Below are 72089 nucleotides of genomic sequence, written 5' to 3' on the forward strand. Positions count from 1 at the left end.
GCAATTCTGTGTTGCAGAAGAGTGAAGTCACTGACTTTGCGAGTGGAAAAAAAAAAAAAAAAGAAACATTATGACAGTAATGCTGATGATCTAGTGTAACAAAATGTTCTCTTTGTGTGGAGAGTAATATCACTGAACATGTTAAGGAGGGACTTATGTACAAGACACTGGAGGGCTTGCAATTTCTTTAAACTGTGTGACGTGTAAAGGAAATTACACAACCTCTCAAATCTTAGTCATCAACTGAAGATGCTGCTGATAAAAAACTATTTCTCACACACAGACACACACACACACAGACACACACACACACACACACACACACACACACACACACACACACACACACACACACACACACACACACACACACATTTTCTCCCCTCCACAGCCACACATTTTCCCTCTCCCTCAAAATGTAAATGTTTTCCAGGCATTAAGGTATATAAGTGCCATTAGTGGCACAGTGCTTAGCACTACAATGGTGTGCTGAGAGCAGTGGAGCAGAGATCAGTGCAGCGTCTCCTGGATATCAGAGGGAGACATCCTTTGTAAATTCGTCTCCCACTGTGAGCAGTCTTCACAGCTGGTTAACGGCACGGTGTGTACCACTGCCCTGTTTACACGCAGCCTCCAAAGCGCTCGTATTTTCCCCCTGCATCCTTTCCCTGTATCCCCTCCATTGCCTCGGTCTCTCCTTCAGCTCTCATCACAGTCCACTGTGGCTCTCCTAGCCATCAAAGATGCACACAGACACAAACTGATTCAATGCAAGGGTGTGTGCGCATGCAGAGGAGCACACACATACACACACACAAGTAGACACCTACACACAACAAAATCTCTGATCCCCTAGCTTTTGGAGCCATTACAGTACACTGCCTTCCAACCCCTTCTCTGATTTTTATCTTTTTATACCATCACATTACACTGATCCTTTTATACCTATTACACACACGGCTCCCCACCAAACCCCCTGATCCTCTGATACCTAGATGAGTAAACTGCTCCTCCTGCCCCTGACCTCAGCCCTTTGTAGCAATCAGACCAGACTTCCTCAGAGGCCCAGATCTTATCTGGCCATAGCGATCCCAGTACACAGCTCCCTTTTGTAGCCACCACAGAGTGCTGAGCCCTTTCAGACCCAGGGACTGTGCCGGTGAGCACATAGCCCGAGACCTCAGCTCATCTCAGACATCATACTACACTGCCCAACAACAATGAGCTCTATTTTCTGATGCACCACAGGTCAGATAGAGCCTTTCTGCTCACCGATGCATTGTTCACCCACAATGGAGAAAACCAGCAATGTTGTTATCAAAAGAATGTTAGACTCTACCAAAGAATGACTTGACATTGTCACACAGGTTCACAGACAACAATGCCTATTTGAATTGAGATGTTTGCACATTTTAAAGATAATTATTTGTGGTGATGATTTTCTTTTTTTTTTTGTTGCAAAATTATGGAACAATTTCTCCTATGTTTTTCTTGAAATTATCATGCACAAGTGGAAAAAAACAAAACAAGAACAAGAAGACAAAAAATGAATGTCAAACTCAACATAAAATAACAGTGCTGCACCTGTATGTAAAGAGAGGAGGTTAAAGAGAAAATCTATTAGGACAGATTGAGGTTTAGCATTGGTCAGAGACTAATTACACAACAACGCCGTTATATTGAGCTCAAGGGATGTATTTGACAAATTAGGTCTTAAAGATTTTAGTCACATTCTATTGAAATGCGAGCATTTTGGTGTTACAAGTGTTGCAGGCAGAGCAAACATTTATACATTTAGCCTTTAAATTCAAAATTATTCTTGAATGTTTTACAAATCTTAGTCTTTTCTACTACAGTTCTGTACAGTATATCATCCTCTTTGGTCTCATTTACACATTTCTGCTGGGGGCATTTAAAGCATTACCTTCAGTTGTGAGTGGAAAGGTGCTGATTATTCAGGGGCCCACAGCTGGGGATGGCCCTCAAAAATTCCTGCAGGTTGAGTTCCTATCTATGCCCCTGATTCAGCCACTGCAAAGGTGAAAAAATACAGTGTACACATCAGTGATACTTAATGCAGTGCAACTGCTTAATTTCAAGTCAATTTCTTGTATATTAAAAAACAAACAAAAAACAAAACAGCAGTATACACAGAAAAACCAGGCCACTGATATCATGTCACAGCCTCCAGCACTGCTAGGGGAACATATATCAGATTTTTCACTATTAAATATTCATATTGTTTTAAAATTCTGTCTAAATCCTATGCCTTTTGTTACATCAGACTATAGGATGCAATACCACATCTAGAAATAAAGATTATGGCCAAAGCTGAAGAGCATTCACGGGGGGATTCAAGAATCTACAGTGGTACCAGCGTTGCTGTCATCCTAAATGAATGCAAGAAAAGCAAGCGCAGAACCAAACTGTCGTTAATAACTGTCAAACCACTGGCACAGCTACCCGTGGAGTGGCTGTACTTACTGTAGCACATACGCACACAGAAAGGCGTGCTCTGTCTCTGTGTCTCTATTTCTCGGCCACTCTCTTCTCCATCAAATATTTTCCCTGACCGTACAGTTTAAGTATTTGAGACTTTTTTTTTTTTGTCCTGTTCAACTGGAAAATACTTGTGTAGCAGGAGAACGTGTTTCGATTCTTTCCTGGTACCTGCTTTCGGACGTATCACTTACAGCTGGTGAGACTGTTGATGTGTCGGAGCTGCAATGAGCAGCATGTCTTGAGTAGACACCGCCCCCCGGGTTGCTGAATAACCAATCACTCACTGGTATACTCAGCCCCATGGATTATTCTACCAATCAACGCGCTGCTCACATAAAAGTCCCCTCTTCAACTTCCTAGCGGGAAGCGGCTGTCGGGGACCTGTACACAGGCAGCAGGCATCAGTGGTAAACAAACCTTTTGCTTATTATTTGTCGTTCTAGAGTCACATTTAGCATCGTGTTAAACAGTCATGCAGCAATCCGAAGATAAGACATTATGTTTTATATCGCCATGCGCTTTCAGTTTCTCGCGTTAGCCATAACATGAAGCTAAGTTTGGTTAGCAGTGCAGGCGCAGCTGTTTTTTGATAACTGTCAGTCACCTGACACGTTGGTTACCTCTCAGATTCTCCCTCCCTGTTCGTACAAATAGATACAGCCGCTAATCAAAGAAAGATGAGACTGTCCCGAGCTGAATATAAAGAGATAGTGAGGTGGACTGAACAACTGAGACCCACCCGCCAATGCATGAAGATGCTCAAGGAAAAATTTCCAAAGTAAGTGGTTTCACACTGAGCTCTATTTGCTTTTTGAGCTTTCTTCACCTAATTTTTTGTGCATAGGGTCTGTAGGTGTGTTCTGATGTGCACCAGTGAGAAGACCAAACTGCTGTGTATGAGAATCCTTTACCACACTTTGTACATCAACAATCAAAACATATTGTTTACATAACAGAAAAAATAATTTATACACATGAGAGCAAGTTAAACTAAATTCACTGATGACTTTATCATCTATCGATCAACACAACTCAACACAGCAACACCATTTATTCCTGTGTCTCTTTTTATATTCTATTATTAAATATTTAGAATCCCATTTAATTCTCTTGTTATGATCACTAATTAATTCCACACAGGTTTCTGCAGAGGCTTCCACCACAGTATTAGCCAGTGTTTTGCCATGCAGCGCCTGCACATCCAGAAATCGAAGAGAGAGGTTAATGGTTGTGTTTGCCTTTCTCCTTGACTCTGAGGGCCCTCACTTTATTGAACGTAACATGTGTAATCCCCCAAGGCCACCAGGACACCATGGCTGATCCCGTAGAGGTCACTTACAAAGTCGCATGTATTTGGAGCTTCCTACTTCCATTGTGCCCTAATCACCAATCTAGAAGAAGGTATCAGGTCCCCAAAGGGGACTCAGTGGAGCTTGAGCTCACCTTTGTTCTCACTGTCAGCATTTTACAGAATATGTCATGCGTATAAAGTGCATTCAATATCCTGTATGTTTAGGAACCAACACTAGGAGGTCCTCCTCATGTTTATTTTGAGTTTCCTGTCTTCTTTTGGTTTCCTAATCCAAACTGTCTTTAACAAACAACCCAAATGCCAGTTTTTCAAAAAGTGGTACTGGTGGGTGTAATAATTAAAGGAAAACATTGGACCGTTTTCATTCCAATAATTCTGCACGATTTCTCTCTCCCGGAGGTGCTGGCTCTTTTGTTTAGTCTTGCTGGTTATTGTTATTATTTCGTTCACCATAACCAATCTTGGGGAGGCCCTTGCTCTTTAAAATCCCTGAGTCTCGTCACTGGGCCTGACAGACAGGCATGGCAGCAGTGTTTTCACAGCCTGCGAAATTATTCTGGTTGTCCAATCAGCTGAGCTGGGCTCTGGAGGGTTAGTGATTGGACTGGCAGGAAATCAGGCTCTTAAGACATAACATATCGACTAGGCCATCCATCATCTCTTAGCATGCGCTCAGGCACGGCAGTCAGCCACCCCCGCCCCACACCCCTCCTGTCCCCTCGGACTGTGTGGGAGCCCTGCCACTGCGTAAATATTGGCCAGGCTGGGGCTGGCGTTGTGGGGGTAAGGGGGGGTTAGGGGTTTGTTGTGGACAGCCATGCACTGAAGGGGTGAGCAAAAGATTGGTTGGGATATAATATTTAGAGATACAGAAAAGACAGGTATCTGAATATCAAATAATTTCCCATCGCATTAGGTAATTTCCAAATTATGCAAGCAATGTTGAGTTCACTGTAGATTCATGTGTTGTGTACTAGTGTCATGGTGGACGTGTCATAGTTTTTTGGGGGACCTGCTGTATTTTTGTGGCAGTGTAAACCTAATTTTGGGGAGTAATAATTTTATAACATGCAAGTTCTAATATTTTTACACTACGTTTCTTACTACTGTCCAGTCAGTATATGAAAATATTACCAATGAAATACATGGAAATGCAATCTGATAGTATTTAGTGCAGCAGTGTAATTCAGTATCATCTGTTATTGACTTGAAGTGAAATAATTATACCGCAGTGATTTGATACTGTGAGAACATTTTACAGCATTCTGCAGAGAAAATTAAAATTTTGGGGTTATTTCCATGTATTACACATGGAAAGAGCTTGTGTTAACATATGTGTAACATCACTATGTTGAACATAAGTTTGATTATTTCATTTATTTGATATTGTTATATATATTGATGTCGTAACAATATTTTTATCAATATCCTGAAATTGATTTTAACTATATTGCACAACATTTTTCAGTGTAGTTGTTTTATGTTTTATTTTTGGAATTAAAACAATTTTGATTTCCAGTGCTGTAGATCAATAGGGATAACCATTATCCTAAAAATCTCTGAATGTATTGAGTACAAAACCATTTCATAATCATTGCTTTTGATTGGGGACTCAGAGGGAGGAAATTTTAAACTTTGGACAAAATGATTGTTATAGACCATTTCAAGGTAATTTCCACGGAACGTCTGTCAGTCTTTCTGTTGTGCTGTGAGTATGGATGGTGGGAGGAGAGAGGGAGGGTCCTATAGACAGATAGAAAGAGAGAGATTGTGATGTGGAGTCCCTCGTCTGTAACGGCTGCATAACACAGATGTTGGGAGTCATCTGTCAGCCTGGCCTCTCTTGCTGGGCCCGAGCTGCTCTAGGGGGAAAAGAATTGGACACGGTGCTGTCACTTTTTACCCCCACTCACAATGGAGGGACATGCAAATATCAACCCCCATTCTTGCCCTTTCTTCCTTACCCTCTTCTTAGCCAGTCGTGGTGTCCTGTCTAGTATCTGGACCGTGGCTAGGCTAGGGGTGTGGGAGGGCTCATCGAAGGCCGGTGCAGGGAAAAATGTGACATCAGTCCCATCAGGTCCTTCTCTTGCCACATATTAGAATTGGAAATGATGGGCTGCTCTCTGAGGCCTTGCCTGGCTTCCCCCGGGTCTAGAGGGGACCCCAGTCCTTCCACCCTTTGTCCCCAGAGAGAGTCTGTGTAAGGAGGGCGAGAAAAAGAGGGAGGGAATGTGAGAGTCCTCTGTGTCCTTCTGTGCTATATTATGAATGAATTTGGATGTAATGATTACCCCCCCCCCTCTTTAAAATGCCATTCAGCTCACACCTCATATGGCTTTCACAGTCATGAAAGTTGGAGGGTGTGCAGAAAGGGGCAGATGCCTCTGTTTTGGAAAGTGCTTAAAAAAGAAAGTGTTAAGCATCCCTCCCCTCTAAACACAACCAAAGCCTCTCTCTCTCTTCTACTCACACACACACATACACACACACACGTACATCAAGCTCCCTGGTGAGGAGTCCCTGAACGTTTTTCGAATCGGGCCCTAATGTGCCGTTTTCATCAGCACTGAGGCGGGCTGCAATATGGTGCTGGGGCTCGCTCTGGGAATATGAATGTTGATTAAGCATGCGTTCAGCCTTTTGAAATTCTGAAGAAGTGTCAGAATAATGGATGTTGAGCAAATGTCAAGCATTTGTTAATTTCTCTGTTATTTGGGGTTTATCTAGCATGATCTTTGGAAGGAAAGCACGGGGCAGGGTTGTTGTGGCATGTGCCATTGATATGGTGATTTCTTGGCTGCAGACACTTTGTTTTTGATGGTAATATCTCGGCTCAGGACGAAGCTTAGGGAGTTGCTCATTGATTATTTATTGTGGCTGTAGTGTTTATCTCTTTTTTTTAACACGCTGGTTAAACCTAAGGATTTGGTAACAGGCACAGTGCATTAAACTAACAGGCTCTTTATACTCTTAGTTTAACTAGGAAACTCAACAAAAGACTTAATAGATTATTATTTTTTTGTTATTTATTATTTTGTAATGTGGGCCTTTGAGCAGAATTTAGGAACATATTTTGGAAATCATTTATTATTTGTTCATGCCTAAACATTTGAACCTTTTTACGACTTTGCCTGTTAGAGTTGCATATAACCAAGACGCTCTTATCACTTATCAGAATAAGAAGATTTGGAATCTTGGTATAGTTTAATTAGATACGAACAAGTAAAGTTTTTGAAAATCAGAAAAGTCTGCTGTCTGCTGTTATCAGTTTCTCTAACCATTGTTGTTGACTGTGATTTTGGCCCACCGTCCTACCTGAGAAACTTTTATTTTCAGTTCAGAAAGCTTTACAAAATCTCGCTTGGATCAAGGTTTTAAAAAGGTAAACACAGGCCTTTTCCTAAGCTGAGGGGGATGCCAGTTAGATATGCCAGTTGGATTAACTCTGATTTCCACTGTTGTCTCTATGGAATCAACTGAGGTGCACTGTTTCAGTTCTCGTGAAGGTAGAATTCCACAGCTATTTTATAGCCTGGAGGTGGCAATGACATTACCCAGAGACTGATCTAGTGCAGAGCCTGTGGGGGTAGCCCAAGCGGCCTCCAGTGCACGGCCTCACACTTCTGGCTGCCCATATTGAACAAAACACAAACTGGCAGTTGGGGCTTAGGGGTACGAACCTTGAAGGCTGAGAGGCTGGCAAACTAATTCCACAGCTTTATGTGGTTAGATGAGCATTGGAAGGGTGAAGGGATGAATGAAGTGTAAGCAGAGAGGAGAGATGTAGAAAGAGGAGAAGCTGTGCTGAGTTTACAACTTCATGTCAGGCTAAGGAGTTCATGAATAATAGATGCAATCAATTACTTGATTAGGAAGCACAGGAATGACTACTTCCTCCTCATATCGTAGGGACGGTGTCCAAGCACACTCTATAGATTGTAAAGCCTTTTTGCCTCATTGGGCTAAAAACACTGAGGTAAGCATCCCTTTTCTCAAGTAAGGTGTGGCTTAGTGATTCTGAGGGTGGTTATTGGATCGGTAGACGAAAAAGTATGAATTAGTAGACGGAAATTGCTCACACAGGAATATGAGCTATTGTGAGTAAAACCGACATTGTTTGCTGTTGCCATACACACAAGAACGGAAACCTATGGCATAGAGTAGCACATTTTAACTGTGCAGCTATGGTGCAGCCTCTTGCCTCAGGTTCTCTTTGCATACTGGGATCAATTGCAAAAGAAGAATGAAACAAATTGTCCAGAATAGTACAAGTTCTCCAGCCACGCTTGGGGGAGTAGGCAATTGGTCAGCATAATGTGTTTCTTTGCTAGACCAGTGGACGCTCACCACTTGACGGATAACATGGACTTCATTTTCAATTTTCCATGAGAGTCTGCAGAAACAGCAATGACAATAATTACACTATAACAATGGCAACACACCATAATAGTTATACCAAGTTCGTCACAGACAGTCTTGAAGACCCAAAGCTTTCAGGAGGAATCACAATTAGGGGAGTGATTGTGGAATCTTTCTCGCTTTCCTTGCCACCATTATACAATAGTTCTGACATCCCAGGGCACCTCAGCAGACAGAAATTTTAAAGATTGTAATAAAGTCAAGGGGGCTGGGTAGGGGTCATATTTTTCATCTATTAGGACAATAGTAGGCAGTGAGATGCCCTGTTGTGCTTCTGCTAAAGCCATTTCTGTGCACAGTCCCCCGCAGGGTTTTCAGGTTTTCTATGGCCTTCCGCAGAGAGACAGTGGGGGAATCACTATCAGCAATTGTAGTGGAATGTACTCTGAGTTAGGCTTTTGGTAAATCCTTCCTTAGTTATGTGGAAAAAAATAAACTGCTTTTTTGTCCCACTTGTAAAAAAAAAAATAGATTTCAGAAGAAAAATGAAAATAATAATACATCTCTACAACTTCATTAAATACCATGCATGAGTGCTGTTGCACTGATTGTAATAGAAGGCAGACTTTACCGTTGTTTTTCAGGAAAAAAGTAAAACTAATCTGAACTGTAAACACGTGTGATCATTGTGCAAGTATTTGTTTGGAGCTGCATGACACACTGAGATTTGTGTTTGTTTCTATCTCTTGTCAAAATATATCACATTTATACATTAACACATAAAGTTTTTTTTTCTACACATTTGTTTTGCTGCTGATGATGGTAGGCTTAGCTGAGAAACAGATGTTAGCATTTTGCCTATCAGCATGTGTAATTAGCAGCATTTGCATATCCAGAGTATTTAACCCACATTCAGCTGTTTTTTTCACTTTATAAAATATTGATCCATAGGAAAGTAAATGCACAATATATTATTATTAGCAGTCCTGCTTGAATGAAGTCCTTAGATGAGATAGAAATACTAACTATGCTAGGAAGACATAAACTAATAATTATAATAAGAGGTATAGATAACAATAGAATGAGATATTAAAACCAAGCAATATTTCCGTGCACTTGAGAGTAAATCATTTCATCCATGTCATTCCCTTTTCAAAATGGCTTCATCGCCATTAGTAAAAATATGTGCTGTGCCTCAATTAGCCAGTTCCATGCCCTGAAGAGTCGCGCCATGCAACACTCTCTGCATGCAGATCCACCAAATGCTAATACTGTCGCAGCATATGATACCAATGCCATTAGCCAGGTGGCTTTCATTACCTAAATTACAGCTATTGTTTATAATTAATTATTTGTAAATAGGAAGATTTTGAATATAATTGATAGCTTGGATTTCTCCCATCTCCTATTAATTAGGTTGATGGGAATTTCCAGGCTTTTCACTGCATTTTTTTCCCCTGTATACTTAAGACACTGATATACTCTGAATGCATAAGGAGATAAGGCAATTCAGCCCTCAAACTTGAATTTGTCAGATTCATAACCAGTGGATAGCCTAGCTTAATAGAGCCTAAAGCACTGACCAGACAAGCATACCAGCTCACTGACAAAGTGAAAGTCCCTAATTGTTTTTAATTTAATCTGCTGCTTTACTATTTTGGGTGCCAGTGCATATTAATGCTCTGTCTTATGTAGTAAGGAAGGGTAATTAGGTTGAGAGTGAATGATTCCCTAACCACTCTTCTGTCTCCCAGCCTTCTGTTTCCCCATGTTCTAAATTATATCCAAGAGAGAGGAATTTTTATTTTTTTTCCTTCTCACATAAAGGTCAATGTAAGGATGTGCTGCAGTGTCACAGACTCTTTTAGAAATGCTCTTAGTTTGGCTGTAATAAATTTCAATACCTGAACAACTGACTGAAACCAAACTGGTAAGCCTCCCACTGATTCATAAAATAAAGCTAAATAATTTAAGTAAGTAGTACAGGGATTTTACCATAAAGAAAAATTAAGCTTTGTTTATGGACAGATTTTATTGAAGCTCATGTCCTCTGATCGTTGGTCGTAACTGCAGAATCACTTTAGCGTTTACTTTAAGAAGAAATTTGTCTAAACTAACAATTATTCTAAACAAATGACATTAATACAGCTTTCTGTTTTTGTTTTGTTTTTGGTCTTTTGGTTAATTTTTCAGTAACCTCATCATGAACAGACAGCTGTAGTAATGTGAGAAAATGTTCTAAATCTTACCTTAATGTCTTTTTTTTTTTTTTTCTAATTTCAACTTTTTTGTCATATCACAACGTTAAAAAATATCTTAAGTAGAAACTGGGCCTTCTACTTCTCTCATCATTTGCACAAATCTTTTTAGTTTTGTTTAAGGCTACAAAAGACAGATAAATTAATCTGGTTTTGGAATAGTTTTTTTTTTTTTGTATCAGTTTATTTTTAGAACCACTGGGCTAGGATTGGATTCCTCAAAATGCTGGTTGTTATGAGTTAAGTAGGTGGATATATTACAGTGAAACTGTAATGCTACTGTTCAGCAGGCAGATCAGATCCCCATTGTAACACTGCACTTGGCTCCATATTTTAGCATGAAGTGAGCATACTGTGCCCAGGAGAGCACAGGTTGGATATACATGAATGTAAAGCCCGCAATAACTTACTATTAATGTCTGTCAAATGGAAAAAGGCACATTATATAATATGAGCCTAGTGTAAAACTTGACAGACTATAAAATGCAGACAACTCCTGGTCTGGATCCAGGTATCTGCTCCCATCTCTTTATATTGTCCTCATTCTTTATTTTTTTAAAATCTAATATTTGGTTTTGTTTCGGTTCTTCATTTATTTTCAGTGGTTGTTGTGCAGTTAAACTCAAACTAAACATCAGTCAGCTAAAACTGACTGATGTAAGAAAGAAAAACAAGTCCCTAAAGTTTTTTGCGTTTTTTGAAACAGGTATGTTTTCCCAGATATTAAGAGGAGTTTATGTCCCTTTAAAGTTAACAGGGTATAGATTTAGCAATTAGGCAGTAATCATGCTCATTATAGAGAGTAATCCATTTAAAGCCTAACAGATGTCTGTTCCAACGGGGGGATCGTGATGGTCTCATGCCAACAATAAGGCTGTAATGTTGTTGAAATGCTCAGCTGCAAGGTTGAAGTGTGGAAGAAATTTTTTTCCTCCCTTAAGTGTCCACATGTTGACAGTTGACCATTTAATGGCCCACTTAATTGCAGTGGCCCCTTCATCCCCAAGCATCATTGTAAATTAATGCTGAGGTGACAGTGTTTTTTTTTTTTTTCCTTAGAGTTTCCCCCTCTTCTCCTTTACTTCAAACATTTGGTCCTTCTCCTTTGTGACTGTAACTTTGTAGTTGACGAGACTCATCTGTGTGATGGGTTGAGAGCCCTAGAGAGTTTGAATATTTGAGAATTAGCCGTTCTTCAGCCAGAGCAGTAAAACTGTTTTAAATCTGGCATCTGGAGAACCCAAGATGACGTCTTTGGTGGGGTTAGTCATTATAAAGTGCTAAACTATTCCAGTGGTTGAAATGCTTTTATTAAGAAATGGTCACAGGCTGAGACTCCAGACAGAAATCAGTGTTTGAGATTCCTTTGGCTTTGTTTACATGTCACATGGTTATTTCATGGTTTATAGTGATTGATGTTGAAGGCCAATGCGGACTCAATATTTCAATGCAGATTGGAAGCATCGGCTTCTCGTCAGTGTTTACATACCATTCTCAGGTGACTTGTAACGAAAAGTCTATTAAATTTAACAATCAAGTGTACTGAGAGCAGTGCATGGAGACACAGAACCACTGGAGACCATCACAGAGCAGTTTGTATGTGTGTGTGCATCCCTCCACTGCATGCATATGTGTTTTTCTTTTTTTTTTTTTTTTTTTTGTTGATATGCAGGGTGGAGGTGTGTACCATCCAATTAGAATAATATCTGTCACCACTTTAAATATCTTCAACTCAAAGGATGCTGTGGGGGTTGGGGATGCATATCGAAGGGGCTGTGAGTCCCTGTCGGAGCTGCCTGTTTTCCAGGTTTGCCTCTCTGCCAGGTGTTTGACATTGACTGGAGCTGGAGATGAATGTAGCTTATGGCAACCCATGGAATTGACCGACTCCTGGGAGTCCCAGCTTCCTGCAGTGAAAGTTTCCATTTTCAAAGCCCATCAGTTGCAGTGGGAAGGCTCCCGATCGGCCCATATGCCAGCACTGACAGTGAAGCAGGAAAACTTTTTCCTATTTGTGTATTGCTACAGCACTCATACAAACAAATACAGACACGCACAGCGGTCATCTCCATTGCAAAGAAACATCTACCGACCCAGGCAATGTAATTGCCATTGAATGCAGTTTTTCTCTCTGCCAATGGACTTGAACCCTGTCAATTATTTCCATGAATGTCATTCATTTCTCTCCAAATTTTCCATGTTGAGTTTGCCTGTGTCTTCTTGCCTTTGTATTGTTTTACAACAGAACAGAAACTGCACTTCAAATGAGAACAATTTAGCTTTCAGCACTCTTGTAGGCGAGAAAGGAAATACAAGAAGATGGTATGTATGAATGAGTGAAAGAAAAAAAAAACGGCTATATTTTTCTCATCTCTCATACCACACACAACCTCCCCCTTTCTCGCACCCCCACGCCATCGTGGCAGGAATCCTTTGTCAGAGGTGTTCATCTGGAACAACTTTGCCACACTTGTTTTCATGTTCTTTTAGATTACAGGGCAGCTGGCCCCAGCTTTGAAGCTCCCCCTCTCCCTTTGTCTCTGTGCAATGCACTCTGGTAATTAACTTTGTCCTTCTTTTATTTGTTCCAGTCACTCGCAGTCCACTCTTCTGAGCATCTTCTCCCTGGAGTACCAGGTTAGAAGTTTTCTTCCTTTGTGAGCCCTGACAGGTGCCTAATTGAATGATGAATGTCCCTTTATTTCTTTGTAATTGAACTGCCAGCTCTCTGATTGGTTTGGAGGATGCCCCCCCACCATACCCCCGTTTATTTCACCCCCCCACACACACACACGCACACTCACACACACACCTCCACCCCCTCCTCCTCCTCCTCACGTTCACGTCGAGGGCCCTTGCCTGCCTGAGCCTCAGTGGATGTCTGCCAAGCCTTCCCATCCATCTGTCTAATAACATCTAGCCCCTGCTTATTTGGTGGACCTGTAATAAATTATGCTAAACCATTATTATTCTGACAATAATAATTTCCCCGTGTAGTGCGGCTGCGTGTGCTAAATGTTTGCTGACTCGCACTGTCACTGCTGCTTTCCACAGCTGACAGCGGATGATGATAAATGGCCGCTGCCGCCAGTGGCAGAAGGCAGCACAGGCAGAAAATGGAGTCATTTATCATCCCCCTGACAGGTGTCAGTCACACTGCTTGTCTCTGTGGAATTACATTTTTTTTTGTGTGTAGTAGTTTTTAAATAAGTTGTTTTTTAACCAGTGCTCTTCCTCTTTTATCCCCTGTCCTCCTCCTTCTCAGCAAAGATGGCAATTGAATTGCATGGAAATGTCAGGGTGTGGAATGTGGAATAGGGTCATTGTTTGATCGAAAAAGGGGAAATGAATACAAGGTTTGAGTGAGGGGGGTAGAGGGGGATGGGGGTCTGAACAAGGTTGCCTTGGCACACTTTGACCTCCAGCAAACTTATTGAAATTAAATTACTCTGACCCAAGATGTCTTGCACTTGTTCATATACAATAGAGCATGAAAGAGGAGCCAAGGCTGAACAAGTCTGCATTTTGGACTGGAATTGTTGTTGTTGTTATTGTTATTATTATATCTCTTTATTTATTTTTATTTTTATTATTGTAATAGTTACATCTGTGATCTCTTTGTGACAGAAACGAACCAAAAGAACAATCTCAAGACACCATGCACCAGATGTCATTGAAAGCCACTATCAAAGGTGCTATTTTACTTTGCATTGTATTACTTTATTGCTCTTTTCTCCTCTAGTACTCTGTTTATCTTTGTTTCATCTCTATCACTTCTTTTCTTTCTCTCGCTTTTTTTTTTATTTTTATCTGTGTTCTCTTTGTCTTCCGTGTTGTCTGACTGTGGAAGGGACTTGCCAAAGTCACATGAGAGTAGGTGGGCCACCATGACAGATATAATCTCCTCCAAACAAATCACCACCCTCAGGATTCATTCCAGACCTCCACTTGCACCTGCTAAGCTAAAGCTCTGTTCTCCATGTCAAATTGAAAGCAGAAAAATAAATAAATAACCAGCAATTGGACATTTGCCTTACACGGGCTTATGATGGGATGATTATCTGTAATTCAATGAATACGGATAAATTAAAAAAGAAAAAAAGAAAAACAGACTGTAGGGGGGGAAAGCCTCTTTGCATATTGCAATTAGCCTTTATCTAGCTTATTAGGCCATTGTTCTGGGGAAAACAAGGCTGGATAATGCACTTCTAATCCACTTACAACAACAAACCTCAGAGATGATCTGGGTAAGATCTGAGGGGAGCTGCAGTTTTAGTTGGCGAGGGAAAAAAGGCTTTTTGGGCGGCAGGGGTTAACTAACTATCATATGCTTGTCTGGCTTCAAGGAAATTTGAAGCCCTTCAAGCAGTACTGTTTTAACCGCACCGAGCCTGCCATATGCCACCTAGGGCAAAGTCATCAGGGACATTAGCATGTCTTGGCTAGCCTGGTCTAGTCCCCCCTACCCTTCTGTCTGCCTTTGTGGGCTATGTTTTTTTTCACTGCTGTTGTTGTTCTTTGTTGTAATGAAGGTATCTAAGTGAAGGCAAGGCACATCCCACTGCTCCTGTCCTGCTGGAGTTGGCCAATGAGGTAATGGCATAACCTTTAGGGGTTTTTTCTCTCTCTCTCTCTCTTTTTTTTAGCCTTTGAGGAAAAATGTCCTCAATTGATGCTTACTTTCTATAAATGGATAGATAGAAGTTGGCTGCAGTTTTTGATTCCCCCCCGTCTGTTAGTCATTATGAAAATTGGTAAAATAGTCTGCTTCATTATCAATTATTTGATGTAATTAGCTCGCACCTCCATTAAGCAGATGTGAAAATACTTTTTGTGTTTTATTATGTAATTTTCCAAATTGCAGTTGAGGCAGAGTTGCCGCAAACTGGGTACAGGTGAGGACAGGGTCAGTGGTTAATTCCTCTCTTCATCACTTCATCAGTTGTTTACTTTAGGAGGTCAGTGTAGGATTTGTACTCTGGTTGATATAGTAGCAAACATATATATATAATTATATGTGAACTTTAATATATTAAGTGGTACAGAATTCACATAGTAAGTGGTTGGTGTTTATGCGCTCGTCATAAAATAGCCTGATGCTTTAAGTACTGAAATTATTCACATGAACAAGTTTCTGCATTTCACATTAGTGAAAAATAAACTGCTCGGTGGCCACTAGTGTTTCTTACATTTTTTTATCAAATCAGTAAATTATCAATTCCATTAGGGCAGTGCCAAAGAATCAATTAGCAGTTCCTGCTCAGTGAAGCTGAATTAGCGGAATTACTATAGAATTGATATAATACATTTTTTAACATGATGCCGAAATTCTTAATTAATTTGTCATAGAATACACTGTTAGTTTAGCAGTTTCCTCTTATTTTGTTTTAGAATGGGCTGCCTAACCTTTTTAAAACATTTAAATGCACATTTAAATTTTTACTTGTGCTTACACCAGGCAATGCGATTTAAGGGTTCCTTTTTTCTGAAATAAGAGTATTTCACATGCATCCTTCGCACCTCAAAGCTAACTGCCATTATTCATTCTCCATTTAATTGACACATGATTTTTTTTTCCTCTAAAGGATTAAATTCAGTTCAGAGATAACTGTCTATGAACCATTTAACTGTCATTTTAATATGCTACTTAACATTTAAACCAAGCACTCATGGTCTCCCAGATCACTAATTGATGTAGTTTCATCCCTTTATGAGACAATATATCTCCAACAGCGGGAAATTATTAACAATGATGAAAACTATTCATGGATTTTTCTTTTTGCCCCCAGAAGGATTCCATGAATAAAAGGTTGTAGACTCAATAATTGCTGTTTTTTGCATGCTTTGTATGGATCTTTATGGAAAGGTTACTTAAACAAACAGGCTTTAGAAGTGATGCAGTTATGCTGGATCGTATGTGACACCCTTTAGCTTTAGGGGCTAATAAAATAAGAGTTTTACTGAACAATAATTATTTTCAGCAGGAATTCAAGGCTCTGTGAATCTTAGTCACATGTTAAACTCATGAAGTGCTGCAGTCTGACTTGAGAATGGAGATGGACTCATGATTAATATGAAAATTAGGGAGACGCAAGTACCTGAACTAATCAGGTGGTCCTTATTCAGCCTGGGCCAGCGTTGGTAATGTTGCCATTTTTCATGTGTCAGCCCTGATGCAGGTTACTAGGAATCTGATGCTCTCTCGTTATCAAAGGTGTGAATGGAGAGTAGGCCAATAAGCACAAAGAGGAAAGGATTGAGAGGAGAGAAGAAAGGGAGAGAAAATGAGGAGGGGTAGGGAGAGGAAAGAGGAAACTAGCTGCAGGCTACAAATGCTAAGTCTGAAATGCTATCAGAGGTCTTAATGAAGATATAAACTCTATACTCACCCCTTAATTATTATAGACATGTTTGGCCTTTTTTACAAGCTTCCTTCTTAGTGCAATATTATGGAGATGTTAACAAATACTACTGCGGGTTAAAAGACGTTGTTTAGACAGAAGTCTCTCTGCTCCCAGCATTACCAGGAAGCATCAGAGAAAAGATGAAACACACCATTCTCACTACAGGCTGAGGGCAAATTCACTTTTGGTCCCCAATTATGCTAACAAGAGAAAAAATGATTTTTGGCTGCAAGTACGTTGTGTTTCATAACAAGCTGGCTAGGAATGGCAACGTCTTGAAGCAATGTTTTAATTCCCTCCATACTGAAGAGGCCGTGAAATTTAGTAGTGAATGACTTAATGCGTCTTCTTATTTTCATCACATATATTGTTTAAACAAAGCTCAGATGCAATGCTTGATATAATATTTTTCTTCTATTCGTTTACCTTTAAAACTTGTACATGCATCCATACATTTTATGATCCTTGCTAATTTAACTAAATAATTGTCACTTTGTGTAGGCCTTGAAAATAGCTGGTAGTTTTTCAGTGCAAATCATTTTTATATTTCAAGTTTATTAATATCACTGTTTATAATGTGTGGGAAGGCATTGTGATAGGAATGTGGTCAGATAGACAGATAGTGCTCCCTTACCTGTCAGGGCTTCTCTCTGCACTCAAACCAAAAACACTGCTCACCTCTCAAGGTGTCTTTGTGTTCAAAGAGTGAGGCAGCCATAGGTTCTATCCTTCCTATTAAGGACTGCATTCCCACAGTCCCCCCGGTATGTCCGGTTGGTTTTTACAGTTTTGCCTTGGTGATCATCCTATGATTAAAGCTCTCCATTGTCTCTAGCCTGAGCATGGTGTGTGCTGCTTTTTCATACAAGATGAGAGACTACAGTTGTCCGTTTGACAGAGGCAAAGGCAATTCAGCTGGGTAGCTTGGCTGCGTAATAGGCGTTCTCTTGTCCCTGTGGGAAAGGTTATTGCAAAGCAAGGCTTTCAAAGACCAATTTGCACAGGGATTGTCGAAAGTTGGGTCAAGGTTTGAAAACGTAATAATATCATTTAGAGACATTACAATCATTATTATCTATGTGACATCAGCCAAAGTTAACCTGGCTGTGTAATTTTAGCGCCTATATTCTCAGACTCTTTGAAATATGTTCGTACTTCCAGCTAGATACGTGAGATTTAGTCTAAAGGTCTGTAAATGGAGCAGTTCTCCAGAGAGGAATAACAGTTCTGCTATACCTAGGTTTTGAAGCTGCATTAAGTCCCGATTGACGGCATACCATGTTTTTTTTTTATTTTTATTATTATTAAGGCTAATACTCTTTTTTTGGTTTTCAATCTATGTAAAGGTGGATCTGTCTCCTGCACTGATGGCTCGTATCATCCTGGACAGGTTCCTTCAGGACCTGGAGGGTGGAATGCGTGAGTAACACTTTTCCATTTCCCACTCTGTCCTTTCTATCATTCCCCCATCAGTCTTAATTGTAGCACTTTGTCTTTTGAATCTCTTTCTGTTTGAGTCCCAATTCCAGCTCTAGCTGCTGTATTTTCATCCTGTCCAAGCCTAATGAGAGACAGACCACATTTAGTGGTAGCTGCATCCCTGGGCACATGACTGGCAATTAAGCACTGGGAGGACCACCCACCTCTCAACTGCAGTGTGGATCAATGCTAGCTCACCTCATCAGTGTTATTTATAACGCCCCTGATTTCTCCCCTCACCCTCCTTCATTCCCCAATGCATCCATCTACCCCCTACCTTCTCTTCTTCCCTCTACCCCTTCTCTTTCTCTGTCCCTCCTGGTGTTCACTGAGGAAATGGAGTTGAGGAAAATTGTGGCAGAAAAAGCAAACCATTGCCAGGTAGCGCTGATGGACATGTTGTGGGAGAACAAAATTCCAGACAGAAATATTTTTGTTATACATGTCAAAGATATTGTCCAGAAATTGTGTATATCCTGGTAAGTTTATTTTTTTCTGTACTAGCTTGAAATCTCTTTAATCTTATGCACATTTTGTCACAGACACTAATACAACTTGCAGTTATACCTTTTTGCTTGTGCTATTTGTTTGTCCCCTTTCCCTTCTCACTCTGGGATTCCCAATATCACATGCACACATGGTTTCATATCATTTCAATAGGCATATCCTGAGGACTGGGTGTGTGTGTCTGTGCAGTAGTCAGTGCTTTGAGAGTGAATCGCATGATGTCAAAAAGACGTGCTTCCAATTTAATCAAGAAAGAGATTAAAGTGGATGTGTGTTATTTTCAACTTCGCCACAGCACAGCCATTTGTCAAAGTCAAAGATGTGATTGCTTTGGACCCACCGTTATCCACTGCCTGTCAAAATACTAGTCTGAGCAGCTTGTAGAACAGGGCATTCATCCAGGAGAAGCACTCCGTCTCAGATAATAGCACACTGCATCCCTCCCTCCATCTCCTTACAGTGAAAACATGCTTTATTATTGCTCAGAATAGATTTGTAGCAGATGAAACTTCCTGGATGATCGTTGTTTAATTTCAAAACAGTGTCGTAACCATGCAGCATTTCAGTGTTCGCAGGCTAGTGAGTAATGTCATGGTCATGGTTCTTCTTGTACAAAGTGATTCCACAGAGTCTAGATGGCTTTTACAGGATAATCATAGAGTCAAATCAGCCTAACTAAAGACACATGCTGTGACAAAAATGCTATAATTTAGATTACATTAAAATTCACTTACTAGTTAAATAGTTACTGTTACCTGCTATCCAAGTATGAAATATATTCAAATGAAGATGTCATTATACTGTACTTTTCCACTGTTGCCAGTTGTAAAGTGAGTAGCTGTGAGGGTCACTTCTGTTTTGAAAGAGCTTCTCTGCAATCTCGTCATGACCTGCTTGGCCTTTTCAAATGAATTGCAGCCCACATGGGCTGCACGGTCAAATCGTCCAGTCTCCCTGTGTGTATATTAGACTCCATTAATGTGTTTCCATTATGAAACAATGCAAGGATAATTGTCTTTGCTGGCAATTAGCTAACAGGTTGGTTCAGTGCTATTGGCAGGCATATCCGTCATGCCCCCCCGCCAGCCCAAGAGTGTGCTCCAGTGTGCATGTGTGCGTATTTGTGTGTTTTTGTCGGGCTCCAGAGGGAGGGCAGGCAGGCACGCTGCAAAGATCAATAGACTTCTATATAAGGGACATTACCCCCAACTGGGTGAGTGGCTTGCCTTTGCCTAGCACCATCGTTTTTTTATTCCCCTTCTCTCTCCCTTTGCATTTAAGAGACACAGGAATGGGGCCACTGGGACTGTGGAATATATGTACAATCACTAGTGCTGGATCAATACAGAGTTTTAAATTGTTTTCTGTCCCTTCCTTGTTTTGTTTTCCTCGCTTGTTGTTGTCGTCCCCCCCTCCACTCCCCCCCACTCCCCCACCTCCTTCCCACTAGCAACACACACCAGCAACACCACCACTCCTCAACATGACGACACCACCAACAACCTGCCTCCCCCTCTCCTTGCAGCAAAAGTATTGGAGAGATCATCAGTCAAGCAGAATGAAAGACTATCTGGTGGCGCTTGTAAATAAATCAATACATTCAAAGCAGTTTTATCACGTATTGAATATGATATCAACATCCATAATGCTCCTTGTCTCATGAAAACAGACTGAGCAGTAGGGGAGGAAAGGTCACATGTGCACATTTCACTGTTTATATCCACTATTTGCAGGTCACTGGGAACTGCACTATGTAGGATTTTTTTGGAAATATATTGCAATCTGCACTACTTGAGACAGCTTCTTTGTTTATTTCAGAACTCCTTTCATGGTTGTTTATTTTTTTTAATGAACTAATGTTCAAAACCACATTTGTGTTCTATGTAGGGGAAGCAAACATGAGTTAAGTTTATAAGCACACATAAGACTGTGAAATCACACAAAATGAAGGCTGCAAAAACACTTTTTTCATTAAAGATTTATCCTTTTATCATATTTTTTTCTTTTTAATTTAAGTATTCTTCATCTGTACTGTATACAGTACATTTATATATGAATTTATGTAATATAATTTATAAAGCATATCTAATGATAATAAAGTGAAATTGAAGTGATACAATAAAACAATAAATAAAAGACATTTAAAAGGCTGGAACATTCAGATGCTTTTTTTTTGCTTTTCACAACAAATAACTTAAAGGTGACTGTTAAAAATTAAACTGATATCAATTAAATGCAATGAAGTTGGTTATTGAAATAATGGTGTAATTCATATACTGACTGTACTGCAAAACCAAGTATTTGTTTTATTTAAAATGTTTACGTCGACAAATTATGTTTGACGTGGACAGACATTATAAACTGGATTAAACCAAACCATTTATTCACACTACATGTATCAGCCTACTAATAAGTTCTGTAGATGATAAAATTACATATTGTCAAATCTACTACCTCTCAAGAGTCACTAACAGGCACACTGGGGGAGCTCCTGCTCTTTCTTTTCCCCTCCTGCTATCTCTTCATCTTTCTTTCTATTCCTCCTTTGACAGGAGTTGATGTGCCTCTAGATTTAGACATACTTTTTTGAGGAGGCAATTTTGCTAGCTATTTGACCTTTTCCATTTTCCCAAGGCCCAGCTCCAGATTAGATTGCTGCTCCATGTTTTGTAACTATGTGATTCGACCGCCTTTAAGATTTATTGTCACATTCCTTTACAGAAGCCTTGTACGCAAGGTTATAAATGTCCTGTGTTTGATGTTAACACTGTGAGAATGTTAGCGTCTACTATGATCTTTTGGTTCCTTGACAGAATTCATAATAGCTTCAGTGTTTTGCAGATCAGACGTGTTGATAACTGATATTGTATTATGTTCTATCCAGTAAAATCTCAACTTAGTATCCACTGTGATGGTTATGGTTCCTCCTCTCTTGTCTTCAAGTGCTCCTCTCCTCTCTCCCTCACCTCTCTACTGTCGGTGTGTATATGTAGCCTTTTTTTCAAATAATGAGAGCAAGGGCACTTCATTAGCAAGAAGGGAGGCAGTTAGGAGGCAAAGGCAGCATGAGTGTTTCTGTGCGTTTGTGTATGCATGCAAGGGGTTGGTGCAAGGGAGGTAAGCAGCAGCATGGCACTTCACTTGACAAGTATACTAATTACTCCTTTTCAGCAGAGAAGCTCCAGTCAGCCTCTGCCACAGTCTAATGGCCTGACCTAGGAAGCCTCTCTTCATAGCAGCGCCTCCCCAGATCTACTATTACTACCGCTACACATGCACACACATACACACACACAGACACAGAAATGTGGAGTCTCATCTCACCGCTATCAGGGAGAATCAGGTGGAAGCAGATCAGTTCTGCCCCAGTAACCTCTTCAGGGACTGGGCTCCTCCTGCACAGGAGATACCACCTCATATCATCAACTAGCACATACACACCACCACAGATATCTTTAAAAAAAAAACATTTTTTCTCCTTCCTCTCATCTCCCACTCTCCCTCTCTTTCCCATCTTCTGTTTTTTTTCAATACGGGAGGATAAATTTAAAAGGAGTAAATTGGAAAATCAAATGAGGGCTTTAGGCAGCCGCAGAGATTTGCAGAGCTGTCGGCCAGCGTCGGAGAGCCTCATCCATCATGTCCCACAAGTAGTCAATTCCTCTAGTATCTGTAAATGTTTTCAGATATTAGCCAATTTATATGCTCCGAGATTCATCATGGAAAATCAGCTTTAGCGGCGCACATTATCAGGACCTGTCTCTCCCTTGCTCCATGAAGTTTGATGAACGAGTGCCCCTCCACAGCTCAATGGCTTGTGCATGGGGAGTGTGGGTGGAAGGGGGGCATATAGAGGAAATGGGTAGGCCCCACCCGTGGAAAAAAGTGGGTTTTTTAATTAATAAACAAACTTGCAGAGGAGCTCATCAGTGTCAGGGGCAATAACAATCGTCATCCGTTATTGTTTATTACGGTCCTCCCTCAACAAATGTTGCTATCTAATGAGGTTTCTCGACATTTTTTTGTGTTCGAGATAATGACTTTTTCACCCTAGTGGAGAAAGGAAGAGTAGTTACAAATGAAACAAGTAAGCAATGAGAAATCAAGCCAAGGTTATGTTGCTGTTACCTTGCTTTATATAGTTTATCTTGTTTTGGAATTGCATATGAAAACAGGCTTGTGATTTGTTTACACTGGTTGTTTTCTTAAGCAAATCCCAATGGAGGCGTAGCGTTTCACATCTATTATTCTCCTCTTCTCTGTTCTTTCTTTTCAGATGTTGACGATGTGATACGGTACCTTAGTCAGAATTTATACCAACATGGGACAATTACAGTAAATTTGGTGAATGTTTACAAGGTGCAAAGTTGTGCTGCAGGGCTTTGTTCCCTGTGTCTGGTGTTCTTCAGATTATGCTTTTTATTTTCCTGCACGTGTTTTATGTGTGTGTCTGTGTGTGCCTTTAGAGTGTGTGTGTTTAAAGAGCATGGCGTGTGTGTGTGTGGCAGAGAGGAGCTCAGGGTGTCATAGAGGAGTCTTGCCGTGCAAGGCGGGGGCGTCTTTAATAAATGTATGCTGATGTTGGAGGCTGCAACGATGCGAGGGATGCTAGGGCCCTGTTGTTATTTACTGCTGTGTTTGTGCACAGCAGCGAATCCCGGGCCTGCAAATGGCATTACAGCCCGTGATGAATGAGCATTAGGGTAAACTCATTTTAAAAGCATCCTGATTTATTAGCGGCCTGGCCTTCCATTTTCATCAGGTCAGTGCTTGGCTGAAATTCCACAATGTCAGCGCCAAGGTCACCTTTTTATGGCTATTTTTAACCCCATTGCTCAAAAAGAGCAGGAGAAAAGGATTCTGTCACTTATCATGGCCATCTACCAAAAATATCAAAGAGCTGGAGAGACAAGGAGAGACACAGAAGTCTGGTCCTGGAAGTGTGTGTTTGTGTGTGTTATGTGAGAGACCAAAATGTGTTGGTGGTCAACCTCCAATTATGAGCACTAGTAAGACAAGAGCTTTAATGGCTGCCGTTTGCCTTCAGGGAGGTTTATTACACACTACTGTTTTGCAGAAGCAGCATCAAATCTATAAAACGACCATTAGGAAGAGGAAAAAAAATCAATCAAAATGCCATTAAAGTGGAATAAGTTGCCAATATTGCTGATGTGGTTGTGGGTCCTTTGATTTTCCTTCAGATTATTAGGCACAGTCGAGTAGTGACTTTGTTAAGGGAAACCAGTGTTGTTGGGGAGTAATATGTCTCCTGGCTTCATAAAGTTTGCAGCCTCATATTTCCCGCTTTATTGATTATCCATTATCATTTGTCATGAGGTGTCCTAACTCAAGGGGAAAATATAACCCTCTTTCTTCACCGCTGCCTGCACTGCACAGGAGCATGGTATGGATCTGCGTGTGAAGGTACCAATCTCTGAGAAAAATGAGCAAGGAAATAAAGCACAGCCCTGTGCCTTGCAGCTCTAAGAGAGTGTGGGGTTATGGGTTGGGCTGGGGGAGTACCATAGCTGGGAGAGGCTGAAACAGAGAAGAGGTAGCAGAAATAAAGAGGTGGCAGAGAAAAATGGAGACAAAGAAGAAGAAACAGAAAGAGAGGAGGGAGCTCTGAATGCGCTTTGTTCTTCTTCCTCCCTCCTCCTCCTTCATTTCGTCTTAACGTAGATGAGGAATCACAGCACTGTTTGTCCCCTCTGTGATAGTTTTCTCTAGGAGTAATGTCTATGAAAGAGGAAGACAGGGCAGAAAAGAAGGGTCTTAAGGGTTTTTAAGTGTTCCTCTAAATACCTTTCTTTCAATGAAATTAATTTTACAGACACCTAATGATCCAGTCCGTGTCTGTAAATGTTCACCCAGGTCTTTTTTTAAATTGATGCTTTTCATTTGGGGTTTTTAACTCGTTTTTTTATCTAGTTTTTTTTTTTTTTTTTAAATCTTCAAATAAGCTGACCTGTGTTTAACACTTATAAACAGTGCACAATTTTCTAGATGAGCTTGAGAATCTCTGTGCAGTGTTGGTATAGAAACCATCCATGTCTGAGATGTGAATAGAAACATTCTTTGTATTGTCTGTATTGCTGCAAGTCTGTCAGGATCATGTGCATATATATCACTAAAATGGCGTGCCTCAACCATTTCGTCACACAATGATACAATCCATTTAATCCAGATCTTTTTAAGAAATGATTTAAGGAATTTTTTGCTGTTGCAGTACCAGCGAATCAATCCAGCGGGCTTTCCTTTCTGATTTATAATGTTAGTAGAGCAAGAATGGGGATGAGAGATGCAGAATAGTCAGAGTTCATAACATAGATAAACTACATGGGGCTCCTGTGCTCTGGACTGAAACATTTATCTATAGAAAATCTGTATAGACACCAAGCAGCCATCTAATGGACTAGTATGAAAATACTGCACTAACAGTGGCGTGGTGAATTACAGTGTGTCAAGCCCATCTTTGTGTCTATATTTTAATGGATTACTTTTCTAACAATTAGATTTTTTTTCTTCCACATTTGTAAGACATTAGACAGGCTCTGGTGTGTGGTGTCATTTGTGTAATAATATTGATGTGATTTTTTGAATTTGTTTCTCTGCCCTTCTTGTCTTTCTCTCTTGTTCTCAGCCTCTAAAACAGTCCTCAACAGCATGCTTAAGGAGCCATCGTTAATTCCGGACCAAATTTTGGCCAACAACGTTTACCAAGTAAGTGTTTTACATTTTAAATTGAAGCTTAAATATTATATGAAATCATTTAAATAGTTTGATGTCATGAAATGATATTTATGTTTTAATAACTTCAATTAAAATTTAGATTATTTTTTGTAAAGTTTGTATCCCTACCCTTTGTCATGAAACACGTCTCCTGCTTATGTACAGTGAGTTTTTAAACGTAGCACCTGGCTGACAGACAGCATCAGCCGCTCATGTTTGCTGATGAGGTCACGTGAGAGCCGGCGGTCATGCCTGCCAATCTGCCAGCATCTCCTGTGTTTTCTCCTTTCCCAACACTGTATGGGCTTCCTTCCCTCAGCTCCCTTCCACCCACCCACCCTTTTCACACGCCATAATATTTCTTCCCCCTCTTTTCAGTGCACAATAAATGACTGCTGTTATGGACCGCTGGTAGACTGCATCAAACAGTATCCTATCCCATAAAATTTTAAGCCTGAAATTGACGAGGAGCTATTGAAGGGGATGAGATGTGTCTGGCTTCACCTGACATAAAAGTTCTGCTTCACAGAGGAAGTGTTTCATTCTGCCTGCCATCCCACTATCACCGATACAGGGGCTGGAAGGTGATGGAGGAAAGAGGAGGGGAAGAGGATAGACTCATCTAAATGCATCTCTCTCATGTGCACGCAGTGGATCAGACCCAATGTTCTATGATACAAGAAAAAAATTAGTATTCATAAGCCTCATAATGGTTGATGTGTTCTTTTGTTGGGCATTTTATTTAACCCAGATCATTTGATATTTTAAATTCATTACTGTATTTAGCTCTGATAATTCTCATGCTGTTCATTCAGCACCACGGAGAGTTCTTGGCACATCGGTCCAACTTGAACTAATAATTTTGATTGCACATTGGTTTTGTTTTATCTTTTCATAATTCAAATGTACCCCTTATGTTCCCGGTGTTTCCTCTTCCCTTTCTTTGCCTAGCTACAAATACCCCCTCCTTACCCTTGACTGTAGGGGCAGAATTGGAGCCCAGGCTATTTAGGGGCAAGCAGCTGGGTAGCAGACCAACTATTTCCTGGGGGAGGAGACTTATTTGAATGAGTGTACATGTGTATGTCTGTATGGCTCTGTGTCTGTCCAGGCTTTGCTGTGCAGAAGGGCTGGGTCGTTCTGTTCATAGCCAGTGAACCCTGTCCCACCCTGCCCTCCTTCCATATCCCCCTTTTCCACCTTTCTTTGGCAGTCCTCATCAGTGTCAACTTAGAGTCAGTTACTCCGCCACAGAGAGTTCATGGTAACTGCCCCATTGCTATGCTTTCAAAGAGCTCCATCCACACGAGTGGGATAGCACTTAATGCATGTGTGTCAATAAGGAAATGCATGTATTAATTAGAAGCCATTTTGAGTGATCACTGTTTGTTGGGGGTAGTACAATACTTTTCTCTCTGTCTCTTGGAGTAGTCAAGTTATGCATAAGATACCTTGCTTTTCTGTGGCGTCAAGCACTATGCATCCTGATGCAAAATGGCATTTATTGTAAAAGCGTTTCCTTCAAAGATTTTAGAGGAATGAGTGGAGCCGCTAGTCCATGTGCTCTATGCATTTTGCCAAATTGGCATTTGTTTCGTCTTCCTCATTTACGTAATGCACTTCGGATATTTGCTGTGAAAACGGATTAAGGTTGACCTGAAAACTCTGATGGTGCTTTCGCTATACATCAGCATGAAGAGGAGTGGCTTCCACTTTGCATAGTAAGCCAATAGAAGAGTGGAGCAGATCCTTAAATTTATCTTGTGTCAACATACACTTGCACAGTTGAGCTTGTATCGCCTCACATATGCATTTTGCATATTACAGACTGTGAACCATACATGTCATAACTGCTTCTGTCACATGATAATTTGTTCAGAGAAAAAAAAACCTCTTCCCATTTATATTAAACTAATTCCTTAAAACTCTTAAGGAATTAGTTTCATATATATTTTCATATATATAAAATGACAGTGCAGTGGGAATGTTTCAGTGGTATGGATGCTAATCAACAGAACTTTATGAAATCAACTTTTTCATAGTTGTACTGCAGCAATGAGCCTTATTGTCTTCTGTTTCCAGATACACCCATCTTATCTTGTATATTTTTAAACAATGTCTTTAATTAAAAACAGACTGAAATATTCTCACTTTGAAACACTGTGAAAGGGGTCATTCTCTATAATGAATATTGTTACTTTTGTTACTTTAAGTATATTTTGCTTATATAGTAAGATGCATTGTGAATGCATTGCACTTCTTTCACCACTAGAAAATACTGCTGTTACTGTTCTGTATGTTGGAATCCTTGACTCTCTTTTCTCAGCGCTATCGGCCAAGAGCATGAGGTGCTACTCCGTGACAAACTAAAGGAGAGGAACCTTTCCTTTCTGGGTAAGCCAATTCTTGACCTTCTCATCACGTTTTTAAAGTCACTTTGGTTGTGGCAGTGTTGCCTTCGTGTGAGCTTGGTAAAGGAGGACCTGGACATGACTGATGCAGTGGATCTTATCTCCTATTGATTTGAACCCAGGAGCTGTTATCAAATATCCTTGAATGTTTATGCACCAGCCTACAATGAATATTTAAAGAATAAAAGCTACAAAGGTAGCTCTTAAGGTTTCATCAGTTGGAATGTTTGGTCTTCTCAGGTTGCTGTTAAGTATTTATTTGTTTATTTTTCAAAAATGGATGAAATAGGCCTGTTTCTGTTTACGTGAACACAAAGAATATGGTAATGCCATTAAGGGAATTGTTGACCGCAGTAGGTACTGTTAGGACTTTAATGTCTAGAAGTAAAGAAAATTGTAACAGGGCAGTGATTTCTAATATTTTAACCAACTGAATTTGTGTAATAATATACTTAATACCTACTTTCCTAACAACATTGTTTTGTTCCAACAATATTAAATCAAGGTGGAGTCCCCCCACCCCACTTATCCCATCATCACCGTCCCATCACCATCCCCTAGGTCAGATGACTGATGAGGGATAAAAGTCATTCCCTCTGTCATTAAGACCATATCATTTATTTGGACCTGGAGTGCTGACCTTTCTTCAGGGCTTTACAGAGGACTGTTCTAAAACTGTCAGAGTTCGGGGGGCATGAGGGCCACTGATGCAGCCTCACCCCATCTGATAAATGGATTGGAAATAAGCTACCCAACAGCAGGGATGGCCCATTAATTTTAATCAAAGGTGATGTAAAAAGGCGATCAGAGCCACATGACAATGTCAACAGCCCAGTAGGAGTGAATTGAGGTCCCCGTCTTACCACACACACGTACACCCACAATACCCCTCTGCAGGCCCCTGGCAGCCTCACTGACCTCACTCGGCTCTCTTTCTCCATCCTTGGCTGATGCTACCTCCTCACCACCACTGACACCGCCACCCTCCATCTCTCCTCAATTCCCTTCCATGCCCCATTAGTTGAGCTTGGCTGGAGACAAAGAGGCAGGCCTTTGGAACTGAATGACCTGGTCAGTCTGAGATTTAATGGAGAAATCAGGTGTTGTAGGGATAATGGCCGAAGCACGCCAGAAGTCAAGGACAATGGCTGCAGCGTTTGCAGGCAGAGGTCAGGCTTGGAGAGGCTATATGCCAACTTTGTCCTCTTGCTGTATATTTTATAAAGCGCTGCCAAAATCCAAACAGGAGCGCAGCTCTGTAACTGGGCTTTACGTTTTTTTGTGCAACGAAAGCAAATATGTGGCAGATGTAGTTAATGGTTTTACTGTGCTTGCTGTCCTCTACTGTTACTTTGTCTGCTTTGCTCGCATTGAGAGATTTTGTTACCAGCACCTTGGTGAATGTGGTTAGGTCAGTAGCCCGTGATTAATATTCATACAATAAGCTGACTGCCTAATAGAGTTTGTTAAGTAAAACAGTCAAATGCTAAAATTCTGCACTTTATCTCCTGTAGATGAAAACCAACTGAGAGCTATGGGCTATGACAAAACACCTGATATCATCCTGGAGGTTCCAGTTGGTTAGTATTTACATTATAAATGTCATTATTTTATCTGAAATAACAGCTTGCCTTACTGAAGTGCCTTTTCCTCAAAAAGCTTTATGCAGTTGTCGAAATGTTGGCATTTTAATGCCAGGTCTTATTTGATTTATGTGATTGATAGGACAAAAAAACAAACAAACAAAATGTCATTGGCCCTTCTGGATCTTGCCTATGTGGCTTTCCTGTCACCAGTTTTCTCAGTGTTGCTGTGTGTTTCTGTTTATGAAAAGCCGTGGAGGGACACATTGTACACTGGATTGAAAGCAAAGCCTCATTTGGAGACGACCACAGTCATCGCACCTATCTCAATGAGCAGTTCTGGAGCTACTGGAACAGGTGAGTCTACTCTCTCTGTATTGTTTGTATTCTGTTTTATTTGCTTTGTCTGAATTAACCACATAATGTTGCAACTACTATATTCCCAGTCTGCTTATTGTTAATAACTTCTCCTTTTTTACCATGAGCCACAATCAACTTTTCTCAGTGTTATAACTGCAGCTCATATCTCTGTCTTACAACGCGAACCACTTCCTCCCTGGCATAGGCCACACTAACCCCAGACTTCCATATGGTGCATGTGCACATCGCACTACTTCCACATCCACCCCTGTCATTGGAGCCCTTTACGACCTGAATGGTCTGTTTGTGAGCTTGATTGTTTTCCAGAGTACACATATTGTTTTCGTAGGAAAGCTGGGAAATGGGTGATTAATCCATTGCATCTGTTGTCATGAGAACCTCTGGACAGGAACGGGCCCTTGTGGTCTGACCCTGGGGGCGGGGGGCAGAGGTGTGTGTGTGTGTGTGTATGCATATGAATGTGTGTGTGTTTCAGTGCTTAAGACGAATAAAGACTTATTTCATTGTCTCTTAAAACACGATTTTGATCAGGATTACCTTTACACAGAGAACACCAACATAAGACTTACAATGAGGTTATAAGGTTAGGTCCCTTTTTATATAGTAATTCATGTGCTAGTTCATAGTTTAAAGGCTGCAAATGTCACATTGTGTCCTAGCCGATAAATAAATTGGACAGGTCAGCCTTTCGCTATTTAATGTCAGCAAAAAATATTGGCTATGAGCACCTGTCATACAAAGTGTCATCAGCCATTATCCAGATCATTTAGTGCAATACTCAGTGTTATATGAACTTCATTTCAAACTGAAATAATCAGGTAGAGCACACACAGTGAGAAGAGAATGGGTCGGCCACACATGGTCTTCACATTCCAGCCTCCCGTGGCACAAGGTTCCAGTCACCAAGTTGAAAAGTTGCCCCCACTGCCTCCATTTGCCTCACTATGGCCCCGGCCCCCGTCAGCCATGACGGCCAGCTGACATGTTGTGACATGGCGCTTGAGCACCAGGAGGTTCCACACCCTGGGCACAGCCGGACTCTCTCTTTCTCTGTTTGTTTTTGTTTTCTTTGTGCATGTACAGCACCAGAACAGGATCATATTTTTGGATCTATCAAGACCACAGCACAGAAAAAGAAGTTGTTTACCCGGAATTACTTTTCATGTGTGGTTTTGTATGCATGCCCCCCCCCCAACCTAAAATAATCCTTCTATTGTCTTCCTATCACTGATAAGATAGTGAAAGATTTATCTATACCAGAATTTTCCTGATATAGAAAACCCGTTTTCATTGTCATTTAAAATAGGTTGGCCCCTCTCTCTAATTTTAGCCTACAGTTGCTGTCACAAACAAGCCTAGAGTAAGTAACAAAAATGGGAGTCACACATAAATTAAGGTTAAAACTAAATCAAATTTATTCGTAACTGAAGTCAACAAAAATAAAAAGTATCCCTGCCTATAGATGACTGACCTACCGTTTACACCCAGAAGCTGCCTGCAGAACAATTATTTGATTTTCAGGGAAGATGACTCATCCGATATCATTGAATCGTTCAAATGTGAGAGATAAGGTCAAGGTCATAATCAATGGTGTGTTTTCTTTTCTCAGAATAACATAGTTTTATTTGGAAATGACCTGCTTCCAGAAGGAAAAGCTCTGTCCTTTTTTTTCCTTTTTTTTTTTTTTTTTTTACTATTATTGACATCAGGAACTAAAAGTCACTGAGGTGTGGCTTTAAAAAGGGCTAGTCTGATGGCTACCAGCTTTTAGGCCTCATTAAATGCCTCTGTCTGGTGAATGGAAAAAGGGCTATATTTAAGCTCCAAAATAGTCCTAGATCATGGCTAATGAAAAAGTTCTTAAATGATTGCTGCATGACATGAAGATCAGATGTCTCCTTATTTCACTGTAAGTCAATGTGCTTTCTTGGTTTAGATGAAAAAAAAATGCCATTGATCTGTCTTTGGTTTTCCTCTTTGTTACTCATTGCATTAGTTTACAGTAGGTCAAAATATCAGGATAAAAGCAGCTTGATTGGATGGTTAGGGTTGCTCTGAGCCTTACATATTTGCTCACGGGTGTCTTTCATTGATATTCACTGGGGCGGCCTTGTCCAAGTGTATTAAGGAACTGACAAAGTAGATCCCATCATGTCAGCCAGCAGCCCGGTCAGATAAACATTGTCATGTCAAAAAAGAAAAAATGTCAGTCCCTTCAGACCCTACCTTTTCCAGCACCCTTGTAATTTTTAATTGACATTTACTGCTGACATTTCCAAATGTGCTTCATCCTTCTCTTATTGTTAGACCTTATGCATTATCATCTGATGTACAAGAGGGTGTGCACTTGTGCATATTTGTGTGTGTTTGCAAAGTGAAGGCAGTGAATTTGGGGTCAGCGCTTTGTGGTCACAAAAACATAAACCAATCGAGAAACAGGGACAAGAGAGTGATGGGGTGACATCATCCTGCTTTCACTTCTCATTAGTTGGTTTCAGTTTATGAGACAGGCCCTGAAGGGCCGATGTTTAGGGTGTTTGCCCATTCCTCAAACTCAGATTTCAGTGCTTGACTCTAAACCTTTCAGTTTTCTTTTTGACTGCCCTTGGAATTGCACTGCAGTGTTTGTAATTACTTCATTGCCCCTGATTGACATTTCCAGTGATTTGCTTATTTTTCATGAATTCCCTCTTTGCTTTAACTGAACTGCTTCACCCATTGCTTGTGTTAATTGTTCTTGCTTTGCCCTCAAGCATTGCAGAGTGAGCTATGGGGACATGTTTTTATAGACGGAAAAAAAAAAACATAACTAATTTTCTCTCCAAAGCTCTCACCAACAGCATTCATCATCCAAACAATAGTCTTGCCAACACACTAACCCCATAATGAACCCCTCTTCAGTGGAGTGAGGGGTAATGACGCTTCACCTACAATGCTCCCAAGAAAAAAGAGAAAAGAGGGGGAAAAAAGGAGAGAAAAACGGTCTTCTGCAGAATCAAACGGCGTGTTCAGGCCCAGTGCCTGGATGAGATGGCGAAGCAGCAGCTATTGGTGTCTTCCAGCCATCAATCTTAGCTGGTGGCGTTCCAGAGCCAGCGAGCCCTCTGCTCTGACGGATGTTCAGATAATTGAGTTATCCATCTCGCCCAACTATCAGAGTTGCATAAAAATTATTCACCTGCTGGTGAATATTAAACACATAATGAGCCTCTTGTGTGTTTTAGGAGAAGTGGGTAAGGTTAAACACAGCATGTAATGAAATATGGACCCTTGTGTGGTACCACCTTAACTGCCCCTTCTTGATTATGGTGTACTTAAATCAATTATGGTTGGCAAAGTTCCCCTCATAACTCTCCTAGCAGCAGCTAAAGTTCTGCCTTGTATTTGTCTGATTAGTTCAGCTTATCACACACTTACAAGAAGCCATACAATTATATGCTGACTTCCTTAATGTTGGTGCTCTTTAGCCGTTGTGATGGATTTGCAAAGATTCTGCAAATCAATCCAAATAGAAAATTTGGGTTTTTATCACTGTTTATTGCAAATTTGGACCATGTTACTGCAGTGGTCCCCATCAGGTTTATTTACTTAATATGTTGTTATCAGTGTTGTTGTGGAGTCCCCTTGTAAAGGATGTGTATCTGAAATGGAGGACAAAAGACACCAAAGAAGTTGTAATACTTGATGGATGGATAAATAGATGGATCCATAGATCAATGATTGGTCCTCACTGTCAGGAGACTGTGTATCACAGCTTGTAGAAGATAATACTGTAAAAATCAGTCAAAACATTAACTCTGCAGCCTTTCACAGCAAAGCACATTCACAAAGCACGACTTAGACAAAAATGGCTTCAAAGGTTCCTCTTAAACTGATATAATGCTTTTCTTTTGTATACTGTTTGTCTAGTCTTTGCCTTTTTCAAAGTCTGACAGCAAATCGTCTATGAGAAAGTCCATTCATTTTAAATTTGTCAGCTTATGAAGGATCTGTGTGGCCACTAACTGCCCTCCAGCAGCAGTGTATAGTGAAAGAATCAATAGATAATCATATCAATAATCAGAATATCCTGTTTACCATAAAAAAGGCACTTTACACAGTAGTATAGCAAATTAAAGGGATAAATGTAGAGTCAAAGAAGCAGATTCAGAGTCTGCTGTTCCCCATTTTCCCTCCCCCATTCTAGCCAGCCCAACACAATGGACAGCCTCTGTGGAAATGAGCATGAGTGCCAGCTTGCCCCCTCCCAAAGCAAATCAGCTGCAAGATGCGTAAACTGCAAATGTGTCAGAGTTGAAAATGTTAGCACTCTTAATGGAGGCTTGAAAAGGTTAGATCTGATAAAAAGCTGTCAGCCATCCACAAAAAAATGATTTATAGCAATATAATGGGACAGTATGCCTCATTTCTCCCTCATTTGAAATGGGGGTTAAGACTTTTGGGTTTGCCATTATACATCATCTGGCTTGACCACACGGAAATTTACTGAGGCTTGAATGCAAGCACAGGCATTATGTTTTATCTGGCTCTTTTGTTTTAGTAATTTTGAAAGTCATGCCCTATTGTAATATAGTTAATTTATGTCCTCCCATAATTACCAGCAGAAGATTCTCATGCTCCAAAAGCACATATCGATCTCCATTCAGATCTGTTGCGCAAATGAGATTAGTGCTTGTCCTTTCTTGTAACACTTTTTTGACGAACATAATGGAAGCAAAACTACAATTAATGAGGAAGTCATAATTCTGAAGACTCGCCAGACTGTTCCTACAACATCACTAATTTGCTCGCTGACACATTGGCTAATGAATAGACAGAAATCTGATTTATGTGATGTTTTATGTTAGTTGACACAGCTGCAATTAGACATCTTGAGTTCTTTGTGAACTTTTTCCAATTATATCTGGGACTGTATGCTGTAGATTTTACAGCTGAAATTGCAAGGTAATTCTGTTATAGCCTCAGAACCGTCAATCCACTTGCGACATCAAATTAATTTCTTGATTCAAGATGTTGTACATTGCCATCCGCTTTTAATGGACATGTCCATCATTTTTTGTTGAACTTTCCAAAGAAGTGACAACAGGAATGCTTAATTAGTAGAGTGTAATGGCATGGTGTTTTGTAGACAACCTTTATTAAATTCATCTCCTTATGCCTTCATCTTTTAAAATAAAAGTTTTATGCCTATATAGATAGTTTGCTTTTATGTGTACAACTAGTTAAACAGAAATTAGGTATTTTCTCATGTCAAAATGCGTGCATGTACATATAGAGCACACCTACATGTATTTGTTCGCAAAATAGCCGGGCATCTTTTAATGCAGTTGTAGCATAGGAGTAATAAAAGCCTCAGCAGCAGCAGGGCCATCAGAGAGCCAGAGTAGATAGGGGATGTCACCTGAGAGAGGGCGCCCACAGGCTGCTGCTGATCCAATGAGGCTGGACATTACAGGGCCGTCCCTGAGGACAGGTACTGGCGCTTCTGGGGTGACGATGCGACACCTCCAGGACCTGTGCCCCGCCATACTTTACCTCACCTTCCTGTCAGGGATGTGTACAACAAAGAAAGGGGGAAAAAATCCATCATGATATAGTGGCCTTTAAAACAATAACTATAATCATAGTAATGCAATGTATGATGTGATAAGTATGTTAATAGTTGTTCCTCTACACATAGCAGTTCCAGTTTCTTTTGGTAAATAAGCTTCTGTATTGTACGAGATTTTAAGGTTGTGGAGCTTTATATGTGTGGAAAATTCTAGTTCAAGCTTAATTTCCTCTGTTTTTTGAAAGCACAAATATCAGTTTTCCTGGTAAAGTGTAAGTGCCTCTGACATTGCCTTCCTCCTATTTATAGTTATGGATACCCCATGCAGTGCAGGAACGTGGCCTCTTTTATTGTTTCCTTTGTTATGACATCCTCTCTTAGAATATTCCACAGCTAGAAAAATAGTTATCCACAATGGTGGTTCCTTTAGGGCTTTGCAAGTGTTAGTTTTAGGGCACATCAGCACACACAAGTGCAATGCTGGCCCCCAAAGCATAAGCAACTTGGAATATTAATGGCAAATGACAAGGCAGCTCTGATGCTTCAAGGATTTCATGCTTTTAAGGATGCACATTTGGATGCATTGTTTAAGGCGTCTGGGGTGTAATCCGCACTCTCAGGTCTCCAGCAGCCTCAGGATTTAGCTCTGGTTAAGCCTCCATGTCTCCTATTTATTTTAGTAGGGTTGTATGTGTGCATTATCCAAATTTGTCATTTACCATTGAGTGTGAGAGCAGCTTTGACACGGCCGCTGTGTGTATAAACAAGGAGCGGGACAGAAAGCGGCATCCCAGCGATATATATCCCTCCTCCTGTCTTACTGCTTGCCTGTGACACTGTGAGATGGAGAAGAAAGCCTCAAGTAAAATGGGCTGCAAGCATGTCTGCTCCATGAATTCCTGTTTTGCTATGGAACTTTTTTAAAGATGAACGTACATTTTTTTGTCAGCTTTCACGATGTATGTCATCAGACTTACAGAGACACACTCCCCCATACCCCCCCCCCCCCCCCCCCCCCCCCATTTTCTCAGTCTCAGTGCCTTTTCCCCCCTTCTCCTCCTCCTTTTTACTTTTGCAGTGACCTTATGGGTTTCATTCCAGGAAGAAGTCAAGAGCATTTGTCAAACACACAGAAGGTAGTGGGCAAGGATTAGAAAGGCTTTTTGTAAAACTCAGTGTAGCAGGAGAATTTCGATAGCTGCCTGACCCCCAAAAGACATTCAGGTCTGCATTACACTCTATTTGTAAACTTGGAGTAATATTTTCTTGACACGAAGATAGCCCAGACAAATAGATTGTGCTCACAGTACATGATGCTTGCTGTGTCTCACAGAGGTCTGTGTGTACACTTCTTCCTCCCTTCACTTCTGCAGAAAGTTGAAGAGAGATAACTGGAAATGGGAAGATAATTTTAGTAAGGTTTGTTGTTATACAAAGTTTGTGCTCTTTCAATCTATCAAAAAGCCCCCTAACACAATTAAGTTCTATAGGCATAAGACTACAGTACAAATATTTAATGCCTTGTAGTACCTTTGGTTCATGAGGCCTTTTAAGTATTTAATTTCATGCACCTCCACAGCTGCTTCAAAAGCATCTTAATGCTGCTCAACTAAAGGGCTTAATTGCATCTTAACCTCTCTGTAAAGGGGGATGAAAGAGGCCATCAGATACATCCTCCAGTGTCCTCCCAAGGTCTAAGGAGGGCACTGGACCATGAGGCCAGCCTGTCACATGCAGATGCAAATGCAACCAAGAAAAGCTCTGAAAAAATAATTCTTTACCACCAACAATTTGGTCTTTTGTTTTTAAATCTTTCAGTATAGTCTGACATTGTGATTTAAGGTCACATGGATAGAAGAAGAATGCATATTTTAGTTATGGATGTGCAACTTCATAATATGGGCAATGTTTAACACCTTTTTATGGAAGATCACGATGTCCTTGATGTTTTTTTTTCCTCATGATTTTATTGATTTTGTTAGGTTGACCTGCAAGCATTGCTCCACGCATGGTATAGAAACACTGGTGCTCATTTTTAATAGTATACTTCAAGATTTAAATGAACCTTTTAGGAGCTACTTTGGCTTAAATCAATGGTCTTTTACATGCTCCAAATGAATGGTTTAGCCAGTTTATCTTAGCTTTAATTTATATGTTGGTCAGCAATGTCTTGTGTGTTTCTGGGCACAAAAATGGTAAACACTCTTTCTTCTCAGACCAAAAATAACTAGAATATTTTTACCAAATGACAGCCAAGAAAACAATGCTTCATACTTCTGCCTTTGTGTTTAAAGAGCAGCTCTGTGTGTACCAGATAATGTGCTGGTACTCATGGTCTGTGGAGGCCCATCAGTCACTGTGTGGAGCTGGTCGCTTGTGATAAGTGGTTCCTTATAGATAACCTAGACAGTAGGCTTCTTTTTATAGGCTCACTGTCCCTCACATAACCTTGTTTTCTTTTTTTTTCCTTGTTTTTTTTGTTACACCACCTATGCTTATTTCCCCTCTACACACTATACACTTCTTGTGTATCTTTCAAACTTCTTAGATAGAAGGATAGACACATCGATTATCAAATCCAATATGCAGCATTTTTTTTTTATCCAATTGCTGAAAAAAATTAATTAATTTCAAAATGCGCAACTTTGGCTCTGATGCAGCTGCCTGTCTCTGCCTGTAGTCACCATTCTGTTGTCTCAAGCAATGTTGTCAAGAGTTGAATAGTCATGTCTATTGATATTACAGTACATAGTACTGTAGCACATAGTCAGCTACAGAAATCATTAGTAATGAAGTAGCGTAGCTCTGAATGACAGGTTCTTCTATCACATGTTGTTAATGTATAACATTTAAATAACGGAAACCAACTAAAGGAGTTCTAAAGCTGTTTTGCTGTAATAAATGAAGCATAATCATGCATTAGGCATATGTCAGCCTGCGGCCCCACTTTTAACTCTTTCTCAAAACCCTCACTGCGGATGGATGCTCTAGAAAAGGTCTAGAAGTGCAGTATTGCACTCAACCAGCACCAGGGAAAGCAGTCTGGAATACATACAGTTATTTTGCTTATTTATTTACTTATTACATTTTTCAGTTAACCTTATAAGAAATGCTGCTGGGAGCTCCCTGCACTTTCAATTGAATATATGCTTACGACATTTCAATTAAGTTTTGTTTTGCAGTTTGTGTTATTCTAAATTTTGACACCAAGATTGTAATTTTTTCTGCAAATATATATCAGTTCCAAATATCAGTTATTGGTCTCTGTGATTACTTATAATCAGTATGCACAATGGCCCAGAAAAAAAATATGATATTGGTGTACATGTGCATACACATATGCATACACTTTTTTGTGGTTTGTGGTACTTTTAATTTTCAGTTCTGAGTGCTATCCTCACTCATTTTGACCTCTTTGTGCACTGACCGCAGAAAGATCCTGATAGAAAGCTTCTGGTGATTTATACCTCGAACAAAGCTTTAGAAATTCAGCATGAAGTGGGAAAGGGTTTGCTTTGTTTTTTCTTGTTACGTCCTCAGCTCCCCGGCTAAATAAAAGATACAATTTTATAGAATAACAAAATTATTGCAATCAGACCCATAAAAATGTACATCAGCAACACACCCATTAGTCTCTTCAACAATAGATGATGTTTAATACATCTATACTGTTTTGAATTTGTGCCCATCATTCTAAATATTAGTAACGACAGTATTTTTACATTTTTCATTCACCATATGACCTCATCCATTCCCCAGAATAATGTTGATATATGGTTTGAATTGTTTGTTTCGGTATATAAGACCTATATCTGATTGTACCTCATGGCAGTCATTTTGATTGATGTACCATAAGTAACTGAATTTAAACACCAGATGAAGAGGTATTTGTTTTTGTGAACTTTGCTTTATATTTCAGTATTAATTCATTTCAGTGCATCGTTGCCAGAAACAGTGAAAGAGATACAAGCACTTCTGAGTCTTTCCTCACCGGCCTGGCATTTGTTAAAGAGCTTCATCAGGACCCTCTTCCCCCATCTTTGTTCCCAGGCAGCCCTCTCCCTCTCCCGTCTCTGGTTTGAGTTTCACGTCTCTCTGCGGTCTGATTGCCTGATAGCTTAAACATCTCTGCCTGCCTATCCCTTAGTGGGAGTGTGTAATCAAAGACACATGAGGAGCCTGTGTCCAAGAGCTGACCCTCTGATTTTGCTCATCAATTCTGAGAGTTAATGTACAAGATCTAACAGGTCAACAGATTTGTCTCCACATGCTCTGTCAGGTCTATAAATGATCAGAAAAAAAAAATGCTTTTGGCCACTGCGCCCTATTAAAACTTATTAGAATAAATGTTCAGTCAATATGACTGCTAATTTATTCTTTCCCCTCTCTTGTGTTAATAATGCTATTATGTTTTTTTCCCTCTATTATGTATTTTAAATGAGCACCATAAACCAAACCTTTTTGACAAGGGCTTAAGGAGTTAACAGGGTAATGATATGATCCAAATTCCAACTCCGTAGTCCGTCGATGAAACGTTTCATCATAGGCGGAAAGTTGAAACAGACGATACCCAATCCTGTTCCTCTGGACTGATGCAAGATAACACAGGCATACATTTCTGAACAAGTGAAATATAAACTCTGCGCAGAGTTTTGGGCTTCAAGCCGCCCCCTTTGAACAGCCGCCACAGAGATGTCGCAGAAATGTATTTCTCATTTTGAGTGATATCTCTATCAGCTGGCACGTTCACACCATGAATCTTCCCCCATGTTAAACCCGGAATCTGTCTCTTCAATGACGGCTGTGTGTTGTAAATGACCACTCTTATTTTTTGTAATGGGTGTCTGTGTGTCATGGAGGTTACGAGTGAAAGGGCAGAATAGAGCTGTCTGGTGAAAGGCCTCTGATAGAAAGTGCCACTTCAATTTGAGCACAGCTGCAGCTAAGCCTGGGCTGGCTCACTGTCCGGCCCGACACTTCACATTCTCTTCTTCTGCGTCTAGAATGGATGTGAAAACTATTAACTTTACACAGAGTTTTGGCCTGACCATCTCTGATCCCTTCCCCTTATTCATTGCTTATCTTCGGCTTGTTTTGTCAGGACTGCACACTGACATAGACTGTCTCAGACACCATTTACATTTTGTTTATTTGAGTTTGCTGATTCTTTTGTCGCCCTTTAAAAAAAAACAAAAACTTGGGCTCAACATTGATTCCAAAACTGTGTTGTTACTGCGACATACCCTTTGGAAAAAAATGCTATTATATATCCATACTGTCATGCCCCATTAAACTGCATCTTACTTTACTTTTTAGATTACTTTTCCTATGGACAGAAAATTGGACTGCAGAGTACACCTCTCCTAATTTGGCGATGAGGGAGTTTAACAGTTTGAGGAACTCTATCCCCAGAGCTGCTGACAGTCCTCAGCCCCCCTGAGTTCCTGCTAAGGATGGAGCTCGTGGTTAGAGAAAAGACTACTGGCTCTGTTCTGAATATTCGTTGTGGTTTAAATTAGAAAGGGGATAAATTCTCTGAATAATGATCGCAAAACATTTAGCTTCAACTGCCCGGGTGAAACAAAACACTCTCCAGTGAAACTTTGAACTACTCTTCCTTTTTTTTTCTCCCCTGGCCGTTTTGTTTTCAAATTGTTGCACTGAGTTCATGGGAAACTCACTCTGAGGTTACCTGCGCCCCTGCAAAGTGATGGAAAAAAAGGATTATGGCCACAAGAATGTTTTTGCAGTTAGCTGAAATATTACTAACCTTGTCAAATGTCATTTTGAATGAGAAAGCAAACGTATTTTAATCAGAGTTTTAAAGACAGAGCTTTTCAAACTGTGACTCTAGGAGAAAGGGGTCAGCTAATTGCAACGTTTGATGTCATGTTTGGGCTCTCTCTCCATTTTGATGCGACTGCCTGGAAGCATGCTTGCTCTCTCACTGTGCTCTCTGTCTCTCTCTCTATGTCACACACACACACTTTATCAGATGCACAGTCAAATGAAAAAGTACTGAGAGGTCCCAGAGTTCTCAATGCTGTAATCATCTTAAAGTCTTCGCTTCTACTTCCTCTCAGCCCTCCTCTCAACTTCAACCTCCAACCTCTCTTTGTATGCATCACTGAAAGTTTGGCCACTCCACACAGACCTGACAGTGCTGAAATTTAACGGCCCTATTCATTTTTTTTTTTTTTTTTGAATGAATGAATGTGTGAATGTGCTCCTCAGCATATCATGAGTAGTCCTCAGTCTCCTTGGGCCAAAGATATGCACAAAGTATTCCCACCAACCTATAACAGGTTAATCTTCCAAACACACAATCCCAAATCTCTCTGGTTCTCATAATTACAATTTTAACATCAGCAGAGGAGGAGGGGAAGGTAGCAGGATATACATTGTAAATTATGTTTGACAAGGTGGGGTTAGTGGTTTTGTCGCGGCTTGTCTTTGGTTATTACTCATACTTCCTCCTGCCATAGATAAGGTCTGCTGGTGAACATACCAAGGTGAGCGCTGGCGCAGGGCCCTTATCGCTAGCATTGATTTAGGGCAAGAACCCAGTGACAGAGGTCATTGTGCAGTAAAGCTATCCATCATTCAGGTTTGATTTCTGCTCAGACCTGTCTCCAAGTTGTCTACATGTAGGTAGGCAATTCACAAGGAGTAGAGACCACTGGAGGGTTGTACTGGTGGGAGGTGTGATGTGGATGGTGTATTGAAGCGCTCCGGGTAATGCTAAACATGTGTTAAGAGATGACAAGAATTAAGCATTTTAAAACTGTGATTACAGGTTGATTTGTATTTAAGAATTATGTTTAAATATAATTTAAAATTAAGGTAACACTAAACGTGAATAGATCCTCTAATTATTGTAAGGAATCCACAAATTATTTGTCTTACACTGGAAGCTTTAACGTGCTTGTAAAAAAAATGTACCCTTGACTTTTTTTCCACTGGTAGCTGATTTCGTGTATTTCCACAGTTTATTTTGCCCCTTACTTCATTCTCCATGTGTCCTAGACATTTTCTGAGTGTGTTTTTGAGACGCTCACATTTTCCCCAATTTAAAATTCAAGGTAGTACTGAGCCTGTGGTAAATAAATTTACAATCATAAACAGAGGAGATGAGTGTTTTCCCCCTTTGCAGGGGTGTTTTTTCAGATGTCTGAAGATGGGTATTTATTGCTGTTAATGTTGTTCATGGCCTTCATGGCTAGACTTGTAAGTTTTGGCTTATATGTTGTATTTATCCTGGCATCAAATTGGGGAGTTCATACTTTCAAATATGCAATGAGACATATTATTGATTTGTCATGAAGATTATTTATTGCACTTTTTTTCACTAACTTCTGCAAAAGTTGGAAGCTGCCAGAGATTCTCCTGGAGTGGCTGCATGTAAATGACTGTAAACTGGCTGTGCTGAATCCTGAGGGGAATGGTACTCCTCAAGAATCTAAAGGTCTCTTTAGTTATGCTGAAATAGCTAGTAAGGATGGTAGCGCTGCTCACTGCAACCTTCCAGAGGATAACTTAAATAGCTAATTACACTTCAGTCTGTAATCAAACCCATGTCAGGTTGTCTGAGAACCTGGATTTGTGTGGTGGATTTTAGTTAAATACAGGGGCAGCTTAAACATTTTATGGTTCTCTCCTCAAATTAAAGTTTTTTTCCTGCAATCCCCTCTAAAATGTGTCATATCCCATTACACAAATTTGGATATGGTAAATTAGCAGGAAGAGTGCTTACGCTATGAATATGTTGACTTTTTTGTGCTGTGTGCAGAGGGTTAGCTTGCTGGGGGTTGGGGGTGTCTTTAACTCTAAAAAGTTGTCTAGAATTTTTTCCCCTCGGAAGATGATGTGTTTTTGCAATTCAAATATTTGCTCATTCTCTTCTTCATTGCAAAGCTCCCTTTGAAGCGGAAGAGTTCCATCAGGACCAATGACAGTGTGAGTGTGCAGCGTGACAGCGCAAGAGGCAGTGCTGGACTATTTCTAACTGCATATTTAAATAGCAAGGAAATCCAAAATCAAAAATGTATGCAAATGACGGCATGTTTTGCATGCTGATATTTTTATGATTTGGGGCTTGCATATTCAGGTGGTGTGCAGTACGTGCCTAGCTTTAGCAACATTAATCAGAATTACTTCACCATATCCTTGATCTTTTTCTAAACAAATTTTTTTCAGGGGGTGGAAGGCCTGCAATATGGCAGATTTGCTTTTAATTAAAGCTTTGCTTAATGTTTTATTGACTGTTTTAAGTGGAAGGATATACATAAGGCCTTACTCTTCATAGAAAAGTGTATAACCCAGAAACTCTCAGTGCTTGCTTCTGAAGACAATTTTCTCGAATGCATATTCGAAGAACTAACTGCCTGATCTTCACATTCATCACATATATATGTACATATTTTTCTTCATCATCTTTCTGTGTGTTATTTGGGAAATGTCCTTTTCTCGTAAATGAAGATTTTAGATGTGTTCATTATACTGAGAATATGCACCTTGACACTGTGTGTGGGTGCTTTGGGCATTGTATGTATAGCTGTTTTTGCAATGAGCAAGAAATCAAGACAAAGCCATCAAAATGGGCCTGAGGCCTGTCTGCACTCCTTAAGGTATAGAAAATACAGTATAAAATAATTAATTGAATTGTCATCTGTATGAGCAGCCCTTGCTCTCTGCACCCTATAATTCCAACCTCTTTCTCCCCCTTCCCCTTGCCACATTTTTTCCCTTCTTTTTTTTTCTAAACAGCAATTAATCTCATTTTTAGTCCAATTTCCAGCCCTCTGCTGGAGTCAGAGCGAGTCCCCTGTTTTGTTCCTATTTGGCTTGGTTCCTCTGCATAGTCATTAAGGGCCCAATTAATGTCACCCTTTAGCTGAAGAGTGCTCATTTTTATTGGGGAGCTGACAGTCACCGCCATGAGTGCCGCAGTGTAATATGCATTAATTGCCCCGTAACACTGGTAATTACCAGTTCTTCAAGCCTCTCAGTAAACTGTCATGCCCAGACACGACTGCTTTGAAATAGATTACTCATTAGGGGGACCTGCCCTGTTTTCCAATGGGGTCTCACTGGGTTGGCATAAAGACGAAAAAAAATCTGGTGCTTGAACAAATAGTTGCCAAGAGCAATTTCCTATTACAACATCCCGGTGACGGCTTTTCTCTTTCTTTCTTTCCTCCTTTTTTTTTCCTCAGATGGCATTCCAGCCGTCACTTGAGGTAAAGATCAGAAGTAGAGTTAGAGGTCCATCACAGATCTTGCTGATAGCAGTTGGTTTGTCTTCTCGTCCCAGTTTGACTCCTTCAATGAAAAAGTGCCTTGGGATTTCACCATTCACCACATTGCCTTGGTTTTAACTGAATTCCTCTGTGTTGATTGTGTTCTGTTCTCTTTTTTTATGCCTTTGTACAACATTGCCCTGAATGCCCAGAGACTAGTATATAAGCACTGCATTGAAAGTGTCAGCATTGTTGCTTGATGTGGGGCATTTCAGGGACTCTGTACATAAGATCAAGGCAGTGTTGATGTGAAGTTCTTGTTCAAATATTGATGCTAACTTTGCTCGGCTCTTGTTTTTGCAAACTGTGGAATCTCAGTTTTAAACATTAGCTTGTGCTTCACGGTTCCTGAAACGTGTCCTGCGTCCCTGCAGAAAAAGAAATTGATAGTGAATGCAAATAGATGAATTTAAAGAAACAGTTAGAGGACAAAAGCTGATGATGTAGTGTGGGTGTCACCATTGCTCTGCGATAAGATATTATAAAGGAGAGACCAAATCAAACAATGTTAGTTATCGCACATCCTCAGCACAGAAAGGTGTTGGCCTATTTAGTCACGCTAGAAACAATATTTAGATTTCACCACAGCTTTGTAAACGCTCCAAGTGTGCACTGGGCTGATTCCTCTCTGGGCCCTGTTCTTTCTTTCTTTCTTTCTTTCTTTTTCTCAAAAGCACTTTTGTGTCATTACCCATTTACCATAGCAAGGAAAAGAACAGAGTGTGAAGACCAGGAAAAACCCTTCACTACACACACACAGACAGAAAACACACACATCCACAAACACACACACACACACACACACACACACACAGAGCTTCACAAAGGTGCTGCTTTTGTTTTATCTCCCTTATAGCACCTGCTTCAGGCAATCTGCTCCCACTCGTCTCAAATGAATTTTGTCACGGCCTTTCAGATTCTCAGCCAGCAATGCACTAATGAAAGGAGATAGTACAATTTGAACTGACCAGGTAGCAGCCAGCAGTGCACAGCTGAGAGCAAGGGATGGGGACACACCCCTCCTTGAAACAAAAGACAAGTCAACCGTCTGCTGATATACCCATTACCCTTCTCATTAATACCCCGCAGACCTTGTTGTGGGAGTGTGTGCCAGTGTGCACTTGTGTGTGCGTTTATCTGTTTGTGTTGGTCGAGCACTTTTCGAATTGTTTATGACAGGCCTAATTGGGCTAATTGAAGACATTAAGATTACCTGTCAGCTGTGTGTATCCAGACTCCCTATCTGTCTGACAACTCCTGACAAGTGAGGGACCCCGTAGCATCCGTCATGATGGAGCATTCCCAGGCCGTAATAGGGACAATAGGGGCCACTCTAATTTGATGTGGACAGCCTTAGCTGCGTGTATCAGCCTCCCTCCCTCCCTCTGTGTGTGTGTGTGTGTGTTTGGTTGTGTGTGTTAAGTGTAAGGGAGAGTTGGGGGCTCTGTGCATGGCCAGGCTAATAGAGTCCCCTTTGGCAATGTGACAAAGTGATGAGGCAGTCTGAGGGGAAAAGTGAAAGGGGTCTTCAAGTGTTTAAGGACATGAGAGGGAAGGTGCTCGGGGTGACGGCCCTCAAAGTTTGAGTGACAAGAGAGGAGCGCTGACATCTGTGTGTCTGTGTCCGTGTGTGGCTGTGGACAGTGACCCATACTTTATTATCAGAGACACAACTTTTTGAGTTGGGGACAGTACAAAATGTAACTGATGGGAATAGTGGACCCTCTTTTGCATATGTGTGCATTCTGACGTTTACTACTACTAACACCATTAATAAAAAATACCATGTATACACTGTATAAATATACAGATATTGTTAAACATTTTTGAAGGTGCAGTTCTATCTTTTTAGGGTTAAGGAATGTGCCTCTGCATATCTGTATCAACCCACCCTCCCTTTCCTCCCCACACTCCTCTCCTGTGTGGGCATTGTGTGGGGCTTTACAGTGTCATCGCTATGACAGATCAACGCTGTCAGCCCAGGAGATCCCTCTGTTTGTTTGTTCTCCTCCAAAAGGGGTTAAACTGTCAAGTTGACAACTCGCGAGACCCTTAGACTCTGCCCTACTGCCTCTCCCCATCTCTCTCTCTCTCTTTCTCTCTCTCTCTCTCTCTCTCTCTCTCTCTCTCTCTCTCTCTCTCTCTCTCTCACTCACTCCATGGCTCCCTCCCTCCCCCTGTCCACGTTCACCCCCAAACGAGTGAAAATCAATACCAGATTGCCTGAGGACCACTGTTTGGTGTGGGTCTGACCCCTAGATGTCCCCCACTCTGCTTCTTTCATTACATGTAGCCCAGTATTTAACTTCCATCCTGATCCCTCACCTAATTAGTTTCGATAAGCTCTCTCTCTCTCTCTCTCTCTCTCTCTTACACGTGCGCTCACACCACAAACGCACATGGACGTCTTGCTTTCTTGCCCTTTGAAGGGACACTCTGGGCTGGGAGTAATAAAAAGACAAATCCCAACACGCACACAGAAGCCCTGAGCGATTCTTGAGCCAGGATTATTGTTTTGTTTGCATAGCAAATTTTTTAAAACTACAATGAAATTAGATTTGCACCACAGATAATCAGTGAAAACACAGGGTTTATCCTGTGTTGTCCAAAGCTAATGGTGCTCTGTGGTGGGCCTGTTAGCAACACTACACCCCCACTTCTGGGGTTTTGCATGAGGCCTCTTTGTCAGGCTATGTCTCTGTGTAGTTGGTCAATCCAATAACAAAGTAGCCATTGAAATTATTTAGAAGCGGCAAGCTGGTTCTCTGATTAATAACTGAGTGGCACAAACAGAGAGAACAGCTCCAGTGGTTTGTTTACTGGAGGTCTATGTGTGTGTTTTCATGTACCACCCACATGTTCAGGTGCCACCACTGCGCCCCGGCTGGCCCGTCGACCACTGACAAGCCCCACCGACATGTCGACCCCCCTGCTCTGCCTCCCCCCCCAGGGGCTAAAATTACCCTCAGGAATGTAAACAGACTGCCGAGTAAGCACACGGCTTTCGGCCTTTCCCCGCGTCCGTCTCCAAATTCGCCCCCCAAACTGGGACAGTTCCATTTTGGACTGAGAGGCCAAGGTTGATGGTGAGGATACCTTAACCTGGCATTGACTGGTTTGTCCCAGCAGTTCTTTGTTCAAGTAACAGCACTAATACAATGTTTCTGTCTGGTGATGATAAGATGTTGGTGGACTGCAAATGTTCCATGCAACAGCTGAAAAAGAAATATCTTCTTTTTCCTTTTCTGTTCATATCTCGTTTCCCCTTTTCATTTTAGCAGACAGATGGGCATTCACACCAATTCATTAGGTGTGTGAGGTAGCTGTAAGCAGTGGAGTCTGGGTGAAGAAGTTCACTGGGCCGGGTGCTGACATGTTGATTTAGTGGTGGTAACACGACTGCACTTCCAAAGGTGCTGACTTGGACGAAAGCCAGGCCTCTTTTTCTCCCAGGGAGACATTAGAGGCCACACTCTAATTTTGGGGCAGGGTTCTGTTCATGGATGCAGGGGCCATGAGGCCCTATACAGAAAACATTCACACCTGCCTTTCCATGCCTAACTTTTGATTCAACCCTCACTGAAGTGGCAGCAGAGTTTAAGATACTATACTGATTTTTGAGATGGAGCCAATGCATAGTCTGGCTTTTTCAGAATGTAAATACAAGTTCCTTTTCAAAATAAAGAGCAATTAGGTGTGACATAAAGATTACACAAAGTGCATTCATCACATTGTAAAAATGTCACTTAAAATTAAACATAACAGAAACAACTTTATCAGTCGTGGATTTGTTAAAAACAGGAAACAGGAATATTTCCACTCTTTTTCTGCCTTCAATAATGTTAGTTAAAATAGAGCACTGACCTTCTTCATTGTCTTTACATACATTAATCTTTACATGTTTGTGTCTAATTAGTAAAGTGGACACTTAACAGAACTTACAATAAGGCAACTTAGAATACAGAGAGGGACAGAGAGGAAAAGCACAAACGATTGGAGAGAGAAACGTTAATGATATGCACTAGTGTGATATAAATGCATCGGGGGGGGGGGGGGGGGGGTGAGTTCCCCCAGGGGCCTCGGCCTATAGCAGCATAACCCTAACTACAAGCTTTATCAAAGAGGAAGGTTTTAAGCCTAATCTTAAATGTAAAGAGAGTGTCTGCATATCCAACCCAAACTTGGAGCTGGTTCCACAGCAGAGGAGCCTGATAGCTGAAGGCTTTGCCTCCCCCTCTACTCTTGCAAACTCTAGGAACCACAAGTAAGCCTGCATTTTGAGAACAAAGTTTTCTGTTGGGATAATAGGGTACTAAGAGGTCTTTAAGATACAATGGCGCGATACGATGGTCATTAAGGGCTTTGTACATAAGTAGAAGGATTTTGAATTTTCTGGATTTTACAGGGAGCCAATGCAGAGAAGCTAACATGGGAGAAATATGATCTTCTTTTCTAGTTCCTGTCAGTACTCACGCTGCAGCATTTTGGATCAGTTGGGGGCTTTTCACAGAGTTATTGGGACATCCTGATAATACAGAATTGCAGTAGCAGTAAGTTTTTTCTTAAGTACAATAACGTCCATTTTGTCTGAATTTAGAAGAAAAAATTACAAGCCTTTATGTCTTTAAGACATGCCTGACATTTGACTACCTGATTTGTTTCATCTGGCTTCATAAATACATAAAGCTGGGTGTATGTATGTGGTGCTTCCTAATAATATTGCCTAATGGAAGAATATGTGGGGTGAAAAGTGTTGGTCCTAGCACAGAACCCTGTGGAACTCCATGACTAACTTTTGTGTGCATGAAAGAGTCTAACTAGAAGCTATCAATAAATATGACTTAAACCAGCCAAGTGCGGTTCCTTTAATCCCAATGACATGTTCCGGTCTCTGTAATAAAATCTTGTGATCAGTGGTGTCAAATGCAGCCCTAAGATCTAGCAACACAAGTATATAGACAGTGCAGCATCATGCACAGCTTGCTTGTGTGAGAATGTTCCTAGGTGCTGTTGCATTGCGTGTGTGGATGTTTATATGTTTATTTCAATGGCATATGTGGAAGACAAACAGCCACGTATCAGGCACACATCCTGTGACCTCACATATAAACATGATATCATCCATACATATACACACATAACACTGTGCTTCTGCTGGACACATCAGGTTTGCAGGCGCCCAGTCAGGCTGACGCTGCCCTAGAGAGGGCATATAGGGTTACAGTACAAACTGTTGTTGATTAGGGCCGTGCCTGTAGCGGGGGATCATCCTAAATTGAAAACACATTAGCCACCAGGGTTAAGGGCAGTATTAGGACCAGAGCTATGTGGGCCAAGGAGCGGCGGCAGATACAAAATGGCCGTCCCTCTGCCTGCTTTTGACTGTGTTTCCCCAGAGACAGGTGGCAATTATCGGCCAGGGCTGCTGGGAGTTCACAATAACAGGTTAAAGGAGCATGTATCCCCCTGGCGCTGTGGTCCTCTCTGTCTGCACAGCCTCCCAGCCCCCAGCCTGCTCGCCTGCCACCATGGGGAGCTTCCTGTCTCCAAGCAGAACTTACAGACATGGAGAGTCATCAAAGGCCAGAGGGACTCTCTCTACAGATCTCCAAATTAGCACTGTGGCCAGTGTTTGGCTTTGGAGACTAATAAGCCTCATCTGAAAACAGTGAAAGCCTCAGAAAATTTTTCTTCTTTTATTTTTGCTTCCTAAATTAGATATAATAAAGGTCATCTTAATTCTCAGCCATGTGTGCATTTAAAATATATTTACAATCATCCAGACAAAAAGACATGATTACTGCTTACTCATGATTTTAGTGCCGTGCTTGCAGAGGACACTCCATTCGCAGCCATTGCCATAATAGAATTTAATAATATCAGCATCAAGTGTTAATGAATACTCACTCAGTGTGTCATAACTGAAGAGATCAAGCCATTTTCATGATATAGAGAGTCATTACAGAGGATGGGGAGTCGATATCTGAGAAAAGATCAGGTGAGCTCTGACCGTTTGAATGTTAACCCTTACACAGCCAGAGAATAACACAGAGGCAGAGCATTTTTATTATTACATTAATATTGTAAAGTCATAATATAAGTAGTTACTGTTGGTAAGAGAGGAATGATGCACAGAAAGATTTTGTCTGAAGTGCAACTTGTTCCATAACTCCTACCTAACTTTGATACAGAGTGTTCTGGTGTCATCACAGAGGTTATTTTATCGTGTGCAGTGTCTTCGGTGCTGTTTGAATCAACTTCTGAACAGACACAGCCAAAGCCAGATCACACCTTGTTTGTTTTTGCTCCACATCCAGAGCAGACCAGAGTGTGTCAGAGAGCGTTGGACCGTGACGTGGTAGATCTGAGAGGGGACCAGCACACATTACACACACAACACACACTTGTCCTTCAGATATGTGCTGCTAATGTGGTAGGCGACATGCTCAGTTAAGGGACTTAACGAGTTCCAAACACTGATTAAGACTCCTCCCTTTGGCTGGAGGATGTTTGGGAAGCATGATATTGTGCAAACGTACCCTAACCGGGACCAAATGGTGCTGTGAAGCAGTGCTTTCTGTGTCCGACTGTTGTACAGTCAAAATAAAAATAAGGTTGAGGCTTATTAGCTCATCCATATAATCATGCATTAGCCAAGTTAATCAGCTGGTTGAGACAGAGTCTGCCAGATTCTGTGTGTGTAAGGTGATAAGATTTAGGTCATTGTGAGAAGGTGGCTGAGGTGATAGGTCAGAGAAAGTGATAATTCGTTAGAGGGAGATGGAGACTGCACAGTCCCATAGTACAATTACTGTGGGGGAGAGTGTTAGAAGAATACTAAAATAATGAAAATAAATAACTAATTTGTATTTTACTTTTGTTATTCAAGAAAAAGTAAAATAACTGTAAGCTATGTGTAAAGTTTGGTGAAACTGGTATTTTCAAATGCTTCTTATACTTTGTTTGATTGCAAATTTGTGAGTGCTATGAAGTCAACAGTCATCACAGTTGTGTATGTTACCTGTCTGTACAAACTCTCTCCCTACCTCCAACAGTGCCAAAGACGAAGCACATCCGTGTCACGTTCCATTTCCATACCATCAATAGAAAACATAAAAACGTCTGGGAGAATTACACCTGGTGGAAGATTTTTTATTTTTTTATTGCCCTCTATTCCACCTTAATTACGATGTTTGTGTAGGTTTGGGCGTTGTACAGCTGCGTACTATGGCTACCTTGTATTTGTGTTTTACATACCTGAGCAGAGTTGAACCTTTCCTTTCCCATAAAGCCAAATGGGGAGGTAGAGAGAAAAAAGGTGCTCTATTCTTAGCTCTACTCATGTTAATAACTTGTCTGTGGGAGGTTAACTCTCTATTCATCTCCTGTTATTTATGGACAGTAAAAGTATAGCTTGTAGCAAGGGATTATTTACCTCCCTGTTCGAGGACACCCCTCCAGGCGGAGTCAGCCTTTAAATATCCTATTTGTGTGCACGGAGGCTTGTGTTATCAGGACCGACTTCATCATCAGGCCGGCTGACTTGCTACAAACAGCTACTGCAGAACCATTAAAATACGCAAGCTAGATGTACAATGATCAGCTGCAGGGCCATATCACCTGGCATGCAGACCCTGGGTCACTGACCCCCTCTAAAACTCCACACATACAAACACATCACACAACCATTATCTGACCCTGTAAATAAACTCCTGTAGGCAGCTGCCTATAGCAGAGACTGACCTCAAAAGAACAAGCCATTTGTCACTAATACATACATTCTCCCTCTTTTGCTATGTACACAGTTCTTCTGTCTCCATCGCAGAGGCTTTTATTCCTCCATACCTCTCACCCCGATCACTCTCAGTGCTCTCTGTCTTAAAAGGGGTTGAGCAGGTTCCATTCCTGCATTTCAGGAAGCAGAGAAACGACTGACTAAAGCTAATGTTTGGCAGTGCTTCAGTGGCCCTACCTTGCGACCTGATGTATGGATGCTGAAAACAAAGAGGTCTTTGTAAGGAGACCTCAGAGACTTAAAGTTCACCCCCAGGTAGAGGCTTACGCTGTCTAAATCATTGCTGGGGCGTTTGTTTAAAATGGGTCTGTGTGGTATGTAAAATGAAGTGAGGCTGTTTTAAAGTCAAGCGTAAATTCATCTTGATTTTATTGATAATTCATCATGTCGTGTAATGTGTTTTGGCAGAGGTTCTTGGCCCCAAGTTTTAGTAAAGCTTTTTCTCACCAAATGTGGCAGATCAAATCAACCCTGATCTGTGTTATGTAGAAATGTTAAACTCAGTTTTTCAGCAACCTCCGACTTCTCAGTTCTCAGAAAATGAGAATGGCAGAAATAAAATTAAGAAGAGGTTTGCACACATTCTTTGCAGTTTGTTTTTTGTTTTTTTGCTTTAGCAGTTAATATTTTTACTAGTGGTGTCTGTATGTATGAGTTGGGCGTTTAAGATGCAGAGATTTCAGTCGGGTCTTAGCTCTGTGTGAGGCTTGCCTCACTATGTGTGCAGGCTGACACTAATAACACTCCCTCTTCTCCATTCAAGGGTTTTTGTGTCTTGCACTCATTAAGCTGCGGTAGTAAGCTGCTTGGCACCTGCTTTGAATGCGACCACCACCCGCTCATTAACACTAACGAAAGAATGGCTGGCAGCCGCAATCCACGCCCAGGCTCGTCAAGTTGCCCCCTCGCTAAAATTAGCTGCATTTCACAAACAATTTCACCAACTCGTTACATAGTTAGGTGTTTATTGGAAGATGGCTGACTGAGTTAGAGGTGGTGTGTGTAATAAGCACACACCAGGTTAAGATGAGCCAGCCCACATAATAAACCATAATTTGCCTACAAATGCAAACTGAACTTCCTTTCACTTCCTCAGGCATTACAGCACACAAACTTCACAGGAACTATATAGTATTATATGAAGTATCAGACTGTATACCATATATTTATAATTGCTTTTTACCATGTCTGGATGCTACTTGGAACTTTTTCTTAAGATTCTCATCCTGTAGCCATCAGGCTCAGTCTTGGCCCCCTGACCGTTCCCTTCCCCCTCAGTGTTATTGTTTCTATTCCCAGTCTCAGATTTTTACCTCAAGGTCCCTTTGGTATTGACTTGTATTAATTCTGAGGATACAAAGTCCATTTATTTTCTTTAGGGTATGGAAAGGCCTTGGTGACATGGCTCCCCTGTGTTTATAATTTTGCTTGTTTCAATTTGTGCTCGGCCTCCCCTGACAGACCCGGAACATGATGTATCGTACACAACTGCCTTATCTGTTGATGTACAGTTTTAACCTTTTCAGAAGGTTGCCTCTCTTCACTCTCAGCAAGCCGGTCTCTCTTTTCTCCCCTTTTCTGCCTCACCTCCCCATCCAGAGCACAGGAAATACATACAGCTCGGCAGCTGAATAAAAAAAGAGGAGCATAACCCCTTTTCTAAAGTCATCTAATGTAAATGTTTAGGTTTTGTTTCCATAACATTTCCATATTAAGAGTTGGCGACCATGTGCAGCAATGGACTATGGAAACGATGAGAGTTTGGGGGCTTGAGCTTTGTGCAGTGCTGAGAGACTGAGCTATGTGTGTGACATTGTGGTGAACTTGCTGTGTGCATCTGTGGGCTTTCTCCAGGGCTGTTAGCTTTGGCCTGTTTGCTCATAGATACAGCACCATAAATCACACACTGTAAAACGCAGAATGTAGGGATGGGGTGCAGAAGCATGTACTGCTGCAAGGGCCTCTTGGAGGGAGGGGTGTGTGCGTGTATAGTCACATATTTTTTCGTGCATGTGTCTGTCTCCATACAAGTACTGTATGTAGAACATGCACTGCCTCAAGGCCAAGTCAACACAGTACATACGTACATATAGCTGGCAATGTCACGACAGCTGATTCTTGCACTCGCATTTATAATTTATGCAGTTAAAATACCTTGTTGAAGTTGTAAGGTCAAACGTCTTGGTTATTTATAATAATCTCATAAATTATAACCACACAAAAAACTAAAGATTCCCATAATTATTACTAAAAAATACCATAGGGTGTTTGAGTCAGTATTTTAATATGAAATGATTGATCACAGGTTCGAGGTTTTACACACTTTACCTTGGAGCTGAACTTTTGCTGCTCTCTGTGGCCCTTTGGCTTGCTTCCTGTCTAGGTCTCCAGAGGCTCCACAACATTGTTAACTGTCTGAGGATAGAGTGTCTGGGACTGAAGCACTGTCAGCCCCCTGAATCTGGTCTTGCATGTGGTAACTGAGGTGCTCTCTATTCAGAGTTCAACTGTGACATGTCTTTATGCATGGCAGCTAATGTTCAAAGAATAGGTATGATCTATATGAGGCAGAGAGGGGCCACCGGTGGCTCTTTGGGGCATAATAAATAGCTTGAAAGATGATTTATTACCTTTGTGAGGAGAAGCAGTGAAATAAGTGAAGAACTCCTCCATTTTAATTATTTCTGCACCTTTCAGCAGACCTTCTAGTGTACAGTAGCCACAGTGTCTCTAAGACAAGATAGCAGCAAAGTGATGAGAGAGAGAGAGAGCAAAAGATAGAAGAAAGGAAAAAAAATAAAAACACTCTACATTTAAATAGTCTGAACTTGACTTCTCGGTTGCTTGGCAAGTCATTATTTATAGCACTTAGGAACTGCGGTGCTTGCCAACTAAGGCAAAGTTGCTTTGGCTTTCAAAGTGAATGTGAATGAAACAGCTGGACACTGTTGGAGTGCTAACATTAACCACCAGATGCAGTGTGTTTAAGTCTCAGACTTTGTGTTGAACTCTGTGTGCTCTGCTATGTGCCAAGGACTTCCGATGACAGGATCTGGAGACCTTGGTGTGGAGCTTTGTTATTTCACAGATTATTGTTATTTCACTGCCATTGTAATGTGATCGAGTGTGTATCACCCTGTCAGAAAGATCTTAATCTCCCTGGCGGCTTTTTTGTTTGATTCAGCACAAGTTTCCTGGATGGTGATCAAAGGAAAATACCTAAGCGACCTTATCACTCATAGATCAATCTCACTGGTATCCCATCCCATCTCTTCACTAACTTATTCCTGCTTTTTTCTAATGCCTTCCAAATCCAAAGTAAACAGGCATAAGCATTTTGCAGATCTGAATTTGAAAGCAACTGGGTAACTCACTGATAGCTACTTCAGAACCCTGAGATGACATCAATGATGTACTGACAAAAGACTGACTTTGTTTCCTTTGTTTCACACTGCAGGTTTGGTCCAGGCCTTGTGATCTACTGGTATGGTTTCATAGGAGAGCTGGACTGCCAGAGAGACAGAGGAATCGTGCTCAAAGACTGCTTCCCCACAGACATTGTCACCCTGTGCCATTCTGCCCAGCAGGACCAACTGCCGCAAGAGCCAGAATAAGGACAAAGAGTGAGAAAAGATGAGAAGCGGAGCAAAGGAAAAACAAAAAAGTACAGATAGGGGGATGAATGGAAGGAAAGAAAGAGGAAGAGAAGGAGGCGGGAAGGGTCGGAACACTGAACTATACAGGGGTGGATACCTAGATCCGGAAGCAATTTGGTTTTCCTGCACTGTGAGTCTACTGGCAAGAAATCTGCCCTGAACTTCATCTGACCCTCTGACTCTGTCTGTCTCTCCCTTTCTTCCTCTCTTTCAATGCCCCAAAGCTACCACATGTAAATACGCACCAGCACTCTGTATATCTGACAGCACAAGGTCAGATTCATACCTGAGTGTGAAAACACAGTCTTGGAGCCTTTCCTGGTTGTGGTCAGCTCTTGGCCCCTGGATGGCCTCTTGCAATGGACAGCCAGGGTGAGAGCCAGGGCCAAAGCAGGACATAAGGCCCTTCCTTATCACACCCAAAGCCCTGGCCTTTGTCACTCTTTCCTCCTCCGTTACATAGGCAGATAAGCGAGGTGCGGTTTGGGTGGACGCCTGTCTCTCACCTGCGTCACTCAGTGCCCTCTCACTCCCACTCCAGGGGGGTAAACAGGATCATTTCTGATTAAAGCTGGCCTCGCTGTGACCTTTTTCACTTCACATTATAAAATCTGCTGAGGGTCGAAGCAAGAGTTCACACTGCAAGTAAATCTCAGAATTACAATCAACACGTATTTGCCTATTTCATGTGAATTATCCTAATAAAGTAACTGTAAATTAATTAAATAGAAATATTCACATTTTGTGACACTTTCTCACACAGCCCCCATAACCTCATGTGCCAACAATTTGCCTCAGCTTGTTTGCATCAGAAAATCCAACCAAGAGTCAAAAAGCCAAAGATATTTGATTTACAATGACAAATAAAAAAAGAAATGTAAAGGCAATCATCAGAGCAGTGTCTGCAGCTTGTGAAGAATTTCTGCTTCACAAATCAAAATGATTAATTGATTTACCAAAATTCCTTGCAATTGATTTTGTGTCTGTCAACTGATCGATTAAGTGACTGATTGTTGCAGCATTGATTATAGTTCACAAAGTTGTGTAGAAGCTTCATCTGAATATGTCTTAAGCTGTGTTAGCTAACATTTGCTAACCTCTACTAACAATCCAAGAAGCCTGAGGCTCCAGTGTTCTCCACACAAAGGGTTAAGACATCTTTTGAGCCAGTGAGCTAAGGTCACAGTCAAATAAAATGCAGATTAATTAGCTCTGTATCACCTCCATGAGTGCACTGTAGGATTGGGAAAAAAAATTCAGTCCTTGTGTTCCTTCCCACATTTTACAGTGATAATTTAGAGTAAAAGAGAATTTCTGTTGTACAGTTAAGTTTTGTAAATGTTTATTATTAATAAATATATATAAATCATTTTGAATACATTATTGTTATGAATATTCACAGCACAAACTTTATGTACTCATTATATATTTCTTTAACTTAAGCTATGTGAGTGCCTACAGGTACATAGAAACACCTGATTTCCATGTTAAGGTGAGCGACCATCCAGTTGTCTGTTGCACATCTTTACAACCCCAGTGCCTTTTATGAGCAGATACTAATGGAAGAAACACAGCCGGGCTAGGGAAACCAGAAGTGAACATAAAGTTGAGTGATGCTTTTAGGGGCAGATATGCACTGCCTATAGGGGGTCCCTGTCCTGTCCTCTTCTTTACTGCACACAAAACGATAAGAGGAAAGAAAGTGAAAGGGTGAGGAACCTGCCACCCCACCTCAGTGAATGCATTTTAAAATAATAATTTTACACATATTGTGCCTTCTAACTGTGGTATTGGAACTGAGTAAAGCAGAGAATCTGTTTTTGTTTCCTAATATTCCGGAGGCTTCATAGCTGACCGTCAGCCCTCACCTATCATCCTGCAGAGAGATGAATCAATGCCGACCTTAGATGAAAAATACAGTAAGATATGAATAAAGTGATGTTCTCTCCTTGTCTTCACTACAGTGCAATCATTCCCAAACCCGACCCACTCCTCTGCTGTTGCTGAAGAGAAAGAGAATCTCCCCCATACAGAATAAAAATAAGCCTTTCTATGTTTGTTCTGCACAGTCATGCACCACTCACACAGTTAGAGAGATATGGTATGTGGGGGTTAAATACCACTAAAGTGTTGCTTGATTTGTTACCCTTAAACCTCTAACCCTCAGCCGGCTCCCATCTAGGCCTTGATCCCTCCATGAGGAGGCCAGTGGGTCACCGTGGGGTCGCCAGGCGGCCATGGCTTCCTCTGTCAGGCCCCCCTGCTCCATGTGGTACAAAACAACTGTCCCCATGTGTCCAGTTAAACTCAGCCCTATTGCCTGGCTATGGAATGCTTAGACATCAGTTTATGGCTCCTGTTGGACACAAAAACAGAGCTATTTTACTCGGGGAGGGAAAATTCTCTGTTGAATAAGAACAGAAAAAATGAAAAACAGCAGATTCAGTTCCTCTCAAGTTTCAAGCCTTCCTGCCATTGTTTTCTAAGATGGCTGTCGCACAAAAGAGGAGCCAGGGTCAACTCCTATAAATTAGGATCTGCACACAATGCAAACTAAATACAGCTTTTTTTAAACCTACTTCAAAGGCAAGGGCCGCCATCACCTTCAGCTGACAAGATTTCCATGATGTGAGTGCAAATATAGGGAAAAAAAAAGCTTCCATCTGATGATTTTTAAGAGCCAGATGTCTTTATTTTGTGTTTTCCTTGCCCTTGTCTCCCACCTCTTTTTAGATTCATTGTTCTTGTCACAACAATGGGGCACTCAAGTTCTCTCCAAATAAGGCCAGTTCAGAGAGGTTGCTTCCTGGGGCCAGAAACAACAGAGTTCTGGAAATTTGATCCTCGAGAGGCATCCAGGAAGACCAAGACTCAACATACAGTATTTTTAATTTAAGAACTTGATTTATAATAATATTTGAGGATCACTGATAATCAATTTAATGTGACAGAGAAAAAAGTGAAAGTAATATTAATCATATTTTTCCTGGCTATGGCAGAGAAATAACATGCTGAACAATTTAGTTACACGTTTTACTCTTTATAGTAATATTGGTTACAATTCTTAAATCTGTCACTCCCAAGTGGCAGATTTGTTTGATGCAGTTCACAGCATCCACTCTGTCTGGCCTGGGCCCACAGGCTATTGGAAGTCCACTATCCACTCAGATGTACATCTTGGCCCAATCTCTTCCAGATCCTGCTGTTTTATGTCTCTTCAGCCAAACTGCTAGATAGACCACTGAGACGCAGAGAATGAGAAAGAAGGACAGAACCAGAGAGAGACTGAAGGGTGGGTTCTATCCTTCCAGCAGACCACCAAATGGACTTCCTCCACGCTCCTGTGTTATTTATGTGGAGAGAGCTCTGGCCTGTTTCTGCCCCAGGCAGCACAGTGCTTTTAGTAGGGATTCTCTCAGCCTCCCTCAGCCAGCAAGACATCACAGAGTGGAAATAAATAAAAGTTCTCCTGGAAGAGTCAGAGCAGCCAGTTTTGAAATTAAAAGAGGATTTTTTAGTGGGCTTGAATAACAGCACTGGGAGAGAAAAAAAGCAGCTTCTCTGCACTGAGCTGAGGCAGATACGAAGAGATTTCCTTTTTATTTTTAGGAAGCTCTGCCTGCTAATCAGAGGCTGTTATTTAAAAACAACAATGGATCATGAGAAAAATGGTCTGGAGGCTTTTAAATGGCAAATCAGTGGATGTTTGATTGACAGGATAGAGGGCAGATGGTATGTTTGAGGGAAACTATGTCAAAATAATCTACACAGACGAGTGGGGGGAGACGTGGGGCTAGTTTAGTTTAGTGGTGTATGAGTCATTGGTAGGGAAGAACAAGCAAAGACATGGCTGAGAGCTTCAAAGAACAAAAAAATTCTGAACAATCTGAAAAAAGTCACTCTTGATGCTGTTGTGGCATTAGATCACATGCGCCAAGGGCCTGGTCATTGAAATTCTCCTTTTTTGACGTCCCGAGAGGGCAACTCAGTATGTTGCTTTACATTAAAAGGACCAGCTTGGCAGAAGAAACACATATATCTTAGATAGTAGGGACGCACGATCCACATTTTTTCACTTCCGATCCGATCCCGATACCCGAATTTGGATATCTGCCGATACGGATACTATTCCGATACCAGAGCTCTGTTTGCTTTAATATTATTATTATTATTATTGTTGATAGCAGCAACAAATAAAGGTTTTTCAAATCTCAAACATCCCAAGCAGCGGTAGCTCACTCACGGTTCATCTTCTTCCTGCTGTACCTAGAGAGGACATAAGTCTGAGTAATATTTTTTAAAATTTGTTTAAAAGAAAAAAGCTGAAAGTTTCATGTTGTTAAAAGATGAATTGTAAATAATTGTTTTATAATTTATTTTGTATATAGAGTAAATAAAGACATATTTAAATAATAAACATATATAAACAAAAAAATACATGAGTAATTCATTTTGTACATATTTTTACATTGTTGTTGATAATAAATTTTAAAAGACGTCATAGTATAGTAAGGCATCAAAATATGCCAAAAAGAGTCATATTTTAGTAAGACCTCAAAATGTCATAAAAAACATCATAGTAAGGCGTCAAAATCGGCCAAAAAAAGTCAAAAATTTTTTGACCTCAAAATGTCACAAAAAACGTCATAGTAAGGCGTCAAAATCGGCCGAAAAAAGTCAAAAAAATTTTTGACCTAAAAATGTCATAAAAAACGACATACTATAGTAAGGCGTCAAAATCGGCCAAAGAAAAGTCAAAACTTTTTTGGACCTCAAAAAGTCATAAAAAAACATCATACGGCCGTAAGGTGTCAAAATCAGCCAAAACAAGTCAAAATTTTTTTTGACCTCAAAAAGTCATAAAAAACGTCATAATATAATAAGGCGTCAAAATCGGCCAAAACAAGTCACAATTTTTTTGGACCTCAAAATGTCATAAAAAATGTCATACGGCCGTAAGGCGTCAAAATCGGCCAAAAAAAGTCAAAAAAATTTTTGACGTCAAAAAGTCATAAAAAACGTCATAGCATATTAAGCCGTCAAAATCGGCCAAAAAAAGTCAAAAAAATTTTGACCTCAAAATGTCATAAAAAACGTCATAGTAAGGCGTCAAAATCGGCCAAAAAAAGTCAAAAAATGTTTTGACCTGAAAATGTCATAAAAAACGTCATAGTATAGTAAGGCGTCAAAATTGGCCACAAAAAGTCAAACATTTTTTTGCCCTCAAAATGTCATAAAAAATGACATACGGCCGTAAGGCGTCAAAAACGGACAAAAAAAGTCAAAAAATTTTTTGACCTCAAAAACTCATAAAAAACGTCATAGTATAGTAAGGCGTAAAAATCGGCCAAAAAAAGTCAAAAAAAATTTTGACCTCAAACAGTCATAAAAAACGTCATAGTATAGTAAGGCGTCAAAATTGGCCGAAAAAAGTCAAAAAAATTTTTGACCTCAAAAAGTCACAAAAAACGTCATAGTATAGTAAGGCGTCAAAATCGGCCGAAAAAAGTCAAAAAAATTTTTGACGTCACGCCTTACTATACTTTGACGTTTTTTATGACATTTTAAGATAAAAAAAATTCTTGACTTTTTTTGTCCGAAAAAAACGCCATACTATACTATGACGTTTTTTATGACATTTTGAAGTCAAAAAAAATTTTGACTTTTTTTGCCCGAAAAAAACGCCATACTATACTATGACGTTTTTTATGACATTTTGAGGTAAAAAAAATGTTGACTTTTTTTGTCCTTTTTTGACGCCATACTATACTATGACGTTTTTTATGACATTTTGAGGTCAAAAAAAATTTTTGACTTTTTTTGTCCGAAAAAAACGCCATACTATACTATGACGTTTTTTATCACATTTTGAGGTCAAAAATTTTTTTGACTTTTTTTGTCTGATTTTGACGCCTTACTATACTATGACGTTTTTTATGACATTTTGAGGTCAAAAAAATTTTTGACTTTTTTTGTCCGAAAAAAACGCCTTACTATACTATGACGTTTTTTATGACATTTTGAGGTCAAAAAAATTTTTGACTTTTTTTGTCCGAAAAAAACGCCATACTATACTATGACGTTTTTTATGACATTTTGAGGTCAAAAAATTTTTTGACTTTTTTTGTCCGAAAGAAAACGCCATACTATACTATGACGTTTTTTATGACATTTTGAGGTCAAAAAATTTTTTAACTATTTTTGTCCGATTTTGACGCCTTATTATACTATGACGTTTTTTATGACATTTTGAGGTCAAAAAAAATTTTGACTTTTTTTGTCCGAAAAAAACGCCATACTATACTATGACGTTTTTTATGACATTTTGAGGTCAAAAAATTTTTTGACTTTTTTTGTCCGAAAAAAACGCCATACTATACTATGACGTTTTTTATGACATTTTGAGGTAAAAAAAAATGTTGACTTTTTTTGTCCTTTTTTGACGCCTTACTATACTATGACATTTTTTATGACATTTTGAGGTCAAAAAAATTTTTGACTTGTTTTGTCCGAAAAAAACGCCATACTATACTATGACGTTTTTTATGACATTTTGAGGTCAAAAAAAATTTGGACTTTTTTTGCCCGAAAAAAACGCCATACTATACTATGACGTTTTTTATGACATTTTGAGGTCAAAAAAATTTTTGACTTTTTTTGTCCGAAAAAAAACGCCTTACTATACTATGACGTTTTTTATGACATTTTGAGGTCAAAAAAATTTTTGACTTTTTTTGTCCGAAAAAAACGCCATACTATACTATGACGTTTTTTATGACATTTTGAGGTCAAAAAAATTTTTGACTTTTTTTGTCCGAAAAAAACGCCATACTATACTATGACGTTTTTTATGACATTTTGAGGTCAAAAAATTTTTTGACTTTTTTTGTCCGAAAAAAACGCCATACTATACTATGACGTTTTTTATGACATTTTGAGGTCAAAAAATTTTTTGACTTTTTTTGTCCGAAAAAAACGCCATACTATACTATGACGTTTTTTATGACATTTTGAGGTCAAAAAAAATTTTGACTTTTTTTGTCTGATTTTGACGCCATACTATATTATGACGTTTTTTATGACATTTTGAGGTAAAAAAAAATGTTGACTTTTTTTGTCCTTTTTTGACGCCTTACTATACTATGACATTTTTTATGACATTTTGAGGTCAAAAAATTTTTTGACTTTTTTTGTCCGAAAAAAACGCCATACTATACTATGACGTTTTTTATGACATTTTGAGGTCAAAAAAATTTTTGACTTTTTTTGTCAGATTTTGACGCCTTACTATACTATGACGTTTTTTATGACATTTTGAGGTCAAAAAAAATTTTTGACATTTTTTTGCCGAAAAAAACGCCATACTATACTATGACGTTTTTTATGACATTTTGATGTCAAAAATTTTTTGACTTTTTTTGTCCGAAAAAAACACCTTACTATACTATGACGTTTTTTATGACATTTTTAGGTCAAAAAAAATTTGGACTTTTTTTGCCCGAAAAAAACGCCATACTATACTATGACGTTTTTTATGACATTTTGAGGTCAAAAAATTTTTTAACTATTTTTGTCCGATTTTGACGCCTTATTATACTATGACGTTTTTTATGACATTTTGAGGTCAAAAAAATTTTTGACTTTTTTTGTCCGAAAAAGACGCCATACTATACTATGACGTTTTTTATGACATTTTGAGGTCAAACATTTTTTTAACTATTTTTGTCCGATTTTGACGCCTTATTATAGTATGACTTTTTTATGACATTTTAAGTTCAAAAAATTTTTGACTTTTTTTGTCCGAAAAAAACGCCATACTATACTAAGAGGTTTTTTATGACATTTTGAGGTCAAAAAATGTTTTGACTTTTTTTGTCCGAAAAAAACGCCTTACTATACTATGACGTTTTTTATGACATTTTGAGGTCAAAAAAATTTTTGACTTTTTTTGTCCGAAAAAACCGCCATACTATACTATGACGTTTTTTATGACATTTTGAGGTCAAAAATTTTTTTTACTATTTTTGTCCGATTTTGACGCCTTATTATACTATGACGTTTTTTATGACATTTTGAGGTCAAAAAAAATTTTGACTTTTTTTGTCCGAAAAAAACGCCATACTATACTATGACGTTTTTTATGACATTTTGAGGTCAAAAAAATTTTTGACTTTTTTTGTCCGAAAAAAACGCCTTACTATACTATGACGTTTTTTATGACATTTTTAGGTCAAAAAAATTTTTGACTTTTTTTGTCCGAAAAAAACGCCATACTATACTATGACGTTTTTTATGACATTTTGAGGTCAAAAAAATTTTTGACTTTTTTTGTCCGAAAAAAACGCCATACTATACTATGACGTTTTTTATGACATTTTGAGGTCAAAAAATTTTTTAACTATTTTTGTCCGATTTTGACGCCTTATTATACTATGACGTTTTTTATGACATTTTGAGGTCAAAAAAAATTTTGACTTTTTTTGTCCGAAAAAAACGCCATACTATACTATGACGTTTTTTATGACATTTTGAGGTCAAAAAAATTTTTGACTTTTTTTGTCCGAAAAAAACGCCATACTATACTATGACGTTTTTTATGACATTTTGAGGTAAAAAAAAATGTTGACTTTTTTTGTCCTTTTTTGACGCCTTACTATACTATGACATTTTTTATGACATTTTGAGGTCAAAAAAATTTTTGACTTGTTTTGTCCGAAAAAAAACGCCATACTATACTATGACGTTTTTTATGACATTTTGAGGTCAAAAAAAATTTGGACTTTTTTTGCCCGAAAAAAACGCCATACTATACTATGACGTTTTTATGACATTTTGAGGTCAAAAAAATTTTTGACTTTTTTTGTCCGAAAAAAACGCCTTACTATACTATGACGTTTTTTATGACATTTTGAGGTCAAAAAAATTTTTGACTTTTTTTGTCCGAAAAAAACGCCATACTATACTATGACGTTTTTTATGACATTTTGAGGTCAAAAAAATTTTTGACTTTTTTTGTCCGAAAAAAACGCCATACTATACTATGACGTTTTTTATGACATTTTGAGGTCAAAAAATTTTTTGACTTTTTTTGTCCGAAAAAAACGCCATACTATACTATGACGTTTTTTATGACATTTTGAGGTCAAAAAAAATTTTGACTTTTTTTGTCTGATTTTGACGCCATACTATATTATGACGTTTTTTATGACATTTTGAGGTAAAAAAAAATGTTGACTTTTTTTGTCCTTTTTTGACGCCTTACTATACTATGACATTTTTTATGACATTTTGAGGTCAAAAAAATTTTTGACTTTTTTTGTCCGAAAAAAACGCCATACTATACTATGACGTTTTTTATGACATTTTGAGGTCAAAAAAAATTTTGACTTTTTTTGTCAGATTTTGACGCCTTACTATACTATGACGTTTTTTATGACATTTTGAGGTCAAAAAAATTTTTTGACATTTTTTGCCCGAAAAAAACGCCATACTATACTATGACGTTTTTTATGACATTTTGATGTCAAAAATTTTTTGACTTTTTTTGTCCGAAAAAAACACCTTACTATACTATGACGTTTTTTATGACATTTTGAGGTCAAAAAATTTTTTAACTATTTTTGTCCGATTTTGACGCCTTATTATACTATGACGTTTTTTATGACATTTTGAGGTCAAAAAAAATTTTGACTTTTTTTGTCCGAAAAAAACGCCATACTATACTATGACGTTTTTTATGACATTTTGAGGTCAAAAAAATTTTTGACTTTTTTTGTCCGAAAAAAACGCCATACTATACTATGACGTTTTTTATGACATTTTGAGGTCAAAAAAATTTTCACTTTTTTTGTCTGATTTTGACGCCTTACTATACTATGACGTTTTTTATGACATTTTGAGGTCAAAAAAATTTTTGACTTTTTTTGTCCGAAAAAAACGCCATACTATACTATGACGTTTTTTATGACATTTTGAGGTCAAAAAATTTTTTCACTTTTTTTGTCCGATTTTCACGCCTTACTATACTATGACGTTTTTTATGACATTTTAAGTTCAAAAAATTTTTGACTTTTTTTGTCCGAAAAATACGCCATACTATACTATGACGTTTTTTATGACATTTTGAGGTCAAAAAATGTTTTGACTTTTTTTGTCCGAAAAAAACGCCTTACTATACCATGATGTTTTTTATGACATTTTGAGGTCAAAAAATTTTTGACTTTTTTTGTCCGAAAAAAACGCCATACTATACTATGACGTTTTTATGACATTTCGAGGTCAAAAAATGTTTTGACTTTTTTTGTCCGAAAAAAACGCCTTACTATACTATGACGTTTTTTATGACATTTTGAGGTCAAAAAAATTTTTGACTTTTTTTGTCCGAAAAAAACGCCATACTATACTATGACGTTTTTTATGACATTTGAGGTCAAAAAAAAATTTGACTTTTTTTGTCCGAAAAAAACGCCATATTATACTATGGCGTTTTTTATGACATTTTAAGGTCAAAAAATTTTTGACTTTTTTTGTCCGAAAAAAACGCCATACTATACTATGACGTTTTTTATGACATTTTGAGGTCAAAAAATGTTTTGACTTTTTTTGTCCGAAAAAAACGCCTTACTATACTATGACGTTTTTTATGACATTTTGAGGTCAAAAAAAATTTGGACTTTTTTTGTCTGATTTTGACGCCATAGTATATTATGACGTTTTTTATGACATTTTGAGGTCAAAAAAATTTTTGACTTTTTTTGTCCGAAAAAAACACCTTACTATACTATGACGTTTTTTATGACATTTTGAGGTCAAAAAAAATTTGGACTTTTTTTGCCCGAAAAAAACGCCATACTATACTATGACGTTTTTTATGACATTTTGAGATCAAAAAAAAAACGTGACATTTTTTGTCCGATTTTGACGCCATACTATACTATGACGTTTTTTATGACTTTTTGAGGTAAAAAAAAAAATTGACATTTTTTGCCCGAAAAAAACGCCATACTATACTATGACGTTTTTTATGACATTTTGAGGTCAAAAAATTTTTTCACTTTTTTTGTCCGATTTTGACGCCATACTATACTATGACGTTTTTTATGACATTTTGAGGTCAAAAATTTTTTTGACATTTTTTGTCCGATTTTGACGACATACTATACTATGACGTTTTTTATGACATTTTGAGGTCAAAAAAAAATTTGACATTTTTTGCCCGAAAAAAACGCCATACTATACTATGACGTTTTTTATGACATTTTGAGGTCAAAAAAATTTTTTGACTTTTTTTGCCCGAAAAAAACGCCATACTATACTATGACGTTTTTTATGACATTTTGAGGTCAAAAAATTTTTTGACTTTTTTTGTCCGAAAAAAACGCCATACTATACTATGACGTTTTTTATGACATTTTGAGGTCAAAAAATTTTTTAACTATTTTTGTCCGATTTTGACGCCTTATTATACTATGACGTTTTTTATGACATTTTGAGGTCAAAAAAAATTTTGACTTTTTTTGTCTGATTTTGACGCCTTACTATACTATGACGTTTTTTATGACATTTTGAGGTCAAAAAATTTTTTGACTTTTTTTGTCCGATTTTCACGCCTTACTATACTATGACGTTTTTTATGACATTTTAAGTTCAAAAAATTTTTGACTTTTTTTGTCCGAAAAAAACGCCATACTATACTATGACGTTTTTATGAAATTTTGAGGTCAAAAAAAATTTTGACTTTTTTTGTCCGATTTTGACGCCATACTATACTATGACGTTTTTTATGACATTTTGAGGTCAAAAAAAATTTGACATTTTTTGCCCGAAAAAAACGCCATACTATACTATGACGTTTTTTATGACATTTTGAGATCAAAAAAAAATTTGACATTTTTTGTCCGATTTTGACGCCATACTATACTATGACGTTTTTTATGACTTTTTGAGGTAAAAAAAAAAATTGACATTTTTTGCCCGAAAAAAACGCCATACTATACTATGACGTTTTTTATGACATTTTGAGGTCAAAAAATTTTTTGACTTTTTTTGTCCGAAAAAAACGCCATACTATACTATGACGTTTTTTATGACATTTGAGGTCAAAAAAAAATTTGACTTTTTTTGTCCGAAAAAAACACCATACTATACTATGACGTTTTTTATGACATTTTAAGGTCAAAAAATTTTTGACTTTTTTTGTCCGAAAAAAAACGCCATACTATACTATGACGTTTTTTATGACATTTTGAGGTCAAAAAATGTTTTGACTTTTTTTGTCCGAAAAAAACGCCTTACTATACTATGACGTTTTTTATGACATTTTGAGGTCAAAAAAAATTTGGACTTTTTTGTCTGATTTTGACGCCATACTATATTATGACGTTTTTTATGACATTTTGAGGTCAAAAAAATTTTTGACTTTTTTTGTCCGAAAAATACGCCTTACTATACTATGACGTTTTTTATGACATTTTGAGGTCAAAAAAAATTTTGACTTTTTTTGCCCGAAAAAAACGCCATACTATACTATGACGTTTTTTATGACATTTTGAGGTCAAAAAAATTTTTGACTTTTTTTGTCCGAAAAAAACGCCTTACTATACTATGACGTTTTTTATGACATTTTGAGGTCAAAAAATTTTTTCACTTTTTTTGCCCGAAAAAAACGCCATACTATACTATGACGTTTTTTATGACATTTTGAGGTCAAAAAAATTTTGACTTTTTTTGTCTGATTTTGACGCCTTACTATACTATGACGTTTTTTATGACATTTTGAGGTCAAAAAAATTTTTGACTTTTTTTGTCCGAAAAAAACGCCATACTATACTATGACGTTTTTTATGACATTTTGAGGTCAAAAATTTTTTTGACGTTTTTTTGTCCGATTTTCACGCCTTACTATACTATGACGTTTTTTATGACATTTTAAGTTCAAAAAATTTTTGACTTTTTTTGTTCGAAAAAAACGGCATACTATACTATGACGTTTTTATGACATTTTGAGGTCAAAAAAATTTTTGACTTTTTTTGTCCGAAAAAAACGCCTTACTATACTATGACGTTTTTTATGACATTTTGAGGTCAAAAAAATTTTTCACTTTTTTTGTCCGAAAAAAACGCCATACTATACTATGACGTTTTTTATGACATTTTGAGGTCAAAAAAATTTTTGACTTTTTTTGTCCGAAAAAAACGCCATACTATACTATGACGTTTTTTATGACATTTTGAGGTCAAAAAAATTTTTGACTTTTTTTGTCCGATTTTGACGCCTTACTATACTATGACGTTTTTTATGACATTTTGAGGTGAAAAAAAATTTTGACTTCTTTTGTCCGAAAAAAACGCCATACTATACTATGACGTTTTTTATGACATTTTGAGGTCAAAAAAATTTTTGACGTTTTTTGTCCGAAAAAAACACCATACTATACTATGACGTTTTTTATGACATTTTGAGGTCAAAAATTTTTTTGACTTTTTTTGTCCGAAAAAAACACCTTAGTATACTATGACGTTTTTTATGACATTTTTAGGTCAAAAAAAATTTGGACTTTTTTTGCCCGAAAAAAACGCCATACTATACTATGACGTTTTTTATGACATTTTGAGGTCAAAAAAATTTTTGACTTTTTTTGTCCGAAAAAAACGCCATACTATACTATGACGTTTTTTATGACATTTTGAGGTCAAAAAATTTTTTGACTATTTTTGTCCGATTTTGACGCCTTATTATACTATGACGTTTTTTATGACATTTTGAGGTCAAAAAATGTTTTGACTTTTTTTGTCCGAAAAAAACGCCTTACTATACTATGACGTTTTTTATGACATTTTGAGGTCAAAAAAATTTTTCACTTTTTTTGCCCGAAAAAAACGCCATACTATACTATGACGTTTTTTATGACATTTTGAGGTCAAAAAAATTTTTGACTTTTTTTGTATGAAAAAAACGCCATACTATACTATGACGTTTTTTATGACATTTTGAGGTCAAAAAATTTTTTAACTATTTTTGTCCGATTTTGACGCCTTATTATACTATGACGTTTTTTATGACATTTTAAGGTCAAAAAATTTTTGACTTTTTTTGTCCGAAAAAAACGCCATACTATACTATGACGTTTTTTACGACATTTTGAGGTCAAAAAATGTTTTGACTTTTTTTGTCCGAAAAAAACGCCATACTATACTATGACGTTTTTTATGACATTTTGAGGTCAAAAAATTTTTTAACTATTTTTGTCCGATTTTGACGCCTTATTATACTGACGTTTTTTATGACATTTTGAGGTCAAAAAAAATTTTGACTTTTTTTGTCCGAAAAAAACGCCATACTATACTATGACGTTTTTTTATGACATTTTGAGGTCAAAAATATTTTTGACTTTTTTTGTCCGAAAAAAACGCCATACTATACTATGACGTTTTTTATGACATTTTGAGGTCAAAAAATGTTTTAACTATTTTTGTCCGATTTTGACGCCTTATTATACTATGACGTTTTTTATGACATTTTGAGGTCAAAAAAAATTTTGACTTTTTTTGTCCGAAAAAAACGCCATACTATACTATGACGTTTTTTATGACATTTTGAGGTCAAAAAATTTTTTAACTATTTTTGTCCGATTTTGACGCCTTATTATACTATGACGTTTTTTATGACATTTTAAGTTAAAAAAATTTTTGACTTTTTTTGTCCGAAAAAAACGCCATACTATACTATGACGTTTTTTATGACATTTTGAGGTCAAAAAATGTTTTGACTTTTTTTGTCCGAAAAAAACGCCTTACTATACTATGACGTTTTTTATGACATTTTGAGGTCAAAAAAATTTTTGACTTTTTTTGTCCGAAAAAAACGCCATACTATACTATGACGTTTTTTATGACATTTGAGGTCAAAAAAAAATTTGACTTTTTTTGTCCGAAAAAAACGCCATACTATACTATGACGTTTTTTATGACATTTTAAGGTCAAAAAATTTTTGACTTTTTTTGTCCGAAAAAAACGCCATACTATACTATGACGTTTTTTATGACATTTTGAGGTCAAAAAATGTTTTGACTTTTTTTGTCCGAAAAAAACGCCTTACTATACTATGACGTTTTTTATGACATTTTGAGGTCAAAAAAAATTTGGACTTTTTTTGTCTGATTTTGACGCCATACTATATTATGACGTTTTTTATGACATTTTGAGGTCAAAAAATTTTTTGACTTTTTTTGTCCGAAAAAAACACCTTACTATACTATGACGTTTTTTATGACATTTTGAGGTCAAAAAAAATTTGGACTTTTTTTGCCCGAAAAAAACGCCATACTATACTATGACGTTTTTTATGACATTTTGAGGTCAAAAAAATTTTTGACTTTTTTTGTCCGAAAAAAACGCCTTACTATACTATGACGTTTTTTATGACATTTTGAGGTCAAAAAAATTTTTCACTTTTTTTGCCCGAAAAAAACGCCATACTATACTATGACGTTTTTTTATGACATTTTGAGGTCAAAAAAATTTTGACTTTTTTTGTATGAAAAAAACGCCATACTATACTATGACGTTTTTTATGACATTTTGAGGTCAAAAAATTTTTTAACTATTTTTGTCCGATTTTGACGCCTTATTATACTATGACGTTTTTTATGACATTTTGAGGTCAAAAAAAATTTTGACTTTTTTTGTCAGATTTTGACGCCTTACTATACTATGACGTTTTTTATGACATTTTGAGGTCAAAAAAATTTTTGACTTTTTTTGTCCGAAAAAAACGCCATACTATACTATGACGTTTTTTATGACATTTTGAGGTCAAAAATTTTTTTGACGTTTTTTTGTCCGATTTTCACGCCTT

General features: G+C 38.9%; 1 protein-coding gene across 6 annotated transcripts; it reads left to right on the plus strand.

Annotated features, from left to right (window-relative positions):
• The first annotated feature begins 2842 nt into the window (after positions 1-2842).
• On the plus strand, positions 2843-58081 carry cdin1 (CDAN1 interacting nuclease 1). 6 transcript variants are annotated; one of them, XM_041061496.1, is made up of 11 exons: positions 2843-2909; positions 3157-3280; positions 14062-14126; positions 14967-15027; positions 18185-18257; positions 25468-25547; positions 25935-25984; positions 27883-27950; positions 29482-29547; positions 29802-29907; positions 56034-58081. In XM_041061496.1, exons 2-11 carry the CDS (start codon positions 3248-3250, stop codon positions 56188-56190), a joined length of 759 nt encoding a protein of 252 aa, XP_040917430.1. In that variant the 5' UTR covers positions 2843-2909; positions 3157-3247; the 3' UTR covers positions 56191-58081. The 6 variants fall into 6 exon arrangements, with proteins under 6 accessions (XP_040917430.1, XP_040917431.1, XP_040917433.1 ...); XM_041061497.1 differs by lacking the exon at positions 56034-58081 and adding an exon at positions 13026-13071 and having other exon boundaries at positions 2849-2909; positions 29802-29911; XM_041061501.1 differs by lacking the exon at positions 3157-3280 and adding an exon at positions 13026-13071 and having other exon boundaries at positions 2899-2909.
• The last annotated feature ends 14008 nt before the right edge of the window (positions 58082-72089 follow it).

This window comes from Toxotes jaculatrix, chromosome 17 (assembly GCF_017976425.1).
Source record: "Toxotes jaculatrix isolate fToxJac2 chromosome 17, fToxJac2.pri, whole genome shotgun sequence".
Lineage (NCBI taxonomy): Eukaryota > Metazoa > Chordata > Actinopteri > Toxotidae > Toxotes > Toxotes jaculatrix.

What these genes read in the sequence shown, in the direction of transcription:
- cdin1 (XM_041061496.1), top strand. Translation starts at nt 3,248, where the DNA reads ATGCATGAAGATGCTCAAGGAAAAATTTCCAAA. An exon ending in GGACCTGGAGGGTGGAATGC is followed by an intron (nt 18,258 to 25,467) that starts GTGAGTAACACT and finishes TCTTGTTCTCAG; the next exon opens with CCTCTAAAACAGTCCTCAAC. An exon ending in CTGGTAGACTGCATCAAACA is followed by an intron (nt 25,985 to 27,882) that starts GTATCCTATCCC and finishes CTCTTTTCTCAG; the next exon opens with CGCTATCGGCCAAGAGCATG.